The sequence below is a fragment of the Arachis hypogaea genome, chromosome 4, assembly GCF_003086295.3.
Source record: "Arachis hypogaea cultivar Tifrunner chromosome 4, arahy.Tifrunner.gnm2.J5K5, whole genome shotgun sequence".
Lineage (NCBI taxonomy): Eukaryota > Viridiplantae > Streptophyta > Magnoliopsida > Fabales > Fabaceae > Arachis > Arachis hypogaea.
In genome coordinates, this window is record NC_092039.1 from 118,071,890 (window position 1) to 118,143,978 (window position 72,089).

Sequence of the window (72,089 nt, forward strand, 5' to 3'; positions counted from 1 at the left end):
TTTCGAGAAAGAGAATGAAATATATGAATGACTAATGGTGGGAGTAGCTTAGGCAGTCTAATCATCTAAAGCTCCTATTCTTGGTTTAGCTTCCATAATATATATATATGATTAAATTCTTCCAAAATAAAAAAATTGATAAATAAAACATGTAACAACTTAATCATTCTTAAATTAAAATAATAGAATTTACACATAATAAAAATTATAAATTTAATAGTAATGAACACATTACTTTATCATTTTATAATTTTTTTATTTAAATTTTTTTTTTCTTATAACAAAGAAATTGTGGTCTAAATCTGATTTTAGTAAAAAAAATAATATTGAGGTGGAAGAAGAAGACTCAGTAAATTTGTCATATGAACAAATACAAAATTTAAAATTGAAAAAGAACAACTGAATACATAGAAATACATATTGTTATCCACTATTTATAGCTATTAAAAAATTAATCTTATTAAAACCTAACTCAATATGATAAATAAATTAATTATAATTATTCATAATCAGTTATACAGCTTCTTTTTGTGAGCTATTATATACTAGTTTAATATCATCTTCAACATATAAATTTTTTTTAATTAATTCTATTGTATAATAATAAATAGAGTTGAAGGAACATTTGTGAATGTGAAAGAGGGTTTGGTTTAGGAGTGCAGTGACCTTGGCTGATTGGATCTGGAAACTAAAAAGTAAAAACTAAAAAGTTAAACCAATTTTCTAACAATTCCATTGTATTACCCGATATATAAAGGGGATTAACACCTTCATTTTCCTTTCGGTTAATGTCTATTATCTCCCACCAAATGCATAAGACAAGACTGAGAAAAATAGATTTTGATTCGTTGACTATGATTCCATTTAGATAAAATGATAAATCGAAATATATTAAGAATTAAATAACCACATGCTACATCAGGAATACGTGTAGTACGTGTTTTACTCTTTTAATCAAATAACTATTTAGATTGGCTCAGGAATCTTTTTGCAAATCTTTTCAACTAAGCTACTACTACCACAACCCCAACATTTGGGATAATAACAAATAAGACTTTGTCAAACTTAAGAGAGATATGAATAACCGTCTAAAACTAACTCTATATATACAAGTGATCAACTTAGTCAGAGGTACGCTACTCATTTGAGTAATATTATACTTATCTTTTATTTCTACTAACTTGAGCATTAGAATGCCTTTGTAGGTGTCTACGTCATCGTTTTTGGAGAAAGTCGACGCATAATCCACTTAGTCTAAGAAGAGGTGAACTTAAACTTACAACTCAACTAGCTATACCTTAAAATTGGCTATTCACACAGGAACACATTTGTTTTCTCACTTAAAAAAGTTTTTACACGATTTTATACTATGGATTTAATCTAGAGACTTTGAGCGTTGGAATAATGATGTTTACATGATATGGGATTATGGGTAGTTAAAACAACATGCTTACTTAGTTACTTAGATACCTTTTTTATCCCTTGCATAAATCGTGTTCCCTATAAATAAATAAATAATAAATAAAATAACATTGTACATATTTCATCAATGTAGGTTTCTAAAGAAACAACAATATCACAGAAAAATAAAACTGTTCTTTTTGGTGTCGCGATATAAATATTTTTTTTCGTTGCATTCATTTTTATTCTAAGCGGGATATAGATATTTTTTGGTGTCGTAATATAGGTATTTTTTTTGTTGCATTCATTTTTATTCTAACAACTCTATTGTATTTACCCGATATATAAAGGGGATTAACACCTTTATTTCCCTTTCGGTTAATGTCTATTATCTCCCACGAAATGCGTAAGACAAAAAGAAAAATAGATTTTGATCCGTTGGCTATAATTTGGCTCAAATAAAATCATAAATCGAAATATATTTAGAACTAAATAACCACGTGCTAGATCAGGAGTACGTGTTTCACTCTTTTAATCAAACAATTATCTAGATTGGCTCAGTAATCTTTTCGCAAATCTCTCAAACTAAGCTACCACAACCCCAACCCCCAACAGTTGTGGTTCCAGAATGTTTGGACCATTAAATAGTCCCATAACAAAATATGTTTTTTAAGGTTTTTTAATAATTGTTAAATAGTCATTTTTAAAATTTAATTACAAATTAACCCCATATATTTTATTTAATTATAAAAACGGTTTTTTATTTTATAAATAATTATTTTAACCAAAATCTATCATCTTTATTAGCAATCAAAAACAAAACAATAACGAGTTAGATCTTCCATTGATCCTAATAAATTTTTTGGCCATTCCAATCGATTAAAATAATAAATTTAATCTGTCACGTTCGTGAGGAGTCATGAAATCGTGTTTCATTGAAAACCAATCGATTGGACTATCAAACCAATCGATTTAATTCTAACTCAATCGATTGGATTTCATTTTATCACTAAACAATCGATTGTAAATTGCTGGGAAGCATGGTTTTGCATAAATCAATCGATTGGTCATAGTAACCAATCGATTGAACAATGAATTAAATGTGTGAAATTTATGTAATTCAATCGATTGATTTCTTCAAAACAATCGATTGGTCTCACTATTCAATCAATTGGTTATGGCTAAAAATCGATTGAACTTTGCACGTGACTTCTAATTCAATAGATGGTTTGAAACTTTTATATTCCTTCAACAGGTAATCTACAATAAGTTAAGTATACTACTCATGGAATAAATCTCTCTGTGTAGTTGTTGGTGTAATCGATCTTTTCCATTCCATTAGATGCCGCAAAAATTGCTCAACCTGAACATATTGGTTGGGCAAGGATGTTCAGATTCACCATAATACAAAAAAATACTATATTTATAAGATAATAATTATTTGTTGGAACTTGTCTCTGCTGGATCTTTTAAGGTGGATGAAGTTTATGTGTCTTTTGGAACTCTAGAAATAAGATCCCCATTCCCTTGATCTCTGTTGCGCAAGACCTGATGATGATTATGGTAGTCAGTTAGATATGTAATACAAGTAGTGTAATTAATTAAATATCAATAAGTTTGATTATTTATTTTTATGTTAAAAAGCATCCTCGTCTATACGATCATCACCAATATAAATTGAGAAAACGTTATCGGAATTGTCATATCTCAAGCAGTTTTCTTCCTTGGGTTAGCTTCAGTTTCGGGTACTCATTGAGCACCAATCAAACTTGAAGCGCCAATGCAGCCCAACACTGACGAAAAAACAGAGGATGTAACCAATCAATAAATAGTTTAGGATAATTAAAAAATGAAAATTGATAGGGTTGAGTCACTATAACTATAATACATTCTCATGAACACAACGAATGTGAACGGACAAACAGACTGAAATCATTTTCCTGCAACAAATGAACGAAATCACAGCAAGCAAGGTAGGTAAGAAGAAAGAAGGGAGATGAAGAAATTAGGTATTACCTTGAGGGGAAAGTCTCCACAATCGATTGAAGTTTCAAACCAATCGATTGAATTAGAAGTCACGTGCAAAGTTCAATCGATTTTTAGCCATAACCAATCGATTGAATAGTGAGACCAATCGATTGTGATTGTTTTGAAGAAATCAATCGATTGAAAATCCTAAACAATCGATTGAATTATATAAATTCCACATTTAATTCATTGTTTAATCGATTGGTTACTATGACCAATTGATTGATTTATGCAAAATCATGGTTCCCAGCAATTTACAATCGATTGTTTAGTGATAAACTGAAATCCAATCAATTGAGTTAGAATTCAATCGATTGGTTTGATAGTCCAATCAATTGGTTTTTAACGAAACACGATTTCATGACTCCTCATGAACGTGACAGATCAAATTTAATATTTTAAAAATTTAATATTTTAATCGATTGAAATTGTCAAAAAATTTATTAGGATCAATGGAAGATCTAATTCGTTATTGTTTTTGTTCTTGATTGTTAATAAAGATGATAGATTTTGGTTAAAATAATTATTTATAAAATAAAAAATTATTTTTATAATTAAATAAAATATATGGATTAATTTGTAATTAAATTTAAAAAAAGATTATTTAGCAGTTATTAAAAAAGTGACCAACTTAGTCACAGTTAGGCTACTCATTCTGAGTAATATTATACTTATCTTCTACTTCTATTAACTTGAGCATTAGAGTGGCAGGTGCCCACCGTCACTGATCTTGGAGAAAGTCGACGCATAATCCACTTGGTTTAAGAAGAGGTGAGCTTGAACTTACAACTCAACTAACTATATCTTGAAATTGTCTATTCACACAGAAACATATTTGTTTTCTCACTTAAAAGTTTTTACACGATTTTATACTATGAATTTAATCTAGAGACTTTGAGCGTTGGAATAATGATGTTCACATGATATGGGATTATGGGTAGTTAAAACAACATGCTTACTTAGTTACTTAGATACTTTTTTATCCCTTGCATAAATCGTGTTCCCTATAAATAAATAAATAATAAATAAAATAACATTGTACATATTTCATCAATGTAGGTTTCTAAAGAATCTAGCAATGTCACAGAAAAATAAAACTGTTCTTTTTGGTGTCGTGATATAGATTTTTTTTCGTTGCATTCATTTTTATTCTAAGCTGGCTTTCTTAGAGTTTAAATATACACCCTCAAGTCCAGAAAAAAGTTATTGGGCTTGACCTAAAAGTTCAAAATTTATCGGCTTTAACAGAAATAAACAAGTGCTATATTAATCTCAAGAAATTCTACTTAAATGGCACTTTCATCATGTCCAAAAAAAAAAATCCATTTTCACATCCGTCTTTCACTACGACTAATCATTTTTGGTCATATTTAGTGCTAAAGTAAATTATCTCTTTTTTTTTTATTATCAAAGATTTAAGTAACGTGAATTCTATTCATGAAAAACGTAAATTAGTTCGATATTCATAAAAAAAATTAGATTCATTTGATAAAATTACCCAACAAACTATCTAAAATTTGAGTCACTTTGCTAAATCAATCCAATTTTTAACGAGTATTATATTAGTTTATCCTATGGAAATTTAGTCTTGTGGCTATGAATATGTTGATTGTTAAGTAAAAGAGACAATTATATGTGATATAGTGAATGTATATTAGTATTGTCTAGCTACTTGCCCAATAGTGTACGATGGAAGTATGGTCAAGTTTGATTTTATGTCGCCTAACTTTATATAATTTAATTATGATTTAGCGATAAAAGGTAAAGGCGTGCTTAGTATAATTATGCGTCACTAGTTTTTGGCAACAACTCTTAATTGTATCTACTAAAGTTAATTTTTTGGTTATTGTTAGGTTAGCTAGTTCTGACTTATAATAATATATTAAGTACACACTGAAATTAGCAATTAAAATTAATCATTAATATAAAATATATACTGAAATATAAAATATACATTAAAAATAAGTTAAACTACATATATATTTTATACACAAATATATGATAACTGATTTTAATATACAAATAATATTTTTCATTCATAAAAGATGATATAAATAATATTGTTCGAATTTGAAACGAGATCAGAATATGAAGAATAGGAGATTTCAATTTCGTAAAGGAGGTCACTCAGATAAAGACGTCTAAAACGTCTTTTTTTAAAGATGTTTTTATGTTGTGTTTTAATTGGTTTATGTATAATTTATTCGGTGTTCCTCATCACATATTATTAAATTTCTCAAAAGATTTTCTTTCCAAAAACAATAAAAAAACATTTAATTTGGATTAAAACAAAAATGGTAATAGATTAACTATTATATTTTTTTAAAAGATTATTTACATAAAAAAATATATCACATTCATCAAAATATATATCACATTCATCAAAACAAGCTCAATCCTCTTAAATTTTTTATAAATAAAAAAATAATTAATTTATATTCGTACAATATATAAAATAATTACTATATTATTATTATATTATAGATTAAGATTCACTAATTTAAATTTTTTTTAGTATAAGCATTAGAAATAAATAAAATTTTTATAACTAAATGTAGTGTAACAAAATATATATAATATTAATTAGTTCTTAAAAAATTCTAAAAAAATAGTTTTTTTTCATTTTAGTAAAATAACTATTTATTAAAGTAGACAAATTAATTATTTTTTCTCATATACAGTTTTTTTAAGACATAAAAGTAATTAATTAGGACATTGGTTAAGATAATTAAAGTCACTATTTTATTAAATTTTTAATTTAAAGAAAAATCCTAGTTAATTTTGGTATAGAAATTTCGAATTTGAAAATATTGATAAAAATTATGTTGAATTTTGATTTATTTGATTCTCATTTAAATTAATCACTACATAAGTTAAAGTTCTGTTTTGAAGTTATATTTAAGCTTTAATCTGATTTTTAAAGTTGCAATTTATTTAGTTTGATTTTTTAACTTAGGTATCCGTGACTCATATTAGGGTTTTAAGAGTTTAGTTGAAAAAAAATAAGGTAAAAAAACTTCAAATAATTGTCACATTAAATAGTCGCTAGAATGTATAATGTAGCAGTCGTTAGTCCATCTTAGCATGTCGTTAACGATTTTGTGAGACAGTGACAAAAAATAAGATTAGGAACCAATGTGAATCATAACTATTAAGTTGTGAGACTAAATTGTTTAAAACTAATTTCATTTGGTATAGGAATTTATTAATTTTGTATTAAATATATTTAATAACCTATTATATCATATTGGTTGAAATTAGTTTTTATAATGTTAATTTTTAATAACACTTTATTAAAAAAAATTATCTTTTCAGAATTTTTTAAAAATTAATTAATATTATATATATTTTGTTACATTACGTTATAAAAAAATTATTTATTTCTAATGCTTATATTAAAAATAAAAATAAAATTTAAATTAGTAAATTTTAGTCTATAATATAATAATAATATAGTAATTGTTTTATATATTATACGAATAAAAATTAATTATTTTTTTATTTATAAAAATTTTAAGAACTTGTTATATATATATATATATATATATATATATATATATTTTGATGAATGTGATATATTTTTTTATGTAAATAATTTTTTTTAAAAAAATCTAATAGTTAATTTATTACTTTTTTTGTTTTAGTCTAAATTAAATGTTTTTTATTGTTTTTGGAAAGAAAATCTTTTAAAGAATTTAATAATATGTGATGAAGAGCACCGAATAAATTATACAAAAATCAATTAAAACACAATATAAAAACATCTTTAAAAAAAGACGTTTTAGGCGTAAAATGAGTTAATAGTATGCTAGATAGTAAAATGAGTTTTGTGTGTGTTTATCTGTTAGTTATTTCTTTCTTTTAGTCTTTATCTTTAGTCTTGGGAGACATTTAGTGCTTATTATGACACATTATTTATCGAAATTCGACAATTACAGAATATAGTAGCATATCTGTTGTAGTATCTGCCATGAGATCGGATATCGTTTAATCACCTGGTCGATTATATTCTCTTTTATCCGGATCAAATATATAGTTTTAGAAAACTTTTAAGTGTAGTTTCCCCAAGTCCCCATTCTTTACTTTATTTGATAGTTGTTTATCCGGCCAAAGCAAAAAGTCACGAGCACACTTCTGAAAAGACACAATATAAAAATGAAAATGAAAATCCAAAATAGAAGTGATTCTATTGGATAAGCCTCTTCATCATAATTCATCACTAGAGATTCTATACACATGAGATGCACTATAACCTAATATGAATTCCAACTCATGCCTCCTTTTACAGGGGAAAAAAAAGGCAAATTTTTGTTGTCCAAAATGTCTAGATTTTGTAATTTTCACTTAGTTTTAGTATATATTCAGTTATAAATGATGAATTGATATGCAACTATATTATATAAATACAAAAAGTTAGTCATCAATCAACCACAGTATAAAAATATATATTTGATCATAAAAAAATAATTATACTGTTATAAAAATATTTGAGTGTTTTGTTGGCTTTCATTATTATATTATGAAACGTTTAATTATTTTGAAAATTAATTATTTTATTGAAAAACCGTATGAAATAACAAATATAAATATACATAATAGATAATAGCTAAATTTTTGTGTTTATAGTAATTTTTTATTAACATGTGCTATATGTAGAAAATAGTTTATCTAATTTTTTTCTTTGCCATCCAACTCACCATATTTCAAGATATTGAGATAAAAATTCAAAATCACTGAATATTACATCAAAAATAGATAGATATGTAAATTTGAGTGATTATTAATTTGTTCTCTATCCAAACACAAAAATATTTAAAATCCAAAACACAAGAGGAGGATTAAACATATAAAATAGCTTGCCTAACCTAACTCAAAAAAAGTACAATGCTGATGATAATGAGCACAAGCAAAAGCAGCCAACCCTATTTGAAGAAATTCCTCAACAAAAACTCCAAAGCCTTACCACTTTACAATAGTGACAACTACATATGATAAAATAAACCATACATGAGAATCTTATATATGTTATGGTGTTTGGATTAGGGAAATGTTTTGTCGGCTCCACTAACAATCAAGATTTCTTTTTGTTTAATCAACTCTACCCAACTAGGGGTGGCAACGGGGCGGGTAGGGGCGGATTTTTGCTCTACTCGACCCCGCCCCGCCCTACAAAAAACCCGCATCAAACCCGCCCCGCCCTACCCGCGGGTTGTAAAATGTTAAACCCTAACCCGCCCATGCGGGTACCCGCCCCGCCCCTACCCGCCCCTATAATTATTAAATCCAACAAATAAAATTAAATTTTAAAAATTATATAACCACCATTTACATACATAATATAAATTAAAATAAAAATTTATATATGATATAATATTATTAATCATTTTACTAATTATTTTATATATGTTACATATATTATATATTAAAAATATATATATTTACATATATATTATATATACCGGGGCGGGTAGGGGCGGGTTCAACCTAAACCCGACCCCGCCCCGCCCCGCCCAAGAACCCGCCCCGTTAAAACCCGCCCATTACCCGCCCCGAGCGGGTAGGAGCGGGGTGGGTACCCGCAGGTTCGGGTAGTGTTGCCACCCCTATACCCAACCCTGTTTTTCAACCACCCAATCCAAGAGGCAACGTTATTGAAAGAGACAAATATATGTTATCATCTTCAAAGAGTTAAATTATTGGTTTAATTTTTCAGAAGAATTATTGCTAGTATTGTCAATTGTTCATGAAATAAAGATAACAATTCATTTACTCCATCAATTTTATTTTATTTTTTTGAAAGTTTTTTGAAAGATCATTTTTCTAGACTCTTTTCAGTTTTAAACTAGAGAGAATTAGAGATAGAAGATTGTGAATTTTGGGATGGATTTGAGTGGATATAAAACTTCTAATGGAGACAAGATCTGTTCTAATGGGAGTTAGATTTAGTGAACCTGCTACACGATACATTAAGACTAGTCAAACTTGCATATGGCAGAGAGAATAGAAGTGTGTGAAAATATAATAGACAAAGTATTTTTTCTACTAACTCATTTGTGTAGGTGTTGCAGTCATAATTGATTGCGGAGGATGTAACAAGTTACAACTTTACTAGAACTATATAGAAAGGGTTAGTACCACCAAGAATAGAGTTGTTTGTCTGGTTTATTTTGATTGGCAGAGTTAATACGAAGGAAAGACTGAATCGATTTGAGGTTATTGACCAACAAGATATTTTATGTATTTTATGTAACAAAGGTATTGAAAATAGTCACTACTTATTTTTTGGCTGTGATTTTTTTTTGCAGGTATGATGTGCATGAATATCACATGTTGGTAAATAATAGTCTTGTCCGAGTATGTTAAGGAAACATTTCCTAAGTTGGATTGAGATATCAAAGAAGAAGGAAGAATGCAAGAGATGGATGATGTGTTTTTGTGAGATTATTTGGAACATATGGTTGGAAAGAAATAGAAGAATTTTTTAGAATAAAAGAAAAAGGACTGAAGAGATAATTAACATTTCTTTTTGAATTACAATGAGTGGTTGAATACAAACTTCTTTTGTTGTTGATGGCATGACAAGAGGTTATTCTTTTTGTTAGGTTATTTTTTTGTCTCTCCTTTATTTGTCTTCTTTTTTTTTATCAAATTTATGCAATTTCATTACTGAAAATTGGTCCAATTTGGACAACAGGCAGAAATTGTAATAAAGAGAATAGGAAGTTTCAACTTTAATAAAATGACTTAAGTATAAGGAAATTAAAGAGGTAAAGTAAAAATTCAAGGGTCTCATCTTCTCTCACGCACACTTCTTCTGGCCATCTCCACCATAGTTGTTGAAGGGGTGATTTTACCTTCAAATACCCAGGCGTTTCTTGTTAACCAGATTTGCCATAAGAGGTTGCTGCTACTGCTCTTTTTTCATTCAGATTTTTCTCCATTCTCAATTCTTCTTCCAGCTGAATCCACCACTTCCATGGTTCTCGAGCATAAATCTCCCATGGCAGATTTGAACATTCCCAAGCTTCAGTCACATCTGGGCACTCCCAGAAACAATGAAAAATGCTTTCTTGTGGCCGATTGCATTTTGGGCACCAGAGATTGATGGATTGTATTCGGGGGTTCAACATTTCTTTCACAGGTGAGTCCTCCATGCATCAGTTTCCAGAACAAATTTTTTATTTTTGGTTGACAATTAATTTTCCATATGCTCCTCCATAAGTCCTTTCTTTTGCATTGTTCTGGTAAGTATTCAGTTGGTGGGTGGTAGAAGTTAAAGACTATTTTGTATCTTGAAGCAACAGTGAAGCCGCCCCCTTTCTCCAGCATCTAGGTAACTATATCCTCTGTCTCATGAATTAGAGTGTTGATTATTGATGTAGCTATTTCTGGATTGAAATTGGACTGAATTAAATTCTGGTTCCATGTTCTGTTTAAATGTTATAATTGTGAAACCCATTCTAGATTAGGAGTCATTACAGTGGTAGTAATAGGAGTAATTAAAACATAATCCTTCACCCATGAGTCTTCTCGGATTTTGATGTTAAATTCCCTTCCTACTTCCCATAGTATACCTTTTTCTAGCACCATTTTACCCTCAATAATACTCCTCCAACCCCATGATGAGTTATTACCAACCTCTGCTCTTAGGAAGCTTGAATATCTATAATATTTGCTCTGTAACACTTTATTGATGAGAGAATTAGGTCTTGAAATTAACCTCCAACCTTGCTTTGCGAGCATGGCAAGATTAAAAGCCTTCAAATCTTTAAAGTTTAGTCCCCCTTGCATTTTTGGTCTGCAAGAAATCTTCCATCTGATCCACTGCATCCTATTTTATGATCTTTTTCGCCCCCACCAAAACTGGAGTATGGCTCTTTGAATCTTTTCAATTAGTGTCTCCGGTAACTTGAAGCAACTTAGTGTGTATATGGGTATCACGGTTGCCACTGCCTTAATAAGCACTTCGCGTCCACTAGAAGATAATAGAGCCCTCTTCCAGTGGCTGAACTTCTGACACGCCCTACCTTTAATGTAGTTAAATGTCACTTTCTTTGATCTCTGACTGTCGATAAACCCAAATATTTGTTTTGACTGCCAACATGAGGGACAAGGAGAATCTCCGCCAAATGGTCTCGTACTGGAATTGGTGTGTTCTTATTAAAGAAGACTGATGATTTGTCCAAGTTTACCTTTTGGCCACTAAGTTCTTCGTAAGTCTGTAGAACCTGTAGCAATCTCTGTCACTTTACTTATGAAGCTTTGCTAAAAAGAATTGAATCGTCTGCAAAGAAAAAATGATTGATTGTTGAACACCTTTGATTGAGTCTCAAACCAGAAACTTCCAGCCTCTGTTCTTCTCTGTGGAGCAGATGGGAGAGTCTCTCTGCGCAAAACAAAAATAGGTAGGGAGATAGAGGATCACCTTATCGTAATCCTCTACATGGTTTAAAATAACCATGAGGTTGTCCATCCACAGTAACAGAGTAAGATACCATCGTCATAAGTTCCTCAATCCACTTCATCCATCGATCACAGAAACCTAGCTTCTTCATCACCTTTCAAACAAAACTCTATTCTACCCTATCATAAGCCTTGCTCATATCTAGCTTTAATGCCAAATCATAATCTCCATGCCTTTTATTTTTGAGAAAATGCATGAATTCGTGTACAATTAGGACATTATCACTAATCAACCTGCCCTTTATAAAAGCACTTTGAGAGTCATTGATTAGTCTATTCATAAATTATTGAAGTCTATGCACCAGAATTTTAGATATGATCTTATAGAAAACAGAGCTAAGACTAATCGATCTAACTTGTTTCATAGAATTAGTGGCCAACACCTTAGGTATGTGACATATGTGAATATGATTAAAAGCTTTCAAAATTTTACCTCTGTAGAAAAAGCTTTTAATAGCTGCTGTCACATCTTCTTTTATTGTACTCCAAAAGAATTGAAAAAATTTTGCTGTGAATCCATCATCTCCCGGAGCTAAAAAAGGGTTGATAGAGAAAACTGCTGCTTTAATTTCCTCTTCAGTCACTGGCCTACACAACATTCTATTAGTGGCTGCATTTATTTTTTGGCGGATTCCATATAATTCTGCAATCGGATCTCTAGGACAGCTTGTTGTGAATAGATTTTCAAAGTATTTCTGTGTAACTTCCGCTATTTCTACCGGTTCCTTTGCCATATTCCCCTCCTCGTCCTCCAACTCCTTTATTCTATTTTTCCGGTTCTTTGTTTGAAACTTGGAATGAAAAAATTTAGTATTTCTATTGCCCCAGTTAAGCCATTGCACCCTAGACTTCTCCCTCCAATACGATTATGCCAAGAGGATCCTTGAAATTTGCATGCCCTTGTCTAAGACTATAATAAAGGGTAATGATATGAAAATGTATTGAACAGAGTAACAAGCAAAAGAATAGTATTTTTTCATGCAAAAGAAGTACTGAACAGAGTAACAAACAATTTCAAAGCCCTAGTTATACTATCCACTGAACTGATTGAAAATAACAACAAATTTCATAAAAGTGCTAGTTATACTGTAAAAATGCATTCACAATAGTTGGATCTTCTAAATGAAGCAAATCAATCCAGTAAACCTAAAATGCAACTAGGAGAAACGCGACATTGCAAGATTTTAAGTGAACAGTGGTTTTCTCATATCTTTTGTAGTCTCTGTTGTTGTTTTCGTTCTTTTGTGGTTGTTCGTTGACAAATGTTCTCGCTATTCTTCTGCAATCGTGGTTTTTGCAGAGAACGTGACTGAAATTTGAGTGATTTTGAGAGAGATTCAAAGAGAAGGATAGGTTTTGTGCGTTTTGAAAAAGAAGTAATTTTTTTTTATAATGAAACGCGTGGAAGTCACGTTTATTTTAGTGACGTTGGAGGCGGGTAAATTTATTTGGGCTTGGGTCAATTTGAGATTTAGGGTTTATGGGTTCAGGTTTCATTGTTTAGGGGTTCAGTGTGTTTCAAACTTTCAGTTCGCCTTGTGTATTAATTTTGGTTCACCGTGTTCATGATTGAGGGTTTAGGGTTTAGGATTTAGGGTTCAGGGTTTAGGAGTCTAGGGTTCAGGGTTTAGGGTTCCAAGGGTTTAGGGTTTAGGGTGTAGCATTTAGGGTTCAGAGTTCAGTATTCAGGGTTCAGGTTTCGAGTTTAGGGTTCGGGTTTAGGGTTTAGGGTTCAGTGTTTAAGGTTTAGGGTTTAGGTTTTAGGATTTTAGGGATTTAGGATTTATAGGTTCAGGGTTCTGGTTTTAGTGTTTATGGTTTAGGGTTTAGGGTTCAAGGTTTAGGGGTTCAGTGTGTTTCTACCTTTCGGTTCGCCCGGTATATTATTTTCGGTTCACTGTGTTCTTTTGGATTATAACTGTATTCGTAAATACAGTGATATATAAATTTATTTGATACATACATTGGTATTAAGAATTTATTTGATACATACATTGATATTAAGAATTTATTTGATACATACATTGATATTAAGAATAGATATATACATTAACATTGACATATATACATTTGAAAAAAGGCATTGTTTGCATTGTTTGATACATACATCGACATATATACATTTGAAGTATGCATTTTTTTATCTTTAAATAAGTTAAACAAAATATTGTTAATTACAACTAGTATATGCTATTTGCTATCTAAATCCCCAGATGTGTATTAATTCAAACTTTTGGTTTGCCTCGTGTATTAATTTCGGTTCACAGCGTTCATGATTGAGGGTTTAGGGTTTCGGATTTAGGGTTCATGGTTTAGGGGTCTAGGGTTTAGGCTTCAGAGTTCTAAGGGTTTAGGGTTTAGCATTTACAATTCAGAGTTCAAAGTTCAAGGTTCAGGTTCAGGTTCAGAGTTTAGGGTTTAGGGTTTAGGGTTTATGTTTTAGGGTTTTAGGGATTTAGGGTTTATGGGTTCAGGGTCATTGTTCAGGGATCTGGTTTTAGTGTTTAGGGTTTAGGTTTTAGGGTTCAGGGGTTCAGTGGGTTTCTACCTTTTGATTCGCCCAGTGTATTAATTTCGGTTCACTGTGTTCTTTTGGATTATAAATGTATTCGTAAATACAGTGATTGCAATCACTGAGAACCTACAATAAAATAGCAACCAGATAGTTCCAACAGCTATATAAATATTAACATTTGATACATACATTGATATTAAGAATAGATATATACATTAACATTGACATATATACATTTGAAGTATGCATTTTTTGCTCGTTAAACAAGTTAAACAAAATATTGTTAATTACAACTAGTATATGTTGTTTACTATCTAAATCCTCAGATGTGTATTTACAATAAGGGCTGGAGAGGAAAGCAGATGGCTTGGTGAGTCTTATTACTTCAGATTCCGAAATCACTTAGTCTCTGATTTTGTTTATTTCATGCAACAAAAAATATGGACGATAATGGTATTTGGAGTCATCAATGTCTTTCTGTATTTCAATTGAAATTAATTAGTTACATAAGAAATGAACCCAAATGAAATAAGAACAATATCATTCAAAGCCCTAATCATATTGTAAAAATGCAATCACAATAATCCTATACCTTGAACACATTAAATATCAAGTAAATCAAAATCACAATAAATAACAATAAATTTCATTCAAAGCCCTAGTTATACTGTAAAAATGGAATCACGGTAACCTTAAACCTAAACAAATTAAAAGGAGGCCAACGAACCGAAAAATATTCACTTAGTGAATCAAAATTATAAGAGCCACCGAACCAAAAGTTCTTTATGTTATGAATAAATGGTGATCAAATTTCAAAACCAAGTAAAGGTAACCCTAAACCCTGAACAAATTAAAAGGATGCCACTGAACCGAAAAACATTCACTTGGTAAATCAAAATTATAAGACCCACCGAACCGAAAATTGTTTATGTGGTGAATGATGATCAAATTTTAATCAACAAGAATAGTATTTCTACATGGAAAACAACTATTGAACAGAGTAACAACCAACTTCAAAGCTCTAGTTACAATATCAACTTAACTGAATGAAATAAGAAAAGAAAGAAGTTTATTAATTTAGAAAGTATTTACTTGTGTCCAAGCTTTATGTTTATATCTCTTCCCGTTTTTTATTTTTTGTGGATCTATTGTTTCGAGCCATTTCATCACGAATATTCCACAATCATAGCTAAGCAAGAATTGAGTATAATACAATAAATAGTATATAAAATAAAACACATTAAAAATAGCACTATAGAAGAGAAAGGTTCTTACTTTGTACGTTGACCATTAAATTGGATATACTCTACTTCCTCTCCCAGTGCATTCTCCATTAAGGGTTTCCCCCAGCGTACACCCTCATCTTGGAAATTATTAAACCCTGAAAGAGACAAAAAAGTAAATAAACAGAACCAATAATAGTCAACCAAACTCCTCTCATGTACAGAATAATTTGAATAATTTACAAGAAAATAACTTACAACAAATTTGTTTAGTTCCTTTCTCGAATCAGGTATTTCTTCTGGCTTCTTGTTGATAGGGTCAAGGACATAGTATTTCTTTTTGTTTACATCAGTAATTCACAACCACCAATGCCCTCCATTACAAATTGGGACAAATATCTGAAGTTTCAGAAAATTATAAAATATTTCAGTCAAAACAATAGCAAACAAGACAATTATCAAAGAATTTTTAGATATTACAACTTACAAATGGATGCGATGCAATTTTTCTTTTGTCAAGAAACTGGCAGTGGTGGGCATACTGCTGAATATCAAACTTGTGGGCTTTGTTTGTCCTCTTATCAATGTAAGTCACGCCATATGTTCCCAATATGAAATTCTACAAAATGAACATCAGTTAAATCACATTTCACTGAACCGAACACAAATCATATGCTGAATAAAACGTGAGAAATATTCAATCATCAAGAGAAAAGTTTTCTTAATGCAAAAAAACTCAACAGAAGACATAAGAATCAGGTGAACCAATATTAACATTCTCACTGAACCAAAAAGTAATAAGTAGTGAATAAGAAATTTTCTTACCATAATATCCATCGGCACAATGTATATTTGATTTTGATACCGCTTAGTTTTTATTTCGTTGAGAATCAAGCTGTGTATACTAATCACCTACAGGATGAAAATTTATGAGACATACTATATAAGAGTGTTTAAAAAAATCATTAATGTTAACGCAATTGGCAGAGGATTTTACCACGGCATGAACTTGTTCTCCGGGCAATAGAGACATGAAATATTCTCTTAATCCCTCGTAGAGTCCCTCATGTTTCAAGACAAATATTGGTTCATATTTATTGGTACCATCTTTTGTCTATTTCACATGTGTCATCCAATGATAACACTTTTCAATCAGCTCGTTCATGATTTTTGTCTTTTTCTGCGGGACTTTGTAAACTTGAGCCACTGGTAAGGTTGGTTCTGAAGATGTTCCTTCAGCAAATTTTAATGCTGCTATCATTCCAGCCTCTACTACCACCTCTGCCAGGATTTAAGCTGTGAATCACTCTCTTGAGAGGGCTGAGTTGGTTGAGATGCTGGTGGACTTATCCCAAAGCTAAAAGAAGGCCTTTCATCTTTCTTTTTCTTAGGTTGAACAGCACTGCAGGATGATAGATATTTAACAATGATATTAAACAAAAATGACATTTAATCAATATAGTGAACCGAAATCCAAACAAATAGTGAACTCAAATCCAAACTAATAACGAACCGAAATGATATTAAACAAAAATGATATTAAAGAAAAGCAAGTAACATGCATGTCAAATGATGACAAGATTATAGCTTCTTTTTCTGATTGCCGTGCCACCGGAGGTTCTTAGGATTGTTCTTCATCAGAAACTTGATAGACATTGGCATCCTTGAAAAACTCTTTAATAACAGAGCTTGTAATAGATCCCCTAACACCCTGCTTGTTGGGTTCTGGAGGGCAGCTATAAGAAACAGAAGACTGTCCAAAGACAACAACACATTGAATTCATTTCTGATTTCAACCGAACCATAATTAAACCATGTATAAGTAGTAAACATTATCGATATTTATATAAGCAGTAAAACTTATACATCAATAGGTGCTTCTTGTTTGGATTGTTGCGTTGTTGGTTCTTCGCAAGACTGTTGTTGCTGTTCCAGAGGTCTGCTTCATTAAACAATAAACGTTTCTATAATTATCCCAAACTATTATCATATTTAACAATGATATTTAACAAAAATTACACTAATCATTATAGTAAACCGAAAACCAAACTTATACTGAACCAAAATCCAAACTTACAGTGAACCGAAATTATATTAAATAAAAGTGATATTAAACAATTTAATGCTTACACATTAACAGGTGCTTCTTGTTCTGATTCTTGTTGCACCGGTGATTCTTGGGCTTGTTGCTCTTGTTCTTTTGCAGGGCTGTTGCATTAAATAGAAAATAGTTCAATAACAACCATTAAAATTAATAAAAAAAATTTTATGTGAAACTTACTCTTCATTAGAAACTTCATACACATAGTCATCTTTCAATAAGTCTTCAATTACAGAACTCGTAAGAGATACTGTAACACCCTGTTTTTCAGCTTCTTGAGGGCAACTGTAATAAGCAGAAGAGAGTCCAAAGACAAGAACAAATTGAATTCATTTCTGGTTTCAACTGAACCATAATTAAACCATTTATAAGCAGTAAACATTGAACAAGATTCATGTGGTGAATAAATATTTATTAACTTACTCATTATTAGAAATTTGTTGTATTTCCTCTTGTGGAGGGACATAGATGAAGTCATCCTTCATCAACTCTTCCTGAACTGAACTTGGAAGAGACAATGCAAGAGGAGCTCTAAGGAATGTAAACAAAAATAAAGTTAATGTTGAATAATTAGAATTTATTTTGAAAAATAGAATTTGCACATTGAAAAACTCACACTTCCAAAGGTTCAGAACGATTTTGTTGTTAAAACTCAACAATTTATACTTCAGATTCAGGTGTAGCTTTAGTGACATTTAAACACAATTTTCTTGTGATTAATTAAATAAAAATTATTAACTAAATTTAAAAGAGTAACATAAATATTTTTAACTTATACTTGTGGAGTTTTAGACGTCTTTCTTGGAAAGATTTTCTTTTTTCTAAAATATTTGACCAGGCTTTCTAGGGTATTTTTCCTAAAAAAATAACAAATTAAAATTAGAAACCAAGATTAAAAGCAGAGGAATTAGAAAATATTGTAGCGAAAGTAAGCAAAGTAAGAAAAAGAATTCGGGAATAATAAACTGAATCTTACGTCTGAGAGAAATCATTTTGTCCCTGTAGGGAGTCAAACTAATCCAGAGCAATGTTTGTTGACTGAGCTCCATCATTTCTTTTCTTTGATCTTTTTTGCCTTATTATCTCCAATGCTCGTTTTCTATTTTTGGCAGCATTGTCTTTTGCTTGTTCAGTTCTGAAAGTTCATAAAATAAGGATCAAAAAACCTAAAATGTAAGTATCAGTAAAAGAAAATATGATTCGAGAAACTTACTCCTTGTCAGGTTGGGTTGGTGTTTTTGCCACACTTTCTGGTTGTTTTCTTCTTTTTATTATGGGTGTTTTCTCAATTTCATTTTCTCTGTAAAACAGATAAACACATTGAATTTATACTGGAGACAAGACACTAACAATGAAGTCAACCAAACCCACAAATACCACCGAACTGAAATAAATTAAACTACTAAACCAAAACTTAGAAGCCCACCGAATCGAAAATAGATATATATGCAATCAACAAAACGTCTCACAGAAATTATATAATACTTACTCGTTTTCAGATTCGCTTGTGCTATCTGAATCTATAGGCACAAGCTTTGTTTTTTTGGTTTATTTTTTAACAACCTTCAATGGTTGTTTTCTTTTCTTTGTTGTGTTTTTTTTATTTCTTCTTCTCTGCAATACATAAGAACAAGTGCATAAGAACAAATTTAAGCAAATACAAATTAAATGAATTGATATGAAAATTAAACTTACTGACTTTTGGATTTAGATTCGAAAAGTCTTTCCTCTTCTGAAGAAGAATCCGTCTCAACATTTTTCTTTTTATTTTCTTTTTATTTTATTTTCTTTTTCTTTTTTGTCCAAGTTACTTGTTTTTATTTTTTCTTTATTTTTTTGCTTTCTGTACAGAAGCCCCTAAAACAGAAATAAAGTCTCGATTATTTAATCATAAAAATAACAAATTAACAATCCGGTGAGCCGAATAGTACATGACAACTATTTATTCATCAAGAAAAATATTTCTTAATGTAGAAACATTCAAATGAACAAAACTAACAATTGCATGTAGGGCAAATAATTTAATTATAACCTAAAAGCATTTCAAAGCAAATTTTTTGGAGAATTTTAGTAGAGTACTTACCAATGGTTGTGTTGTTTCGGATGAAATCCGTTCAATGATCATTTCCCTTGTCCAATGGGCCACCCGTGGTGCAGGAGGAGCATCAGGTGCAAACAGGCGGGAGAACTTTGTTTCATGGAAGTATATCAACATTAATACAAAAATACAGCAATCAACATACTGTTTCTTTTCCTCTCTCTTATTTTCAACTCCTTTCATTAAGAAGTTGAGAACATGCTTTGCCCAATCCCATTCTCTAATGTTGTCCACATGAAAGATCAGTGGCTTGTGGATTGGGGAGGCCACACTTACCGTTGTGGGGAGCAAGAAACACTTTTGTACGAAGACAACAAAAGTCCTCTTGAATTTTTTCGGTTCTCCTCCCCTTCTACACTCATATCCAGCACATTCCTTGTCGAAGTTGCCAAGAAAATATTTTTGACGCTGTCAAATATTTTCTTGTTTGTTGGATTCAACTTGTTGTAATCAACCTTTTCAGGAAAAAGATTCTCTACAATATTTTAATAGTAAAAATAAGACAAAAACAGTCAGTTTAATTATACGGACACCAATGAACTGAAAATAAGCAATAAGTAGAAAATGTATTACCTCCGTTGGTTATGTCGAGAGTAGCTGCTACTTTCCGAGGAGTTATGTATATTGTCCCCTGTAGAGTTTTTAGGCATCCTCTCTCTACATCAAACCGATCAAGCAATTCTATCAACAGTGTATTAGAGACGTTCATTTCTAGCACATGTACCAGACTACCAAATCCCATTTCTTCCACAATATCTTTCTTTTCTTGACTCATTTTCCTGTACACTGTTCTATTGTCTTTGTTTGGCATCTGCAACAGTGAGTTTTCTGCAAGTTTTGAAACAGAATGTGAGGATATATTTATAATACAAAATAGATATTATTCAAATGTGAGGATATATTTAATCTGCTTACGTTATAATGTGCCTTCTCCTTCATTGTTGTCATTTTCTTGTTGTGTTTTGCTATAATAAAAATTTTGGTCAATATTTCATTCAATATATCAACAAGCACAAGCATGTATATGTTAAACAAGTCAATTAAAATGCCACAACCCACCGAACCGAAAATCCTTCACTCACAGAATCAAAATTACAAAGGCTACCAAACCAAAAAATATTCATGTGGTTAATAAATGATGATTAACTTTCAATCAATAAGAATACTATTACAATAGTATAGATTATCAAAGTGAAAGAGTTTTCTCTAATGTGAATTGTCATAAACAAAACTCATTTAATACATTAACAACTACAAGCATGTGTATGTTAAACAAGTCAATTAAAATGCCATAACCCACCGAACCGAAAATCTTTCATGCACAGAACCAAAATAAAAAAGGCTACCGAACCGAAAAATGTTCATGTGGTTAATAAATGATGATCAACTTTCAATCAACAAGAATACTATTACAGTAGTATGTCTTATCAAAGTGAAAGAGTTGTCTCTAATGTCAATTGTACTAAACAAAACTCATTCAATACATCAATAACCACAAGCATGTATATCTTAATCAAGTTAATTAATATGCCACAACCCACCGAACCGAAAATCTTTCATGCACAGAACCAAAATCACAAAGGCCACCGAACCGAAAAACATTCATGTGGTTAATAAATCATGATCAATTTTCAATCAATAAGAATAGTGTTCTTCAATGGAAAATAAGTACTTAAGATAGTAACAAAGCTCTAATTAAACTATCCAAACCAATAAGAACAAACAACTATATCTTAAAGCTCTAGTTATATTGTAAAAATCATTCACAATAGTTCAACCCACTAAACGAAGCAAATCAAACCAGTAAAACTAAAATGAAACTAGGTGAAATGCGACATTGCAAGATTTTAAATGAACAGTAGTTTTCTCATACCTTTTGTAGTTTTTGTTGCTGTTTTCATTTATTTCTAGTTGTTGCTTGCAAAATTTTCTTCCGATTCGTTTGCAGTAGTGGTTTTCGCAAAGAATGTGATTGAAGTTTGAGTGGTGTTTAGAGAGATTTAAAGAGAATGAGTGTTTTGGTGTATTGGTTTTGTGTTGAAGATGTAATGTTCGTTCATAATGAAGCACAAATAAAAAACGAGACATTTTTTGTGTTTAACGCGTGTTTTTCAATTTCTATTTAATGCGCTTAAATTAATTTAAATTTGAGTCAACTTAATTATATAATTATATGAATGTGTAGCCTAGCTGTTTGCAGAGAAGCTATCTTTGCCTTTGAATGACATCCACAAAGACAAAGGCCCACTATTGAAAAATGAGAAGCATGGCAATGGATGAGTGCTATTGTAACTCGTGAGTGGAGTGCAACACAAAATGTTAATTATATGTCACGCTCTTAATATTTGCGGCTATGACACGTTTCTAGAACACAAAAAGCAAAGGCCCTACCAATACGTACTAAGAGAGAACAATTCCATTATATACAATACTAGGTCCAATAGGAATAATTTATAGAAAAATAATAAAAAATTGTAACTTATCCTTCTATCTATTTTTTTAATTCCATTATATATATATATATAGACACACACACACGCTTATTTAGAACGAAAAAAAATTTAAAAAATGAATTAGAGCTCCCACTTAAAATTCTAGTTTATATGCTACTACGTACCCATAAAATTTACTGAAGTTAATAATTTCTTCTTAAACAGACGAAGTATCTTACTTTTGAGTTTTGACTATATTAACTAATTTTAAGAGAGGATTAATCGCTTTTTTAGAACTACACTCTTTGGTTTTAATCATTTTTAATAAGTTAAAAGTAACATATTGTTAAACATAGTATGAAACACGAATATTTTGTTGAGTTATTATATATGTACGTCGAACACATTTTAAATACAATTTTTATTGATATTTATTTGATACACATATTTGTTATGTTCAAATATATTTTAATAAAAAAAATTCACACACTTAAATACACTTGAATATATTTCGTATCAGCATAATTAACCATATTTTTAATATGTATTCTAAAAAAATTTAAGAATAATATATATTATTATTTATTAACATAAAAAATTTAAATATTTTATATAATTAAAACAAATATTAAAAATAATAAAAAAATATTTATATTTTAATATAATAAAATATTAAAATATTATTATAATTTATTTAAAAAATATTTTATATTTTATACATATATCATATTTCTAAATCTTTTAAAATTTGTATATTTATTTGTCCCATATCATATTGTGTACCGCGTCATTTTTATGCATCATAACATAGTAGTGAGTGATAACTGATTAACTAGCACGTTGAGGGTCAAGCTAAGTTTAGTGAACATTGCAGGCCCTAGGCAAATATTCTAATATAAAGTAATAATACTATTCGGCTATGGGCATCAGCTAATATTATTGGAATGAAATTATAGTATATTCTATTATTTTAGAAGTTAATGACATGGGTGGCGAAGAATAAGAATAACAAGATTATGAGAATGAGAGGTGAAAAAGGTTAGTGCACCCGTGAAGTGGGTCGGCAATGGTGGGGATGGCACTCACGAGACCAAACAGTGTGAGGAAGTGAGTCCTCCAATAAAGCTTAACCTCTATGGGTCCTATATGTCTCCTTAACCCATTAAATATATATTCCGTTAGTAATCTAAAATTCACATTTATAATAAATTAATTTTTAATTTATTGACTAAAAAAAATATACAGTGAATAACCAAAAAAATATATTCCAATGTAAAATACTCGTACGCTTGATCCAATTTTTTTTTTTCTTTTAGAAACCGTTAGATGTGATCAGAAAATAATGTAAAAAAAATTATCTCTAAATCTATTATTTTTATTTTTCTTAAAAAAAAAATTGATCATTGGCAAAAATTCTGCTTTCAGTGAAAAAAATTTTTTTATTTAAAAATATATATTTAGTATCTAGTTATTCTTTTTATTTAGTTTTAGATCTTTTAAGACTTATTTACTCTTTGTATTTTAAAATTATTATTGTCTGTAATATAAATTTTTAAATATTATTTCGGTAATTTATCTTTTATAACATAAATATTACTCTGATATCATGAATTCATTGCCAATGTTTCATCAATTATTAAGACGAGAAATTGTAAACACAGGTAAATAAGAGGTTTTATAATTTCAATGAAATTATGTCTACTACTTGAAATCGTTGGGGTAATGGGGGAGAAGGAGCATTCGCTGACAATGATTGTTATATTCCTTAACAAGTTTTGTTTAAGGAAAAAAAGCCTTCAAAGCATAGGCAAAATTATAAGAAAAGCACTCATGAATTTGGAGAAAGAATGATGTCAAAGACAAATAAATGGATCATGTTTCAAGGTTCAACTATTATTTAAGACTTGCACTCAACTTTCATTCCTTTCTATGTTATGCCTCCTTAAGTTAATTACTTCCTTACGCATAAAAAAAAGTAGCAAATGCTTTAAGAATTAACAAAACGCTTATGTAGTATAAACCACATAACTTTTAGGAACTAATGTAATAATTGAAATGTCTAAAGTGCATCGAGTTAAAATTGATAATAATGTATCATTTAAATGTAAAATTATATTAAACTTTGTATTATCAAATAATATCGATGTATTGAAGTTAAAAGAAATTAGATGAATTTAACATCGATCAATCACTTAAAAATTGTTCAGACTCAGCTTAATAAGAGTTGGAAATTTATGTTGCGGGCTATTGACCCGACAGGTCATCAATTTATACACGAAAAAATGAACTATGTGTTATTCTACCTCCTGAAAAAGACCTGAACAGTTGTTAGAAGCTTCTGCCTTTTAAATAGACGGGTTCGTAGCAGAAGATCCACCCAAGTACAAGGTAATATAAATAGGAAAGGATCTACTCCTCTTCCAAGATACGTTATCTTTACCCTAATTAACCGTCTCGTCGTATAGACACTTTCTTTAACATTTGAGTATCTTTACAGGTAGTTTCATTTGCTGACACGCCGACGATCGTAGCAGCACATTTCTTTGCAAAACTTGCGTTCAGGTCCGAAAACCTTCCTCTCACCAGTAGTGGCTCTCGACTCAATATCCAACCGAACTCGCATCTTGACGAACAATCGAACATAAACCAAAAATACTATGTGCACATAAATGTAGTTTAATTTATTTTTTATGTATGTTTTATACTAATAAGTATTTTTAATAACTAATTTAATATACATCTAATATAGTTGATTAAAAATCTAAGTATGTATGCAATATTAATAGTAGTACTTAATTGTTTAATGAAAAAAAAAATTCTCGAATTCAAATTGTTATGAAAGGAGAAAGACTATCTAAAATGATAAAGTAAGCTATTAATCCTATTAAATTTATAACTTTTATCGCATACAAATTTCATTACCTTAGTTCAGAAATAATTAAATACTTATTTTCTTACTTTCTCGCTATATTCATTTGAGAGTAATTTTAACACTCCAAGTCTCTAGTTTCCACGCTCATTGGATGATACACAAAATTTACTCTGATTAGTTGTAAAATTGTCTACTACCTATTGGACATTGGTCATAACACAACTTCCACTATAAATAATACCTGACATAATATCACTCTTCCAAATACACCATAAACAAAATCCAAATTAAAAAGGTCATTTTTCTAAAGATGAAGCTCTTGTGGAAACCTCACATGATGAAGGTACAAGCTTAAGTAACACCCTTTTCCCACTTCTTCATTTTCAAACAAACTTTTGTTTTCATGAATCATTTAATTGTTTTATGCAGGCAGTTTCTAGAGCAATCTTTGCTCTATTCTTTGTGGCAATGCTAAGTTCAGGGATTGGAGAGAGTAGAAAATCCAAGATTGTAACAACTTCATTTGAGTACAATGCAATAAACTGCAGGGCACACACTGCATCATTGACGGATTTTGGTGGTGTTGGTGATGGAAAAACATCAAACACAAAGGCATTTCAAGCTGCAATTAGTAATCTGAGTCAGTACGGTTCGGACGGCGGTTCCGAGCTCTATGTTCCGGCCGGCAAGTGGCTCACCGGAAGTTTTAGCCTCACCAGCCACTTCACACTCTATCTTGACAAAGATGCTGTTCTACTTGCTTCTCAGGTATCTCAATTTTTTTCTTCACTCATTCTTTAATCTAGGCTAATTAAGTTATAATACACAATAATCAATTACTAAATCAACTAACCATTTTTAAGATTAAGCGATATTACGAACGATACCGTTTTATATAATACTTAGTATTTTTGTATTTTATGAAACATGACACTAATCTAATTTTGAGAAGTTAAATGTCACTTTTTGTTTTTGATATTAGAGTGGTAATGGTGTTCTTTTGAAATGTGAACTGTTAGAGTATTTTTCTTAAACGTGGAATTGTTTAATTAGAGAAATAGAAATTAGACCGTCTAATTTATTAGAAGTCTGATTTGTAGAGGTACAAAAATTGAATTGTCTGATTTATAAGAGGTACAAAAATTAGACTGTCTAATTTATATTAAAAAAAATAAAAAACACCAAAATATTATAATATTAAAATATATTTCCACTTTTATTTTCATACCAAAAAAAAGATTTGTTAAATGTACCATCCCAACAAAGCTTTTTCCATCTTTAGTTGTTTTATCAAATATTAAGATAAGTTTCTTTTTCACTATTTCACTACACATTTACATATATGCCCTGCCTTTGATAGTGTACCACGAATCTGCGTCTGATTTGAATAATTTTTATGAAAAAATAATAATTTTTGTTTTGTATTTTATTAAATATTTTTTTTTCTCTTTGTAAAATTTAGAAAACAAAAAATGTAATCACAAACCAAATACACCTTATCAATGTATAAGTTAGTGCTGTTAATTATGTTGAACCACCCATATTTTAGCCATATATAATTTTGGCTAGAACATTTTCCCAGGCCAAATAAATAATTTTGGACTAATTTTTCTTGCATATTGAGCCAACCTATACTATTCTACTCTTAGATAGAGTAATTGGAAAGATGATTTTTTGAAATGATATATGTTGGCAATTTTATTTTATTTTTGGAAGAATTCATTGAATTTCATTAAAGAATGTCAATATCATATAGACATAGCCCTTTAATGAAATAGAAATAGTACGTTTTATGAAAGGAATCACGTGACTCACAAAATGATGGAAGCAAAGAATGGTGTCACAAGTTCCCTCACTTTTAGCCCAACCTAAAATATGAGAACAATATTCTTAAATATAATTCATGAAAGCAAAAAAGTGAAAAAGAAAAACCATTGTCTTATCACCTTTTGGAATACACACACCAACTCTGCCGGTGCCATAGTGTGGTCCATTACACTTTCGTCATTTCGTCGTTTCTTATTTAGTAGGACATAAGCTTCCACATGTGCTAAATTTGCCACTTTCATATGTTTTCTTTTAATTATTAATTAATTTTTAATAAAATGGTTTAGGATATGAGTGAGTGGCCAACCCTTTCGCCCCTCCCATCATACGGTAGAGGAAGAGATGCACCAGCTGGAAGGTACCAAAGCTTCATATTTGGAACAAATCTAACTGATGTTATCATCACAGGTATGAACCTTTTTTTTAAGGAAAAAAAAGTACAAAGATTCAATATTGAATCTCCAAAAAAAAAAAAGTACTAATTAGTAATTATCATAATTTACTTGTTTCAATTAAGGGTGGTAAAATCAGGCTGTCAAAAGTTCACCAATAACCGGGTCAGACTAAAATAGGTGGTTAAAAATTCTAGCCCGTTCCGTATTGTTGGTGGACAAGGACAACCCGCCATAAATGGCTTTTTTTGAAAAGTTTAAAATTTGTTTTATGAAGTTAATTAAATAAAATTTATAACTTGAATTTATAACTTGATAATTAATTAATTATAAAAAATATTTGATAAAATTCATAAATTTAAAAAAACAATTTTTTGTTCTTTGAATTATCTACGATATTTTTTAATTCGACAAGGTAAAAACTAATTTAAATAACAAAAAATTAACATAAATTTATAAGTGTCTGCCGACTTGTTCTGTCATGCCAAGCCTATGAAATATGAATTAAGCGGGATGGTTTGACAAGTATTTTTTCTTTGGTGGCCTCAGTTAAATTAAGTTTAGTATGCCTTTTCGGCAAGTTAAACGGACTCGTTTTGGCTGGTTTTGTAGCGATTGTCACCCCTAGTTTTAATATACTAAATGGAGTAATGAGATGATGATGAATTGATGTTTGTTGAATAAATAATTAAATATTGATATTAATGAGGTACCAAAAAGAATATTGAGATGGTTTTTGGTAAACAGGGGAAAATGGGACCATTGATGGGCAGGGTGCATTTTGGTGGCAACAGTTCCACAGAAAGAAGTTGAAGTACACAAGGCCCTACCTCATTGAACTTATGTACTCTGATAACATTCAAATCTCAACTCTAACTCTCCTTAATTCCCCATCATGGAATGTTCACCCTGTTTACAGCAGGTAACCCCTCACTTCCATTGAATTAAATTATAACAAAAGTTTTAACCTTTAATTCTCCTTTAACAAAATATTCTACATTATGCAGCAATATTATTGTGCAAGGAATCACCATCATTGCTCCTGTCTCATCTCCAAACACAGATGGCATCAACCCAGGTTAGTAAAGATTTGTTTAATTAACGAGTGCATCATTCCTTACTTAATAAAGAGTCTTTAAGGATGAGCCTTGTTGCTAACTCCTTATAACTTTTCTTCACCTTTAAATCAATGTATTTGGTTGCAATGGGTTTTGATACATTAATTTACCAATGTTTGTACTGAAATGTTTTATCTCATTTCAATTTTGATCCTATCAGATTCCTGCACAAACATAAGAATTGAAGACTGCTACATAGTTTCCGGGGATGATTGTGTTGCAGTCAAGAGTGGATGGGACGAGTATGGCATAAAATTCGGTTGGCCAACAAAACAACTAGCCATCAGAAGACTAACATGCATATCACCATACAGCGCAACCATCGCCTTAGGAAGTGAGATGTCCGGCGGCATTCAAGATGTCAGAGCAGAGGACATCACAGCAATCCAAACAGAATCAGGCGTAAGGATCAAGACGGCGGTAGGAAGAGGAGGGTTTGTGAGGGACATATATGTCAAACGGATGAACCTTCACACTATGAAATGGGCATTCAAGATGACCGGCGACTACAATTCGCATGCCGATAGCCATTATGATCCCAATGCATTGCCTGAGATCAAGGGGATTAACTATAGAGATGTTGTTGCTGAGAATGTTACCATTGCTGCAAGGTTTGAAGGGATATCCAATGACCCTTTTACTGGAATTTGCATTGCCAATGTGACAATAGGGTTGTCTGCAAAGGCCAAGAAACAACCTTGGACTTGTGCTGATATTGAAGGGATGACAAGTGGGGTTACTCCTCCACCTTGTAGCTTGTTACCTGATCAAGGTCCACAAAAAATCTCAGCTTGTGATTTTCCTCAGGAGCCTCTTCCTATTGATAGCTTGGAGCTTAAGAAATGTGCTTCTACTGTGCTACTTTCCTAGTTTCATGAGCTATATTTATGGTTGGGGTGTATTTAGCCTATGTACCATATTTATATGTTTTGAGAGAAGTGTTTTTATTGTCTTCTTTTTTCTTTTTTAATCTTGATAGCTTGGGGTTTAAGATATGAGATCCTTGCAATTATAGTAATGAAAATGGAAAATGGTTTTCTTTTCCCTATGCTTGGCTTGATATTACTGCTAGTTTTTAAAAGCTAATATTAATAGAAATTTGCTGGTTTTAATCATGACATGAGGATCTTATACAGAATTGATGCACTTGAGCATAAGACTCAATACAGTAAGGATAAATTAAATTGAAACAACCTAATAGGAAAAATTATACTTAACACCCCTTAATTTGTCATGCTTGTGTAAAATAGTTTTACACTGAATTCAATTACGTAACGTCATTTCAACCAAAATTACCACCATTTACATTAACTGTGTAAATAGTCATCCAAAAAAACGAATGTGATTGAATGACTTTGTAAAACATTTTATACGGAGTGTATCAAAATTACACACTTCAAAATAATACAAAAACATTAAATGCCATATAACCTATATATCTGAATCTGAAAGGTTAGTGTATGGTCCTACAAATAAAAAGGTATCTATGTAATACCATCTAACTATAAGTAAAGAAATCAATGCAGTTTAGCCAAATAATAATCCTAGTAACTAGTAGGATTCATGACAGGCAAGCATGTAAAAAAGAGTATTAGAGCATTACATTTTTGTCTCACAATTTATGTCTCTACAAATGAAAACTTCTATTCCTATTTTTTCTCTCCATATTAACACAAATGTGTGATCCCTAACATAAACTACAAATACCTGAAGAGACACCTCAACAACAAATCTCATTGAATCTGAACATAATTTACCCAAAATAAAACAAAAAATAAATTATTATATCTCAACATATCCAACATGTTTCATGTCTTGTGGAAACTAACAAACTTCCTAAGAAGTGTTTCACATCAGTTATGAAGTATTTTCACTATGGACATGCAACAGTCAAATGCAAAATTCTCAATAAATAGGTGGATCAGGATTGAACATCACAGATTCTCTCCAGATGAGTTCTTTGATGTCTTCTTCAGTGAATGATGGTTGCTCGAAATCAAAACTGAAAGGTCTCGCGCAAACAGGCTCCTCGTTAATATCGTGAAGCGGTGCCAGGTACGGGTGAGACAATGCCTCATCAACTGCAAAGCAACACAAAACAAAACAAATTAGTTTAGATTCAACAAAAATATAAAATGAAATAAAATAAAATAAAATAAAATAAATCCTGCATTTATAGAAGACTACTTCAGATTTAATTTAACTTGTATACATTATCAGCAGAAAATAGTTTTACAATCTTGCATCAATGTTGGATTACAAAGATGCCATAATAACTTCATAGTTTGTAACATTTAAACTTGAGAGGAGAAAAGAATTCAGACAATGATCTTGATGTTGATGACAATTTTATTTAATCTGTTTGTTCTAAATTAACAAATCATTGAAGGTTGTTTTACCTGTAATGCGCCTGTTTGGATCAAACACAAGCATCCTTTCTAACAAATCAACAGCACCGGGAGACATGTTCGGAAATCTAGCAGCGAATTGCTGCCTTGGATATTGTGGAAGCTGTCTTACATATCTACGAGCGTTATCACTCCGTAGAAATCCAAGGCTGGCGTCATCAGGTGAACCTATGAGCTTTTAAAAGCAAATAAAAAAGAAAGGAAAACACTATACATAAATTTCTCAACAAGAAGAAAATCCAACATAAAGTGTGAGAATTTATAATCTCTACAAAAAGATGCATGGCCTATATCAATCATTGCAAAGTATCAGATAGTATGCATCATATGTTACTCCACCTTATTTTGTAAAAAAAAATAATAATAATAAGGAAAAAAAAAAGGTAATGGATAATTCAAGTTCATAGGATCCACTTAGAAATGCTAATGTTGATAATCCAGTGGAGGAAACATGCATGCAAGTTTAAATTTTATTGTTAAACATTGTCACACAAAAATTCAAATTCGAATGGTGAAAACAATTATATATGGATCCAAAATTCTGATATATGGAAGAAACAAAAACAAATTAAAGCATGCATTCAGAATTCAGCATTAAAAAGTTTCATCCAAGTTCTCAAATTAATACCTCTGTGATCAGTCTCAGCTGATGAACATAATCTTTTCCGGGAAAGAGGGGTTGTCTGGTCATTATTTCACCGAGGATGCAACCAACAGACCATATATCAATAGCTGCAGTATATTCTGAACAATTAAGAAGCAATTCTGGAGCTCGATACCATCGAGTAACCACATATTCAGTCATAAAATCAGTTTCAGATGTAGTTCTAGCAAGCCCAAAGTCTCCGATCTTAAGGTCACAGTTTGCATTCAGTAGCAAGTTGCTAGGCTTTAGATCACGGTGTAAGACATTTGCTGAATGTACATATTTGAGTCCTCGTAACAACTGATACAAAAAATACTGCAAAATATACCTTATCAGTTTCTGTGAGAGAAAAAGTATAATTACATTTGGGCCAAAATACGGCAAAGGAGAATTCACCAAGGAACCGTGGTGTTCATTAAAATTTTTCAAATTCCTGAGAATCTTGCATTGTAAAATCATTCCTATGTAAGGTTTTTAGTGTGAAATTCCTAGGAATGTAAAAACATTCTTGTATCCACACGTTCCATAAAATGCATATGCTAAAGCCTAAAAGAAAAGAAGTTGTGCTAACCCGACAATGATCATCGGTCAATGGTTGATTGGAACGAATTATTTGATGCAGATCGGTATCCATTAACTCATAAACAACATACACATCATTGAAGTTCTCCTTCTGTGGTGGTCTTATAATGTCTTTAAGGGCTATCACCTTCACCAGAAAGTAAAATAAGAAAATTTAGATCATCATATCAACATCCCAATCAATCAACTTTCATGAATCAAAGTGAACATATAGCTAGAGACTGGCTGGCTTAGAAACAAGCATGAAGTATCGATCCATTTTATCATTTAAGCACAAGAAAAAGTGAAAAACTGACTCCGCCATCAAATGCCTAAGAAAACATACATACAAACATCAAAAAAGGACACTTAACATGATCTAATTTACTACATTCAAGAGCATGTTTTGGGTTGCTAAACTTCAATTATATGATCATGAAAATCAGATACATTACATGGAAGTACAGAACAGTATGGTTCAGTAGAAGAATTTCCATCCTAAAAAACATAAACCAAGACATCTACATTGTATATTAATGTATGCATAAGGGAAAAAATCATTAGAAATTTGAATCCTATCTAGAGTTCAAATCTATGAATTATACCACATGGTTAATGCATTACTAAGAGCTTTAACATATGAGAAAAATAATAAAAGAACAAAATCATATGAAAAACAGGAAAATGCATATTTCCAAACAGATAAAAAATGACATTGCCTTATCCCAAAATCAAAGAGAAAGAAAAGAAGCAATACTGATGAGGGAAACAAGATTCAAATGTAAGAATGCGGACAAAAAGTTAACCAAAATTACATTTTCATGATCCATGTGACGGAGAAGTTTAATTTCGCGTAAGGTCCTTTTGGCATCTATTCTGTTGTCAAATGCATTGCCAACCTTCTTAATGGCAACTTCATCACGTGTCTCCGCATTCACAGCAGCACTGGAGGAAATGTAGAATAGTATTAGTCCATCACAATGTTTATAAACGAAGAATCTAAATCACATGAATCATTGAAGACAATATAATAGTCAAGTGCATCAAATTATAATAACCATCCACAAGTATATACATCCACTTACACTGATGAGTCTAAAAATACCACGAATTGCACTATTTACAGTGTCAACATTACCAAAGATACCATAAGAATGATTTTAGATTGGCTTTTCTATAGGAAAAAAGTACTTTAATGAAAAGAAAAAACAAAACAAAATTTTAAGAAGGTATTTAGTGAATTCTATATAAAAAAGGTACTAATTTATTTTGTATCCAGATAAAAAGCCAATCAAAATGAACTGTTTATCGCATTTAAATTTCGGCTTGAGCAGAACAATAGCAGTAGTAGTACAGAATGCATCTCTCCGTCCCCATTATCTAGATCTATCTATCTACTATTTTTCCCCCCTAAGAGCTTGTTTGGAATGCTAGGAATTAGATTTCACTCAAGAGTTGAATTTTTTTTTCTGGCTTTGGAACAACTAAATGAATGATTTGAATTCCTTTGAGAATTCCAATTCTCATGTTTCCTTCATTTGTAAATCAGACCAAAAAGGGTCTGATTTCCAAATCAACTCTCACACTCTTCAAACTTGAATTCTATTCCATTAATATATTGTAGTCATTCCAAATCATGGAATTGAGTTTCAAATAGAAATGAATTCTTTTCTTAAAGGAAATAGAATTCTTTTCTCATGTTAAATGGTTTTCAAACAAGCTCTAAAATGATCACTCATTTGTAATCCTATCTCCAAGTTCAAACATGAGAAAATAATATAACTGCTGTGATGTGCTCAAAGAAAGTATCTCAACTTCTTCACCAATATGAAAATAGATCCTTATCTCTGGAAATAATAGAAAAGAATTTCATTTTATGGTTACCTGAAGTCAATAAAATAGGTTGTCACAAGTCAAAGGCAAGTACAGATGAAAAAGAAAATGAAAACTGTAGGTTATGACACACAGATAGCTCCAAACAAAAGTAAATTAAGCTGAAAAACAAGATAATGTAAGGCACAATACAAAATGTGCAAAACTATATCCTAAATAAATTCCATAAGAGTGAATCTCGAGTCCCTATCAATTTCAATTAAGTATTTCTCTGAAACTCAATCAATGACCAAAAATAGTACATTTTTGAACTGTAGAATCACAATCAGCTCAGCTAATAGCTCAAATTCAGCTCATAAATCACACAAACCCCAATACTAAAAGCATTGAATATAAGTTACAACACCATCCACCTGAAGAAATAACTAACAAAACCACTTCTAAATTCTAAATTCTGAACTAAACTGAGTAAACTCCCACTTACATTCAAATTCAGATTCAACAAAAAGCTTACGATTGTCATCACAATTCACTTCCTTGCTTTCAAAGTCAACCATTCCAATACCCCCCAAAAATAGAAGATGCAAGCAACAAATAGATCAATAAAGGACAACCCTTTTCACAAAACACACACCAAACAGCAAAACCAACTGATGAAGCAAATCAATCCAACAAAATAACCACAACCCCAGAAAAAAAAAATCTTTTTTTGTTCCTTACCAAACAATACCATAAGCTCCTCTTCCCACAGGGCGTATGGGGGGAACATACTTCCTTGAAACCTCAAAGAGGTTGCCATAGATATTGTACTGAACATAGCGTCCACCATGAGTTGGAATTCCTCGAATGTTGTTGTGGTCAGCTAAAGAAGGAGCTGACTCAAGAGCCATATCTCTTCGCTGCTGAAGGGTCAGAAACTCAGAATCAAAGATGGTGAAAAAGAGGAAGAATCAAAGGGAAAATGAAGAAAGGAATGATTTTTAAAGGGAAGAAGCAAAATTGGTGAAATGGGGTGGTAGTGAATTTAGAAGGGACGTGTCGGTAGGAGCAATAGTAAAAGTCTTTTACATTTCAATCAAAGGACACAGTGGAGGAGAGAGAAAGTGTACGAGTTTCTGTGCCCCAGAGAGAGAGTGTGTTAGGTGTGTTTGTGTGAACATTGAAGTTCAAACGTTATTGGAACTGGAGTGTTAAAAAAAACACGCTCGTGTGAACCCGTGAACAAGTTGGCACATTGATTTTGTTTTACTTTTCTGTTTTCTATTTCGGTTTCTTTTTCTAAACATTGGTGTCTCCCATTTTTTCTCCCCGTCAATTTAGAGTTTGTTTTGTGAATGATTTTGAGGTTAGTTTTTTGTTCCAAATAAGAAACTTTTTTTAATATTAGGTAGAATTGACTAATTGAGTTCATATTTGATACTACTTGTTTGCTTTTGTATGTTTCTTTGGATCTAAAACACAGGTTTTGATTTTGGGCGTTTAGGGTTTTTCCCCATTTTCTGTTGAAATTTTCTATTCCTTTTTTTAAAAATCATAATATGGTGTTTACTTTTAAATTCAGCTAAAAGGATTATCAAAATGTTGTTATAATGCTAAGAACAAGAAGTGAAGAAAAGAATTGTCTTTAACTTTTCCAAATTTTCTTTTTGAAAAAGAAATGGGACAAAATGTATCAATCAAGAGTCAATATGCTTAAAAGTTAGGAGCCATGGGCAAATCACGAATGTTCCAGTCAACGTGATTTGGAATTAGAACAAGGTGGTAGACTTAACCCATTTGGTTATTTTCAGTTTGAATTTAGGTAACGTGTTTAGAAAAGTTAAAGTAAACTTATTATTAATAGAAGTTTGAAATTTTTTTAAAAAAATACATAAAAATGTATTGAAATTTTAAATTTTATATTAATTTATAAATTTAGTTTCTAAATATACTATTTATTTTTTAGTTTTATTTGTCAAATAAGTATTTTGTTAACCGTATTAAAAAATGTGTTATTTAATTTATTTTTAATATATTTTAAATTTTAATATGTGTTTTATATAAATAATTAAATTAATAATTATTTTTAATATATACTTAATATAATTAATTTAAAAATATTAAAATAATCAAAGACCAAATTATTTTTTCAATCTAATTAGGTAGTTACTTTATTTAACTTAATATGTATTATTTATATATATAATATTTATAATTATATATTTATTATATTTAAAATTATTAAATAATTTCAGAAAATTGAAAAATAAAATATCTAATACAAAATAAAATATTTTTAATTATTTTTAATTAAATTGATTTTTATTGACTTTAAAATATTATCGTAAACAAAGTGACATTTTTTATTCATTTCACAATTTTTTTAACTAACTATATTATATTTGTTGGGAATAATACACCATTTTCTCTTGAGAAAATACATTTCACAGAGAAATAAAATAGACAGAATCACAACACAAGAATTTAACGTGGAAACTCCAATTACTGGAGAAAAAACTACGACCGTTGCCAAATGACAACCAGAGAATATCACTATGTGAAAATTGTTACAACACATAGACTTCTTTCTCTCTAATACCGGCACCCCAGTACACCCACACTCTCAAAGCAAATATTTAACTACACCTCACAACACTCTCTAATCAAAAGGTATAGAGGAAAAGAAAAGGCAGATACAAGCTTTAAGTGTTTCCAACTGGTGCAAAAAATATGGAGAACTTAGCCTCATATTTATAGCCTAGGCCACCCACTCCATTTGCTATCATAAGCAATGTGGGACTAATTCAACCAAATTCTAACAATTTCCACCTTGATTGAAATAGTCACACATCTTCAGCTTCCATAGTCAACACCGACAATTTTTTGCTGCCATTGTCTATACCGACAATCATAGTTCAGAGAACTATCATACTCCATCATGAAAGTATACTCACTTGGAATTAGACCACTCCAAGCATTTCGCCTTGGTACAGATCGAAACCTTGCTGAAAATTCATGGTGGAACTTTCAAATTGGCTTTTCCTGGAAGTTCTTCAGCCATCGACATAACTCCGCCACACACCTTGCATCTCAACGCCAACCAATGCCCGTGTACAATTGTGGACCCGATTGCCACAACTTATCCTTATCCATGGCAGTGCGGTAATACCATGAGGATACTTCTTATTTTCTAAAGAACATCATCTTTTCTCATAGAGAGAGCAATATTGCAAGTATTAAATTGAGAGTCTTTTTCTGAAACCGCATTACCTGGACAACTTCTCTTTACATGCCTAGGCTTTTCACATTTCCAGCATGTTACACTCCTTCCACAATTTCCTTTTCCATAATTATCACCTCTAGCTACAAGCGCCAAATCTGATGAAGTGCTATCCTCATTTTTCATTATTCTTTCTTCAGCAATGAGCTTACTAGCAACTTCTTCAAAATTAAGAGTTTCCTTCCCATACATTAAAATAGGTTTGATATACTCATAGGAAGAAGGAAGAGACAATATGAGCCTCAGTGCCTTATCTTCATCATCAATTTTCACTCCAATTGCCTCTAATTCAGAGACAATACCATTGATAGCACTAAGATGGTCGGAGATTTTCACATTGTGATCCATGCGTAGATTATGGAACTGCTTCTTCAATAACAACCGATTTGAGATGCCATTTGCCTGATACAACCTTTCGAGTTTATCCCAAAGTTCCTTGACTGTTTTCATTCCTTGCACATTTGCAAGAACATTCTTAGCCAAACACAGGCGAATAGCACTTGCAGCTCTCAAATCTAGTTTCTCCCATTTTTCATCCTTCATACTAGAGATCCTCTCCTTCAACGCTTTGTGCAAACCTGATTGTATTAACACATCCTTGACTTGTATTTGCCATAAGCTAAAATTGATTCTTCCATCAAATTTCTCTATTCTTGAATATCCTGACATTGTTGCAATCGTATACTGAAATAGTATAACTCAACTGTAAACCGTGCACTAGGAAGGGTCTCCAGGAAAGAGAGGTGGGTCACAATGAACACACTTAAATACCAAGTCTTTCCTTAGCCAGAACCTTTTCAAACTGCACTCTCACAGTGTCACACTGCCTTCCAGCAACAACAACAACAACCAAAGATCAACCTCAAGCTACAGGACAAAATTCTTTTCTGATGTGGAAGGTCAGACTAGGCTGCAACCACAAAGCATACTAAGAATAAATCCCACCGAACCGAAGCTCTGATACCACTTGTTGGGAATAATACATCATTTCTCCTTGAGAAAATACCTTTCACAGAGAAATAAAATAGATACAATCACAACACAAGAATTTAATGTGAAAACTCCAATTACTAGAAAAAACTACGACCGTTGCCAAATAACAACCAGAATATTTACATCAAATCAATTAACTGTATATAATACATATTAAAAATATATCAAATAATACATACATTCATATATAATTATATGTGACTGAGTTATAGATAACTCTTTTGTTTTTCAACCTTAATTTCTTCTTATAAGCACCTTTTCAGCTTTTAGGAGAAGAAAACTGAAAATCATTAAACCTAGATATATACAAATACAAGTATTTGTTTAGAAATATATATATATCTTAGAGTATTTTGCAAATTTCTCATTCAAATTACATGAAATGATAATACAAATATTATATTTAAAGGTAATTTGTAGTAAAAACTTTACACCACAAAGATATGATCTTAGTGAGTATGTAATTCAATTCTTGAAAAAGATTATAATTAATTAGAAGGGTAAACCTAAAAGCGAGGTGCATGACACATAAATCTTAATAAACCAAAATGAAGAATCTAGAACCAATCATGCTAGTCAAGTAAATGATTTCATCAAACTCAAGCTACTTTGTAAGCTTCGTAGATATTACCTACCTAATCCTTCAAAGTCAATGTCAAGCCAAAATTCTTCATCCCAATTTCAACGAAATAATGGAGTGAATAAAAGTTTATTTTAGTGGCATGCCTTGCTTCCTTCCTAGTTCTTTGTCAGTATTTGTTTTTCTCTTCTTTTCTTTTCTTTTTCACTCTGGTCATAATGTTGACCGTTGAACTTGGAGATGAAAACGAGTAAAACTATAAGTCTATAACGTCCAAGACCAACTGAGGGTTATGACTTATGACTCTTCAACCATCCATCTTCTTGCTTATTCTCTTATGTTTTCATTTGTGAATATTGTGGTAAATTATTACCGTATGAAAGCTTGTGACAATCGTAAATCTTTGGATGATGATGAATTGAATTCATTTGCTTTTAGAGCCATAGAAAATAGGGGTGTTCATGAATCGAATCGTATCCGTAAATTCGCGATAAATATCTACACCTTTTACAGATCGGATCGCGGATATCTGCTTTACATCTGCATATTCGATCTGCGGATCCACAAAATAATAATTAAATATATATATATGTTTGGTATTATATTTATTTGTTTGTCTATTTTAGTTAGTAATTATTATTCATATATTGTATTATTTTATTTTTGTTATTTAGGAAAAGTTTGATTAAAAATATTTTAGGAATAAATAAGTTTAAAAGTATGAAAGAAATATTTTTATTGAATTTTTTACATAAAAATATGATTAAAATTAAAAGAGAATGTTCAATTATGCGGATATATCCAATATCCGATATTCGATCCGATCCGCACATTTGCGAATCAAATCGGCACTAAAAAACTCGGATATCATATCGGATGAAAATTGTACGGATCGGATCGAATTTTTGGCCATATCCAATCCGATCCGATCCGCGTACACCCCTAATAAAAAAGTAACTCATTTTAATTAACCATTTAGTAAAATTCAATTTACTTCCATGCTATCTTTTAAACTAATAATAATATAATATAGGGCACCCACTTTGTTTATATATAATGATAGTGATGTCATTTTAAAAAAATTACACCATTTGCCAATAAATTATAGCTCAAATGGTATAGTTTTCTCATACTCAATTAAAAAGTTACGGATTCGAGTCTCCTATCTTTAGTAAAAAAAAAAATTACACCATTTCATAAATGAATATGTTATAGATTCAACCATTGAATCCTAATAACATATAGTAAACATCATCTATACAAAATTTCACCAGACGTTAATAAACATGTAATTGAAGATAATTTTGTTTATATATATATTTTGAATAAATACATTATATTGATTTCAAGTATATAAAAGTTTAGATAATTCGGTGTTGATATGAAGTTTTTACAGATAATCTATAACATATAAACTTTTAATCCAGCGGTTGATATTTTAAGAAATTACGCCAGGAAAATGTAATCTTATCCCTATGCTTTGTGATTTTTTTTTTTAATGAATTTTTACCCAGAACACTTTACGTGTGCAATGCAGAAGTCACAACAGTGCACCTAACGCTTATTAATTGTCCATTATTTCTTCATATTTGGTAGCTGCTCCATTGAAATTAAAACTTGAGATCAAATCGATAACACATAAAAACCTATTTCGAATAACAACGAAATGATAAGAATAACAAAAAAATTTGACTAAACATATGGTTGGGTTATTGATCAAAAATTCAAAATTGGTTCCATACCATTCGTGTTTCTTCATGATCTATATGTTTGGTACTAATTAGGCACTAATACAATCTATTTACATCAATCCATTTAATAAGGTTAGAAATCTCTTCTCTTCCTCCCTTTTCTCTCTTTTTACATATCTCTATAACAAGCTAGCAATAAACAAGAGTAATTTCTTTTGTTTTGTTTCCAATTTACCCTTACACCAATTACGCTTTATAAAATGTAAAATTTGAGTTAGACTAAAAGAACAATTCAGTCGTTCAAAAATACACACAACATCAATTTAATTCTCAAAAAAGGTAACATAATTTTAATCCTTAAAGAATTTATAGCAAATATTTAGTCTTTAGTATAATATATTTGGAATCACTTTAACCGTTAAAAGCCATATAAGTAGAAATAACAAACAGGCCAAAACTCGCCAGGTCAACCGTATAACTCACCAAAAAAGATGAGTCAGGCTAAAAATTTAAAACCGACATAATTAGAAAATCGGTCTAATCCACGTGGATTTTAGCAAGGCAGGGCGAACTTTTTTGGCACTTGGCAGGCTCGTCTTTTTTTAATTAAAAATGATAATTGAAAATGTTATATGTTATAATTTGAAATTTTGAATTATATTATATATTTGATTCACCTTGATAATGTTTAATTATATATTTTAGATAATATTTATTTTATATTTTATAGTGTTAGTTTTATTATTTTGTTTTAAAAAACCTAGTTGATAAATATGTTTATTACATATTTAAAATTATAAAAATTTTAATATTTATAAATTTATAAATTATAAATTTATTAAAATAATTATAAAATTATATATATTATTTAATATTTGATAATTTATTAATAAAAAAATTGGCGAACTTATCCGCTAACCCGCCATTAGACAAAATGGAAAAAGAATTCGAAACCACCTCACCGGAAGGGCAGGCTAACCCGTTTTACACCCCTGATATAAGTGCGTTAAGAACCACCAAAAGACGAAAACCGAATTTATTTGCAAACTAATATTATTGGATCCATTTATTTGTTTTATATTTAAAGAAAGAAAAACCCACTTTTTCCCCTTTCAACCTTCATGAAAACTTTTCTTCCTTTCATAGTACTCTAGAGTTCTTTTTTTGAACACGAAGTACTCTTTAGAGTTTAAGGAAGTTCTATGCAGTGTGGTGTTGCGTCTGCCCGCTTTAAAAATGTGAGCACAAAGTAAACTAAATTGAGGAAACATTTGTTCAAACCCCACGTGCGAAGTGTGTCGGTTTTAATCAAATATTCAGCGAGTTTCTTGATATATTTCATGGTAAAATTGATAGTAAATGTGTTCCCAAAACCACGCCCCCTTCAAGACACAGCTCTTCTTTGAGCTATGCTCAAGTTAGAATATGGAAGAGGACTCTCAGGTGGTGTGTTTCCATCTCTGATCCCTTCAAGGTACCTTGTGTAACCATATCTCATCTCAGCTCAGGAATGTGGTCTTCCCCAACTATTCCTTCAAAATTTTCTTTACCACCTCATATTAAGGGGGGTTAATGAACCACATAAAACAAAGGGATTGCGATGCAAGACAGAAAGCGAGGGGGCATAGAGCTTCTCTCTGGACTGCCAACTGAGCCCGAGTGAATAATCGGCTCAGATCAGAGAGAGATATAGATGCTCTCCTACCAAAAACTCATTTCTCAGCTTTCAGATCTCAACAGCAACTCAGTTTTCACAGATCTCAACAAGAGCAGCCAGGCTGCAAGTGCTTCTTCTAATCTCCCATTAACCAAAGCATAGCGTTGAGTAATTCTGTGAGCTGAGATGTGAGGAGATAAAAAGCTGTGGCACTTGGATACAGCCAAGATGCAACTGTTAATTAAGATTCAGTGTCAGATCACATATCATACGAAAAGGTAAGTGATATAGACGTGTTCCATTCTATGATATTCAATCAAAACTGCTTCAGGGTGATATACACACACATACCAAAAGTCCAGTCTATGAAACAACAAAAGAACTACAATGCCCTAATAAAAATGTTAATCAACTTTCAGGCTCAAAAAATCCCAGATGTAAATGCAAGCTCACCAACAAAAAATAACATAAATGTATAATAGCATGCTATATGAGTAACAACATAAGCACAAAACACGCCACAACTCATAAGAGGACACTTGCTGCCAGAAGGGAAATGGATAGCCAGAGATTTCATGCTGATGACTACAATGATTTGCCAGATCACACAGGAATAAACATCTTTGGGCACAATACAACTTTCTTATATATATATTATTGTATGCAATTACACATAGCAATAGACATGTACATTTTAGCACCATAGAACAACCATATAACCTATTACTCATGCTAACTTGGACACCATAATAAGCCAAACAAGATTGAAAAACATCAATCATAAAATGGAAAAACAAGTACCTATATGCTTTAGTATGTACCAAGGTCAGGCTGCAAGACATTCAATTGACTGCTTGCACACCTATATTACCCCCGGAGCCACGATCATAGACAGTTCCACCTGATCTAAGATTAGATAGTAAGGCATCACGACTGCTCAAGACCACTTGGAAAAAGCCATCCACTCCTTTTGCAAGAAGATCTAATCCTTCTGAAAGCTTCTCCGTCACTCTGCCTAATTGCTCAACAGTCTTCAGATCCAATTCTGTCTCAATGGGTTCCATCACATCAGGGATAATAGGGTATAATTCCTTAACAGCAGAATCAACTGCTTCCAACTCCTTCAACACAGTAAATCGCCCACTAGAAAATCTAACTCTAACTTCCTCATTTACAAGATTTTGCAAACTTTTAAATTCTGGAGCCCATGTATATATTTCAGCCACATCCAAATCTATCAACTTCTTAGTCGAGCCTGAAAAAGCCGCTGCAAATACACTACATACAAATACTGTCTGAACCTTTACTCCATACATAGCTTGCATCAAAACCTTCCCCTTGGGAGACTTTTTGACCTTTGGCAGATCAAGTGACCCAACAAGATTATCCAAGATTCCATCACATTTTTCAATCCTAGGGTTCCTAGAATCAATATGCTTCTTCCAACCATCAAGTGAAGATTGAGCTCGGGTAAACTGCTTTGGAGAGGAAGAATTCAAATTATGCAATGCACATTGAAGTAAAAGATTACCCTGGTTCAGGCGTGATAACTCAGAACTAAATGCAATGCATATATCTAGCAATTTTACACTGATGTCCAAGTACACGTCTATCCATTTTTCATCCCAATCATGAACAGGAAGATCAAGATCTGCTATGAGGGTTTTAATATCATTATGAGTCTCACTAAGCATTTGCATAGCCAAAGTCATCCAAGATAAACTGAGTATCTCATCATTGCTTTTGGGCATAAGCTTTTTCAGCCTTTCTCCCAGAGTTACCTCAAAGGCATGTAATACTGCCAGAAGTTGAGGAGACAAGGTAGATCCTTTAGGTGATATCATCCGGAAAGGATTTCCAAAAGGAAAGAATGGTCTGTGTGGTTCCTGGGGACGGCTCATTTTAGATGTTTTACTGTGGAGGAAGATTACAAATTATGAAGTAAGATACAACATTGAAGAAGAACGACAATACAATTTCAAAATATCGAGCAGACAAGCAATGCATATCAAATGAAAATTTTAGATAGCAAAACATCTACAAATAACAGAATTAGTAGTTATTTGTGCACTAATATCTCATAATAACTACACCTTTTACAATAGCATGTTTCTCCAAGATAAAATATAAAATAAAAAATTTGGATAAAGGCAGAATGCAGATATTAAATTCTTATAATCCTGACATAGTTAATCTCAATTCTCAAATAACTAACTCCCATCACCCACTCCCAATACCATTTATCCTCTCCTTCCCCAATCTAATTATTTTGTTGTGACAATAAACATTTAGTTCTCTTTCTTAAATCAAGCTGTATCATGCTATTAGAAAACTTTGACCAATTTATCTTAAATAACCTGCAGGCTGCATATAGTAAGTAGAATCTAACACCAAAAGTACCCATAACTGGAAAACCAGAAATTCCAATATCAGAAATATATTCTCATCATCTCCTTTATATCCATATGGGAATAAGAAACTAACAGCCAATTAGCTAACATCCTTCCATATAAATGAAAAATAAAATACAATAATTAAAAAGAATTTGTGGTTTCGGGAGAGGGGGATGGAGGACAGAATAAACCAAGACCCATCGAAGTCTTTCTCCTCCAAATCCTTCCATTTTCCTACATCACTGCTTACAACTAAAAATCACTAAAAATGAATAAAAATAGCAAAAAACTACCATCTATCATTCCATCCCTTCACCTGGACCCTATCAACAGCAAAATCAAACACCATCATCATACAAAAATGAGTCAAGGAAAAATTATTTCCATTTTCCCGCGAACTTCAAAAAATAAAAAAGATGTAAACCTCATAAAATACGTTAGATCCTTAATCTACAGAATAGATCGAAACTAAAGACTTCACCAATCTTCAGATTGTCCACAAAAGGCAACCAAAATAAAATTGTAAAAAATGAAACATAATTCTGTTGAATTTTCGTCAAGAAAAAACGCAGAAATTATCCGAAAAAGAAAAAATCGAGAGAACGAAGGAGTGAAAGAAGGGACCTTGAAGAAGAATCGAATCGATCGAGATCGATAAAAAGTTGACTTAGGGTTTCGTTTTGGTGTTTTGCATATAGAGTCTCTGAATTGGGAAAAGCTGAGACTTGAGGCTTAACTTTGTGAGGTAGCTGGTGAGGGAGATTCTGTGATAACATTACCCTCGCTAACTCTTTGAATTCGTGAAGGATTGAAACGTGTCTTTATTTTGTTGGTACGTGATGAGCAAATTGCTGTTCCCGTTGTTTCATTTTATTATTATTTAGTGGGTTAGCCACTTAGCCGTTGTTTACCTTTATTTTATTTTATTTATTTAGTTTTGGATGCCGTCCATTGTTTTTTTTTTTCTTTTTGGCCGTCCATTGTTTTTTCTTTTTCTTTTTTTAAAGCAAAAACTACCAAATATTCAACGCTAACAAGTATTTCTTATAATTTAGTCACTAAATGTAAAGAAATGATTAGATAAGATTAATCGTATATTAAAAGTAATTGAAGTTACTCTCTTTAAATTATATTTTTATGCACTACTTACTAACTAAAGTATATTATTTGTTCTATTTATTGTATTATATATATGATTTTTTCAATAAATTATATTAATACTTAAAACATATAAAATGAAAAGTCCCAATAAGCAGACGCTAATTGTTTTAATGAAACACGTTTTAAGCTTGTTTTTTCCCTTAAATTTGGCATTTTCTTTTAGTAATCATCTTGAAGAGCATATATTATAATATTTTAGTCGTATTTATTTATTTTTTTTATTAAAAAAATGTTAAGTGTCAGGGACCCGGCGGGGATGGGAGAGCTGTCAGCCGAATCATGGCCGCGGCAAACTTATCTTCAAAAGAATATTCCTTGCGATCGGCACCGAATCGGACGGTTTACGTTTCTCCTCGTAAAGTTTATCGAACGGCTGTAACTGATTGACAGCTTCCTCTCCGTTCTTTAATGACAAAGCCGTTGAAGAAACGCCAGAAAATGGGACCCGCTCCAGGTTGCATGGACTGGCCCAGGCCCATCATTCAATAAACACTTTTTAAAAGAAAAACATAAATGTTAAGGCAAAAATAATAAATAAAATACTTTTCTATTGGATTTCCGTTTAGAGCACCGAAATTATAGTTTCCCAAAATTAAATATACTAGAGAATATCGTTTGTCCTAAATAATGGTTTTGGAACTATGTATGATGTAACAATATGTTCACATGATACATTCAACCCCCATTGGGATACACAAAGTTTCATATTCAACAAGCATAATCCTTGGCTTTCTGTACACTTTTGTTAGGTAGCGTTTGGAGTTCTAATACAAACTGGAATTCATTAGTGTATTTAATAGTTATATATTAGAATTAAATTTTATTTTTTAAATATAAAATTTCAATTTTTTAATATTTTTAAAAAATAAAAATATAAGAGACTGAAATTTTTTAAAATAAAAACTAAAATTTTAATAATATTTGTTTTTAAAATTATTTTTATTCAATTTTTTAAATTTTAAATTTAATCTCATTTTTTCTTCTTTGATAAAATAAAATATTAAAATATAATTTAATTCTATATATTTTATATCAAAAATAATACAAAAATTTAATTTACTTTCGCTCTCTTTTTCAAACACCGACTTAGTATTCTAAAACATATAGTTAGTTGAAACACATGCTCTTTAATTCCCTAGTAAAGCTGTTACTTTTTGTTTCCGGGGAACATTTATCATTGTCACCAAGCTACCTTTGTCCACAAAAACATAAAGGATCCCTTTACCAAACTGGGTATAGTATGTTTTTTTTTATTTCCAAATTATCCTTGCCCAAGTTCCCAAGTTTGTCTCCTTATCAGTTTTCCTAAGCAAAGGCGTGTGAAATGAGAAGAATATATATAATTGTAACCTTAATTTGCAGCATTAATTTAAGCCAAGCCTAATATATACACTATGTTTCTCAGCTTGGAATGACTTAAAAGATAACCGTTACCATCTGGCACTGAACTGAATTAGGTATCGAATACCAAACCCTTTTTCCCATAAATGGGACAATTCACACATCACAAGAAGAACTCATTGGAAAGCCATGCAACCTTTTTTACCAATATGTATGTCAAGAACCGCCGCTGGTACCACACCCCACACGTCATGCTATCTTCTCAATTTTGTATTAAGAAAAAGTGTCATCTCCCTTGATGACTGATTCACATATGATGCATAATTACACAATATATAGCTTTTATAAGCATGTATAATGTATAATAAGGCCATCTAGTGTACAGATGTGTTTGTACAGATTTTTGTCTTTTTGTAGCTGAAAAAACGTGTCATTAAAAGTGTTGTTTAAAGAGAAAGTGTTATCCTTAATCGTTAACTTGGCTCTGATACCAATTTTTAAAGTCGTCTTTTCTTTTAATTTCTTTTTCGAAATTTTTATTAACTCTTCGAATAATTTGCCAATTCATAATAAAAAGTATTGACCGTATTACTAGTATTTATAATTCTGATTTTTCAATCTTGTTTTAATTTATAATATTTTTTTTTGCATAGATTATTGTATATAAAATCTTTTATCTGTTTGTCTTTTTCTTTAATATAATTTTTTAAATCCTCAAAAACTTCTTTTATTTCTACACTTTCTGTTGTTTCTAAATATCTTTTTAATTTTTCAACTTCATTTTCCATTTTTTCTTTTAACAGCTTTAATTCTTTTAAGTCATAATATGGTTTTCCAAGCATTTATAAATTTTTTAAGTTTAACTCCAACTTGTTTATATTTATTCTTATTTCTATCCTTTTTATTATAAGGTCATCAATTTCGATCTGAAGATTATTTAATTCCCTTTTATACTCCTTTATTTTACTTTTTAATTTTTTCGCCCTTTTCCTTTTTATTTTATTTTCTGGTCTTTCAATCTTTGTATGCTTCATTATTTATCTTAGAATTTCTGCAAATTCTATCATCGATTCATTACTATTTTCTAGAGATTCTATTAATTTTTCTAGCTCTTCGACTTCTCTTTTTAACTTGTCATAAATTATTTTTAGAGCTTCAAATGCTCTTTGATTTATTTCAGAAAATTGTAAATAATTCAACCGATTTTCTCTTTCAAAGAGCTCTTGTTTCTTGTCTTGATAAGTTACATATATTTTTTCTTTATTTATTATCATAATTTAATGTTTAGGGTTTCATTTAATTTTTCGACCTTTTTTGTTAATTCTTTTATTTCAAAATTTTCTTCTTTAATCTTTAACTTGGATAAACTTAAAGGGCTATTAATTTTAGATTCTCTTATTTGAAAATTCGATGAAACTAATTTTTCTGATGGTTCTTTTAATAATAGAACTGGGTTTTCAATAACTTTATATTTTGGTATTTCTGTTTTTACAATTTTCTGAAATAATTCATCAACATAAATTCTTTCTTTGTTTTTAAATATTATACTATGATGGCTGTTTGTTAAAGCATAATTTATTGCATATGTAATTGAAAAAGGTTCATCGTCTTGTTCCATTAGATTTTTTCTATGAAATTTATAAGCCAAACTTATAGATCTTCCAAGGTTTTCAGTTGATAAAGGTATAGCATATCCAAGATGGGCATTGAATTTAACATTTACGTTTGCCAAATTTCCATGAACAATTCCAATTATTTGATCTATTGGGTCATCAGTAATTCTTTTGTCACAGATTGCTAAGCTTATTGGTGAATTAATTCCTTTCATATATGTAGATTTGATTAAGACTTGTATAGTACTAATATGAATCCATCCAATTTTAGATCTTTTTTGTTGATCCTTAATTTTCTCAATCTGTTTACTCAATTTGTTTACTCACTAATAATTTTTAGATCATTAAAAATTAAAATTGTATCAATCAATCCATACTGGAAAAACTGATAGGTATCCGATGGGGAAGCATCTGGAAATATAACCAGTTTTGTTAGCTTTTCTTTGGCAATAGGATAGTATCCCAAAATTGCCCTTTTTTCTTCAGTCCAATTCAGGACTATGTTAAGGGTTTCTTTGAGATTTGATCTACAAACCCTTTTCTTTTCCTTGATTTCAGCCCTTGTAGGAATGTTTCTTATTATCCCTGTTCTCTGGGTTTGAATTGGAGCTTTATCTACTCTTTTTAGGGTTTACTCTGGATGGAGAGCTTCATATTCCCTAAAGGATTCCTTTGCCTCTTCCAATGTTAGAAACCCTCCTTTATGAATTATCTTTAATTGATGTGTGAATGTTGCTGCTTTTTCCCAGGCATCATATACTCCTTTCATGGGGTCATTATAAATTACATAATATTTTTTATCTTGGGTGGATTTTTTAATGATTTCAGCAATTGTTTTATTTTTTAAAATTTTTTCTTCACCTGATTTGTCCACCACGCTTAGCTGGCTGAACTCTGTTGGTTTTGCTTGTTGTGTTGATTTCATTGCTTCAATGGCCTTCTTGAGGGATTGGATCTGTGTCCTTATTTGCTGACAATGCTTGCATTTTTCGAGTTCTTGTTCATATTTTTGAATTTCTTGATCTAATGTGTTGTAGACGAACTCCATTCTCTCGTTAATGTATCTGCAATAACATTTTTGTCACCCTTAATATATTCAATTTTTATTGGATATTATAACAAAAATAATTGCCATCTTACCAATCGTCCATGATTATAATCAACTTTTAAATTATATCGTATAAAACCTGTTAGGTAACTTGAATCTGTCCTTAATGTAAATTCTCTGGGTAGTAAATCAATTTTTCATTTCTTAAGAGATTTAATTGCTGCTAGAGTTTCCTTTTCATGAGTGGTATATCTCTGTTCTGTTGGAGTGAAAGTCCCTGAAATATACCTGCAAAGTAATTCCTTTGGGGAATATTTAGAATCTAGTGATTCTTTTTCTCGTTCCAAGCTTTTTATAACTTTCTTAGCTTTTAGACATCCTGACCAGGTTATGTCTGAGGCATCTGTTTCTACTATTAAGTAGTCATTTTCTTCTGGAATATAAAGTTCTGGAAGTTTTTCACATAATTCTTTAATTCTTTGAATTTTCATACTATCTTTTTCATCCCATTTCTATTCTTTTTTAGTACTTATTTTTGGAAATAAGCTTTTAGTGTATTCTGTTATATTCTTTAAAAATCCTTGATCAGAAATATAATTTATACACCCCAAAAATCTTTGTAATTGTTTTCTATCTTCTATTTTATTAGGAAATAAATTTACCTTTTCTAGAACATTTGGTTGAAGTTTTAGCTTTCCTTGGGTGGATAGAATTAATCCAAGAAATTCTATTTCTTGTTTTGCTATTCTTGCTTTCTTTTTGCTAAGAACTAATCCTTTTTCTTTACATCTTTCTAAAACTATTAATAATTTTTGAAGATGATCTTCCTTATCTTGTTTTGTAAAAATTAGTATATCATCAATGTACACTAAAACAAATTCATTTAACTCTTTTAGATTTTCTTCCATAAATCTTTGATAAATACCTGGGGCTTGTTTTAATCCAAATGGTAATACATTTCATTCATAGAGCAACACACTTGTTGATTCTTTTGTTGGGCAAGTAAAAGCAGTTAATTTCTTTGTTTCTTCGTCTAAACGAAGTTGCCAATATCCTGATTTTGCATCAAGAGATGAAAACCAAGTTGCTCCTTTGATTTTTTCTAAAATAGAATCTTTTCTTGGAAGTTTATGAGCATCATCAATAGTTGCTTCATTCATCTTCTTATAGTTAATAACCATTCTTCGTTTTCCCCTTTTAATTTCATTATTGTTTTCAACATAAAAGGCTGGAGCTGCATGAGGACTTTTACTTAATCTTATAATTCCTTTTTCCAAAAGATCTCTACATTCTAATGAGAACTCTTCTCTATCTCTTGCGGAATAGGGAACTTTATTTGGAACATTTATCTCTTTTGTAGGGTCTTTTAATTTAATGCTTACTAATTCGTTATTTGTATTTTTAATATCTAAAGGATTTTCAGCACAAATTTCATCCAGAAGATCTTCTATCTTTGTTTCAAGATTATTTTTTGGAATTTTTATCTGAAAGTATAAATTTAAATAACATCTCTCTAATATAGAAAATATTTTAAATTTTAGAATCTTATCTATAGTAGTGGTTGGTATTTTTATACGTTTCGATTTTTGATTTATTGAAGAATCGTGTGGAGCTTTTAAAACTATATATGTTAATTCTTGAATGAATGGATGATATAGCTTTAAAAAGTTATTTCCTATGATAAAATCCATTCCAGAATCTAACATATATATAGATGGAACAATGAACCTATAATTTTGAATAAAAATTTTAGCCATCTCTGCTTTTTTGTCAATTTTATGTATTGATTTGTCAGCTATTCTAACTCTTAATGGTTTCTTTAATTTTTTTCAATCAAGTTTTATATTTGAACTAGCAAAGCATTGTGTTGCTCCAGAATCTATGAAAGCATTTATAAACTTTTATGTTATTTTTATAGTAATAAATGTGGCATTATTACTCAATCTCTGAGTCTGTTTCTGAGACATATTCAAAAATATAGTCTAAGTTATCATCAGATTCCTCTAATGGTTCCATGAAACAAGACTTAGCAATTTCTATTTGTTTAGTAAGATTCTTTTTATCCTTCTTTTTTGGACATTCATTTGCATAGTGTCATTCTTCTTGGCAATACCAACACTTACAATTTTCTTTTTTATTTGGGCAATAGTTATTTTTTTGTCTTTTATTTTTATTGTTATTTTCCTTCCTAAAATACCTCTTTTTTCTCCAGTTTGGATAATATTTTCTTTTTCTAAATTGATATTTTCTTTTTCTTTGAAGATTTTTATTAAGACCATATTTTTGAGGTATCTCTTCATTATCCTGACAGCAAATTCTAATTATATTTGTAAATCTTTTTTGAGTTGCTTCTTGCATACAACGTTCTTTTATTTCCTCTCTTATTACAGAGGTTGCTCCACCAAAATTATTTTCAATTGTCCCTCTATTTATTTCTCTTATAAATCTTCCCATTATAAATTCATTAGCAGGATATGGAAGTTTTGTTATATACATACTAAGATAATGATTTGTATCTTCTTCTTTTAATTTGTAATAATGTATTCTATATTCACATATATAAGATTCCACATTACATAGATCATATATCTGAATATTAGCTAAATGATTTTTTGCTTCTTGATATTCTTTATTATAGACTTCTTGTCTATGATCTATAATATTTTTTCCAAAAAATTCTTTATATAGAATCATCATTATATATAATATCTTATCATAAGCTGTTGTTTTTGTTGCTAAATCTTCTATTATTTGGTTTTCTATTGATGTCATATAATCTCTTATAGTTCCTTTAGTATGAAACCCTTTGTAATTCCAAATATCTCTTCCAGACAAATCACTAAGCTTTGGATTAGTAAAAGCTTCTAATAAAAAGGAATTCAACCAATTTTCGAAAATTTCTTTTTCATTCTTTTTACAGTCTAAATCAAGCATTCTTTCTCCTTCCATTTCCTGGATTTTAGGAACGTATTTTGATGATATTTTTGTATATTTTGAATTTTTATTTATAAACCTTTTTTAAAAGCATAATTATCAAAACCTGTTTCCCATTTAAATTGAGATTGATTATCTTTAGATGTTCCAGCTTCATTTTTTATTTGTATTGGAATTGCCGGTTCTTCGTCACTTGAATAATCTAGGATGTGTTCTTCATTTTCTATATTTTCAGAATTTACTAATTCTTCTTCTATTTGAAATCCTTGTTCCATAATATTATTTTCTTGAGCCATTTTTAATTGTTTAAAAAGCATTGTAACTTCTTCTAATTTTTCCTCAATATTCATAATTTTAGTGGTGGTTTTACTTTTAAATCTGTTATGTTGATTATATTTTGAAATTTTTCTTCTTTGGGATTCTCTTTTTCCTTATTTCTTTGAAATTTTATGGATACTAATATTTCTTCAAGCATATCTACTATAGAATTTAATTGTGGGTTAAAAGTATGATAAAGATGTGGGGAATCATTTTCATGGTAACATTTCTTAGAAATTCCGTGTGAAAAATAAGTTTTTTCAGGTTTTTAAAGTCCTTCAATAAAACTTATAGTAAAATAAATATTTTGAGAAAAATCATTTTGTATTGATTTTAAGAATTCGGTGTCATTACAGTTAATATTAGTTAAAATCATTAATTTTTTATCTATTAATTTTGATAACTTAATTATTTTTTCTCTTAAATCTTCTAATTTACTTTTTTCCATTAGGTGACACTTTTCTTTGTGAAGAGTTACGGTTTAAAGTGTAACTTTAGAAAGTGTGGTGTAAGCAAATCTTTAAATCTGTATGACTTTTTGCTCTGTATACTAAAATTCACCTGTATAATATTGACAATAATTCTAGCTTTTTAAATTAGGGTTTTTAATTAAATAAATTCCATCAATTCTTTTTAATAAAAAATACTATGTACTCATTAAAAATTAATTATTAAATTATTCATTCTATATTTATGTATAAATATATATATTTATTTTATATTTTTATATATATTATATTAATAACTAATTTAATAACTAATTTTTTATATATATTTAGCATGATTGATTAATTTATGATTTCAGAATATATCGTATGTTCATTATTAGTTAAGTAATTCATTGATTTCATTCATACATATATAATAATATAATAATTCTTCTAAATTTGCGACTTAAATGTTTGCTTTTGAAAAAAAAAAAGAATTCATGATAGTCTTTATTAGTATTTGAATTACTACGTTATGTTTTTTGCTTATATTATGTATCGATAATAATGAATTCCAAACTATCAATAACACTTGTGCTTTTACTACCAACACATGGATTAATTTTAGACTAACATATACTCAGTCTTTTTTAGTAAGTCATTTTGAGTTCAAATTTTAAGTGTGATTAACCAATATTAAAAGAATTATGCTATTAAGAGATTGTCATTCATTATTGGGTTAACAAAATATTTTTTACATTTTAGCATCCATAAAAAATGTGTTTTAATCCAATAAATTTAACAAAATACAAAAATTAAATTTTATTAGAACAAAATCAAGAAAAAATTTACAGATTATCAAAATGAAAAAAATAAAAAAATACTATTTTATAGGAATAAAGATTATTTGAGCCTTTATTTTTTGTCATGTGTCATAAGTAGTAATGATGATGAACGAACGAAGTTTAGCATTGTAGGAGTTTCTTGAAGGCATTGCTTTGCAATGAACGGTGCATTTGGTTTGGTGGCAAGAAAGTTGACAAAATAAAGTTTGGTTTATAATAAGCAGAGAGAAAAAACATTTGGTCATTGGCACTGCTTACTAATTATTAACAAAAATAGTTATATTACATTAAAAATTAACTATTAAATTAATTATTATATATTTAACTATATTTACATGTTTTTAAAGTAAATGATTAATTAATAGAAGTTAGAATAGAATAACAAATCTACAACAGATCAATAATCAAAATTATTCATACTAGTATAATAAATATTTTTATGAGATACTAAATATACATGAGTTTAATTTTTGATGCATTAATAGTATAAAATATTTTGGTTGCATCATATAAGTAGGAGTGGCAATATGTATCCTACCCACGAGTATCCAACCCGATTCAATTCGGTCGGGTAGGATTACCAACCCAATCCACAGCAGATAGAGTAGGGTACGGGTTGAGTCTCAACCTTACTCGACCAACCCAAACTCTATATATGTATATATACTTATATAAAAACATATTTCAAGTGAATGTTGAACTAAAGACCTCTCACTAAATGTAAAAAATCCTTAGCCACCAAGAGAAGATCATTAATTAATAATTTAATACGTTTTTTTTACATAAAAATAAGGATAAAGGACAAATAGGTTCTTGAACTATTAATTCGTGGACATTTAAATCCCTAAAGACTGGAAAATACAAAACGCTCCCTCCCCTCTCAAAATGCCGTACAAATTGGTCCTTCTATTCAATTTGTATCGCAACACGTTACAGATTCAGGTTACCTGGCGCCTATGTGGCGTCGCAATGGGTACGTGTCTCCAGGATGGTGTGAACGGGGCTGACATAGTCAACTACAAAAAAAAGTTATGGGACATTGTGGTCCTTGGGCCCTACGACGGCGTCCTTTCAGAAAACATTTTGTAATGGTTCTTATGAGCTTTGCCAATGCTGCCCATATCAGTCAAAGACAATTATAGGAAGCCCTAGCACTTATGTTTTTCCTTCAAAAATACTTGTTGTCGTTGTTGCTGTTTCGTGAAACAGATCCATTGAAGCTTTGTGGCTCTACCTGCGTCTGTCGTGGAGAGTGGTAAGTACATTGTTGTTCAAATTTGTTCTGCTTATGCCCGTTATTTGTTTTGTGTTGTATTATGGATTGAAAAATTTTGCAGATGGTTGATGTATTCGGTATTCCCGTATTCCATTATGGGGGCAACTTTTCAAGGGAGGCTACCGATGAGTTAGTCTACCTGCATGGTCAAGTGGAGAGGTTTTCTCCGATGAACTTGGATTTTGTCAATTTCGGGAATCTGGTCACGATGTTCAAAGGACTAGGATATCAATCGTATAAGAAGACTTACTGGTATCATCCAAAAAGCAAAGATATGGAGTCAGGGTTGCATGTACTGAAGGGGGATGCAGGGATCAACCAAATGCGACAGGCTAAGTTGAGGAACAAATACATGGATGAGTTTTACATTTTCTTTGACCATCATATTGACCAACCTGAAATCGCAGATGGTGAATGTGAGAAAAATTATTAGGTTGAGGAAGAAGTCAATCCAAATGACTTGGAGGAGTTGGATGACTCGTCTACTGACAATGATAGCAATGGCAGTGAGAAAGATGAGCTGTATAAACCACCACCAGCTGGTTATGAAAGTGGGAGTGAGAGTGGTGAAGATGATGAGGGCATAAGGGTTAGAGCTGCCAAAGGAAAGAGGAAACAAGTGTCTCCATCGTCGAGGAAAAGGATTGAACCCAAGGAGAAACAAAAAAAAAAACAAGCAACACATGAGTTTAAAAGGCAGAGATTTAAAGCAAGAAGGGTGGGTTCAGCTAGTGAAGGTTCCTCAAGGTCTACTGGGCCTGATAAACAGCCCAACACAAGTAGGCCAGGAAGGCAACCCAATAAATCTAGGCCTAGTAGGGAGCCCAGCATGAGGCTAGCCATTGCAGAGTATGTCAGTGATGTAGGCACAGATCATGAGGACATTGTGTTTGAGTACGAGTCTGAAGAGCTGCATACCCCTGTCTCATCGAAGGATGAAGGGAACAAACCACACTGGCTTAAGTTTGATGAACAGTATGGCTTTGGAGAAGGCAGATTTGAGCTAGGCACAAGATTTGCTACAATAGAGAGGTTCAAAGAGGTTGTGAAGGATTCATTTATTGCTGAGGGAAGGAGTTGGTCTGGATTAAAAATGATAAGAAAAGGGTTAGAGTTGGCTGCAAGGGTAAGGATTATCTTTGGATTGCTCATCTCTCATACAATAAATAGCTACAGTGTTTCTAAGTGAAAACCTATAGGAGTGAACATACATGTGTAAGAGATCTGGGAAGCAATGCAGCTGACCAATACTGGATCACGAAAAAAGTGGAGAGAAGGATGACCACCCATCCCCACATGAACACACATAAGGCTATTGATTTCTTAAAATAAGAGTTCAATCTAGTTCTACACCCTAAAATGGTTTACAGAGCTGTGAGGGAAGCTAAAGATAGGATTATGGGAAATGAGATAGAACAGTATGGGAAGCTGAGGGACTATCTAATGGAGATACATAGAAGCAATCCAAGGTCTACTGCCTTGCTAGATGTTATTCCCCAGCCACAAGTACCCCCAACATTCGACAAAATGTATATATGTTTCGATGCCTGCAAGATGGGATTTAAGAGTGGATGCAGGCCTTTGATTCACTTGGATGGAGCATTCTTCAAGACCTATCATGGGAGCCAATTACTGTCTGTTGTGGCACAAGACGCTAATAACCAGTTTTATGTGATTGCATATGTTGTGGCAAGGTCTGAATCAAAGGAGTCATGGAAGTGGTTTATGACCCTACTATAAGAGGACATTGGAGATATACAACAACATGGTTGAACTTTTATGTCCGACCAGTAAAAGGTTAGTAAGTGACTTTCTCAATTTAATTTAAATACTTATCATACAATTTGATGAAAACCCTTCTTGAATCAATTTGTGTCAGGGTCTGATGCCTATATTGAAAGAGATAATGCCGAATGCACATGTGCGGAATTGTGTCATGCACATGTGGAAGAATTTCATCAACCGTTTCAAGGATTTATACATAAGAAAAATTGTGTGGGATTGTGCAATATGCACGACTATACCTAAGTTCAAGGCAACAATGGAGAGGCTGAAGGAAGTTAATCAGGATGCCTGGTCATACCTGATGAAATTTGATCCTGCAATATGAGTAAGGGCCTACTTCAGTCATGGTCCAAAAGTGGACAACCTGACTAACAATATGTGGCGTCTTTCAATGCCAAGATTGTTAAGTACAGATGCAAGCCTATACTCACAATGTGCGAGGAAGTGCACTGCTACCTCATGAGGCGTATGGTTCAGCACAAGAGACTAATAAACTGCCATCACGGAAAGCTTGCACCGGTTCAAGAGAAAAGGTTGAAATGGCTTGTCAAGCCAAGTAACAAATAGACTGCAAAATGGATTGGTGATAACGAGCGCAAGCGATTTGACGTCACATACAAGGGATCTAAGTTGGATGTGGACCTGATCAAGCATACATGCACATGTAACAGATGACAACTAACTGGTCAGTGTGTAATTGTATTTCTCTACTTGTTCTTTGTTGTCTTGGCCTTCCTGCTGGCATTATTATTACTTGAAATTGTATTTGTCTAATTGCATTTGTCTTATAATTATCCTTACTTGCATGCCTGTTATCAATTTGTTGGATTTTCTGAAAAAAGAATGCCGTACACTCATGCAGTTGCAACAATCAGAAAAAGACATAACAACGTGGAAGATTATGTGCATCTATGGTTATGCATGGAATCGTTGAAGAAGACTTACGAGCACTTCATCCAGCCTGTTACTAGTGAAGAGTTCTGGATACGGACTGATCAGACTAGGCCTGCTACACCTGTCATTAAGAGGCCAATTGATCATCCAAAGGTCCATAATAGGCAGAAAGACCCAGCAGAAACTGTTATTGAAATTGAAAAATTGAAGAGAAGTTTCTATGTGACCTGCAGCAAGTGTGGTTAAATAGGGCACAATTATAAGACTTGCAAGGGTGCGCCATCCAACCCAAATTGGAAATCTAAGACCAATAAATCAAAGAAGTAAACCCAAAACAACCTTTCTCTTGTGGTTCTACCACTGTCACAATCAGCACCTAAGGCAGAGATACTTGACATCACGAAGGATCTTTATGTCCCCCCGATAAAATGTTGAAGGATTTAGTTGTCCATTTTAAAAATATTAAAGGACATATTTGTGTTTTTTTAATTTGTTTGATGACTTTACTGTCTTTTTTCATTTCAGGATGAGGAGCATAACTCAGTTATTCCAACCAACCAGAACCATTCTGCAGCTACCATAACTCTATATGTGGTCCAATAACAAGCTGCTCCAGAAGCTGCATCTGTGACTATTTCTGCAAGGCAAGGCCAAGTTTCATTCAAACTTCCAGCCAGAGTTCCATCAAGGCCAACCAACAGAACCTTGAGACTAAAACAACCAATTAGAAGAAATGATGATGGCAAACAACATGTTCAAGGATCACATTAGCCAAGTGTAAAAGCAACTGAAGGATCATCTGATGAGACTCTGGTTGCAGCAAGCACTGGAACTAAAAGAATATTTCAGTTCATCCCCACCCTAGGAGTCAACAATTCCAAGAAATGATGTTGATATTTTAGGAAGTCACTCATAGCTGATGTAAAAATTTGGACGAACTTATTTTCATTTGTTATGCATTCTAGTATTTTTTTGGCAAAATTATGATGCTCAAGTTGTGACCTGTTATGAGACTGCTTATCAAATTTTGTTAGGATTGTAATCCTCCGAACTTATCTTATGGTTCAATGTTTAATGATCCAAATTATTTAATCATTTTTACATACCCAGACCATCAACATGATATTATATATAGCTATTTAAACACAAGATGTTACAGCAACAGTATTATCATTCATCAAAGGATAAACATAAGTACATTATGAAAATTGTCCCTCACAAGAGCAATGCTCATCATTTAATAACACCTAATAACAACAACAACAACACAAATTACTACCAAATATACAACAAGATTAGATTTTTTTCATACATATTTTTTCATCCTTTACTGGATATAGCATAATTTAATACAATACTTTTATTCAAAAAGTATACAACTCTTGAGAACTCATCCCATACTGCATTACATCATTTTTTGAAACTATTTCTCACTTTTCAACCAAGTTTGGCAATAACGGAAGCAAAAATTACACTGACCACTACAAGAATAACTAAATACAAATGAACATTTTTCTTCCTCTCTAGATGCAACAGCTTTTTTTTCAAATCAGTCAGTCTGTTCCACTACCTTCTTACCAAGATACACTTTCAGATCATCAACATTGTTCTCAGTCATTAACTTATCAAGGACTCTTATTATTGAAGCATGGTCATCCAACCATAAGAAGAACTTGCAATGACTAGGATTTTTCAGCTGCATGTTCATCATTGCAAAACAAAAAACACATAAACAGCGCCTGTATAATCAAACTCACTAAAATAAATCATCAACTTACCTTAAAGAATGGATATCCAAAGAACAATATATTGGGGTTCATCGTCGTCCTCGATTTGTACAATATGACGTACACTCCACATTTACACGTCGGAGCAATCTCATCTTTCTCCTCTGCAGCTTTCACGTATTTCACGGTTGACGGTAGTGAAATGCGTCGTACGCTGAATGAAGCTTCGTCGCTAGCCATTTAACACTGCACAATACCACCACCCTCAACCTCTCACAGAAATGACAACGGCAACGGCGACTGGGTTCCATTTGAAGACATAGGGCACACAAGAAAGACGACGTCGTTTTAGGACCCAAGGACCACAATGTCCCATAACCTTTTTGCAGTTGACCATGTTAGCTCCGTTCACACCATCCTAGAGACACGTACCCATTGCTACGCCACATAGGCACCAGGTAACCTGAATCCGTAACATGTTGCGATACAAATTGAACGGAGGGACCAATTTGTACGGCGTTTTGAGAGGTTAGGGAGCGTTTTGTATTTTTCAGTCTTCAGGGATTTAAATGTCCAAGAATTAAAAGTTCAGGGACCTATTTGTCCTTTACCCTAAAAATAAATTCTATTTTAAATTATCATCAAGTTATATAATAGTGTTGCATCTTTTTGGTAACCCACGGGTAGGGTCGGGTATCCGCGGGTTAAGAACGGGTAGGATTAGGATTGGAATATTCTCAATCTGTGGGGTAGGGTTAGGGTTGGATCCAAACCCTATCCTACCCTACCCATTGCCACCCCTGTGATACAGGATAATGGAGAGATTGAACAAGATGTAAATCATAGGATCCAAGGTTGGTCAAAATGGCAGAGTGTGTCTGGTTTTATATGTGACAAAAAAGTGTATTTAAAACTTAAAAGTAAATTCTATCGCACTGCTATCAGATCGGTTATGCTTTATGATACAGAGTGTTGAGAGGCCAAAAGGGCACATGAACATAAGTTGAGTGTGACAGAGATGAAAATATTAGATGGATGAATAATCATACGCGATTGGATAGAATAAGGAACGAAGATATAAGAGAGAGAGAGAGAGAGAGAGAGAGAGAGAGAGAGAGAGAGAGAGAGAGAGAGAGAGAGAGAGAGAGAGAGAGAACAACACCTATTGTAAAAAAGATGGTAAAATCGCGTCTCAAGTAATTTGAATATGTGAGAAGAAGACCGACAGAACACCCAATCAAGAGGGTGGATGAGATTGAAGATGGATAAAGAGTGAAAGGTAGAGGAAGACCATCCATGAGATAGTCAAATAAAATTTACATGTAAACGATCTTTTTGTAAATATAATACATAATAAAATTTAATAGTATCATTTGATCCATGTAACCAGCTCTACATAGTAAAATAAAGCTTTATTATTGTTGTTGTGGTCGTCTAAAGTGACTCTCATCTCTTTTTTTCTCCTCATTGTTAGTTGTCATGTTAGCTAATCAATAATGTTGTTCTTGCCTTTTGTTAATGATTCATTGGCTTTATAGACCCTATTAGAAGTGCACTTGTTGACCTTATCGTTTCATATAATATTTTTATTTCATTTTTTTACCTATTATTACTAAACAAGTAGTGCACTTCAACACAATCCTTATATCAATATGTTTGTACAATCTTTTTTGTTATATAGTTCATAATATTTGTACAATCATTTTTCCGTTGACATAACTAGCATGAGATAAGAATCAGCCAATTGTAATAGTAACCCATTTATGAGAGCCATGATGCTCATCATCAGAACCCTACCACACACGACGATACCTATAACAATCCATCAATCCATTAAAACTTCACATGACTTGAGTGCACACTCCTTCAATTTTTCAAATTGAAATGCTTTTTGGTGGATCCAAAATGAATTGTTTTAACTTTTAAGGAAAAGAATTTTAAAAAAAAAGAGAATTTATTTATTGGGTAAAAGTATATTGTTTATCTCTAAAATTTATCAAAAATTTTAAAAAAAAATTTAAATTTTATTTTATTTTAATTTTGTTTCAAAATTTTTAATTTATATCAAATATATCTGGTAACTAAATTTTCAAAAAATTAAAGATAAAACTAGCAATAATGTATGACAATTATGTCTGATTTATTTGTATTGAAAGTTGTTTTTGTGAAATTATTGCTAAATTGATCTTAAATTTTTTTAAAATTAGCCGTTAGAAATATATTTGATGTAAATCGAAAAGTTTTAGAATAAAATTATAAAATTTATGAATATTTTTAAAATTTTTAACAAATTTCAAAGACAAAAAATATATTTTACCCTTATTTATTTGAGCAGGAACCAATTTTAAATTCTCTTAAAGGACCATAACTTTAAATAATGCTGGTAACATTTAATTGAAATTTTGAAGACATTGAGTTTGTTGCAAGAGATTTAGGTTTAACATTTTTTGCTTTGAAGGTTATAGAAATGATAAGCAAAGCAAGAAAAGGCAATATCATTAGACCTTTTTAATTAATAACTCTGCCTACTATTAAGGACTTAACTACCTATACTTTCATCATCAATGCCTACCACAAATCTATTGGTTAGTTATAGTTAGTTACATTGTAGGCTAAACAAATTTCATATATATTAGAAATAAATAATAAATGGTATTATATGTATTTGGTGTTGTGACTACCAATGAAAAGTGCAGAAATGCACATAGGAAATTATAGTAAATTACACTGAAGTCACCTAAAATTAGATGATATATAATATATATTGCTTCTGTATTTTTTGAAAATTGGAGAACTAATTATCCTCTATGATATAACATTACATGATAAGTCTAATTATGCAGATAAAATAAATATCTCATTGTATTTTATTTGAATATGAAGTATCATATTTTAATTAAACTCTAGAGTACATTTAATGCATGTTTCAAATGAGTTCTTGTACAAACTTTAACCCCAAGTTGTATTGGTTAAAAAAATTATTTCCTGTATTAAAAATATGTAGAATCAACTTATCATGCAATAATGTATAATAAGGTAATATACTCTTCAATTTTCAGAGGGTAGCAGAGTAGTTGTCATTTATCAAATTAAAGGGTATACTCTTTATAAAATACAAGGATACCCAGAATTGTACAGCTAAGATTTTCCCTAGAAATTAGACTAAAATTTAATTGTTCAATATAATTTTTTTCCTCAAGAGCAATGTAGTTTTACTTTTATGATAGTGATCATAAGAAACTAACTGTTTGAAAGATGGTGAGACAAAAAGGTGTACTACATCCACAATCAGCATCCAACAATTTTCATTAAATTCATCTTCAATGGACAAAGTTTGCATTGTCTAAGATAGAATTCAAAACAAGCCAAAATGACAAAAAGCTTCACACAAGTTGACATTGATCAATGATCATTGATCAGTGATCACCCCTGTTAGGAAGGTCCATTTTCCCACAAGAATCCAACAATGGAGTTGGCAATGATGTTGATGCAATCAATCAAATTGCTCCTATCAACATAGCTGGATGGTAGGTGTGGTGCTCAATGCTCAATCAGAGCACAGCAACTATAACTAATTGAGGGGCCACAAATTAGCACTGTTACATTCTTAATTATGGGACCATTATGCAAATGCTAAATCCAAAAATGTAGGAGCCAAAGTGGTCTCATTCTTCATTCTGTTTCAGCTCTTTCTGTTTTTGTAGGGTAATACTTATCCAAAATTGTTTCATATGAACACAAGATTATTTTTTTTTCACTTATAATAATGAATCATAGTAGTATACACATGAATATGGATCCCAAATTGGTGTCACTAACAACAGGCACAAAATTATGTAATCAAAAGAAGAAAAAAATTAGATTTTTTTTTTGTTTTTAAAAAGCAAGCTAGGAATAAATATATAAAAATGGGAAATTACTAAAGACAAAAAAGAGTGAGAACATATTGCTATTTAATGACTTAAATAATTATCATACTACTATAATTTATCATCTCCACCTAGTATGCTGCTGGTGATTTCTACTAGTATCATCTTCACTTTGATCAGTGATCCCTCCATCTGGTATCCTCTTATCTAAATCTGAGTCCTTGCGCTCTTGTCGTTGCGAACGCGAAGATTCTCCCTCAGTTTTTCGTTCCTACAAACAAGAAAAAAAAAGTATTAAGTCACTAGGACTTAGTTTGGTAGTGAAGGGTCCGGATAATATGCATGAAATTCTAGATTTAAATTTCATCCCAGCATATATGAACAAAAAAATTTAGCTTGCTTTTGATCAAGTCATGATCAATGTTAAGTTTTAGGAAGCAAAAAGTACATACATGTTGGAATAACAGATCATCTGCCTCAAGCATGTGGATCACATGTCCCATTTTAGGCCTCTTTGTCGCGTCAGGGTCAACACATCGAAGGGCAATCAATATAGCACGTTTAAGGGCCTTGGAGGTTGGCATCTCAGGGAGCTTAGGATCAACTACCTCTTCAGCTTTTCTATTCCCAACCATAGTCTTCAACCAATCTATTAAGTTAACCTGTGATTTGTAACTTTCGCAATTAGCACAAGAAAAGAGGAAGGACAAAATTGTAAAAGGAAATACTCCGTTTGTCCATCCCATAACAACTGTCATATTGACAAAATTGGTGCAAATTATTTCAAGTGATGTACTGAATTTGACAATCTGACAATTATTGTTGGATGGAGGGATCATCTATAAATTGTTATGGTGCCGTTGGTTATGGCCTCTAACCTCTCCTTGTGGTCTACTATAATCGACAGGACTCCTCCCGGTAATTATCTCCATGATGAGTATCCCGAAGCTATAAACGTCACTCTTTTCGGTCAACATTCCGGTGCAGGCATACTCCGGTGCAACATAACTACAAAAGGAGATAGAGAAAGGCTCAGTGTCTGTGGCCTTAAAGCATTAGTGGTGTCCATGAATTAATTATAATTCGGGAGAATGTATAGAAAAAAGCTTAGCCTAATCATACTAACCCAAATGTCCCCATCACTCGAGTTGTGACGTAGCTATTCTCAGAACACAAAAGTTTAGCGAGCCCGAAATCAGAAACCTTAGAGTTCCATTGGCGATCAATGAGTATATTACTCGATTTCACATCCCGGTGGACAACCTTTGGTTCAAGACCTTCATGAAGATATGCCAATCTGAAATTATATAACACAAACACAGTGACCAAAAACATTCATATCATAGCAGCAACACAGATTCAGTTCTGAAATATGCAAATTAGTCAGAAATTTCGGTACCCTCTTGCAGTTCCCAAGATGATGTTCATGCGTATATCCCATGTCAAAGGACTTAAAGGTCCAACATCCCCATGCAGCCATTGTTCTAGATTCCCATTGTTCACATATTCATACACAAGCATCCTGTAAATTAAAACAAAGCCATGCCTCAATATTACATCTCTCGAACCAAATAAATTTTTTTAGCATTAATGGTTTTGTATTTTTGTCTTTATATTTTTGGGACAAAAAGATATCAATACCTGTAGGCCCCCTCAACACAATAGCCAAGTAACCTAACAAGATTTTTGTGTCGAACTCGACCAATTGCTTCTACCTCTACTTTAAATTCTCTCTCAGCTTGGCCCCTGAAAGTGAGTTAAACAAGAAACATTGAGATATAAATGTGTTTGGAAAAGAAGGTAAATATAAAAATCGACGAACTATGATTGTTTTCAGACAAAATTTGTTCAATTTTCTATTCACCCGAACGGAGACATGGACCTCCGTCTCTATTATCTCAGTGTATCTGTATTTTCTGTCATGAGACACTTACCTAACACATCCTATGCAAAAGAAAAATACAAGAACAAGAATCAAGAAAAGGACTAGTGAACCTTCACTAGTAAGCAACATCAAGTAATCCAAAAGAGAAAGTTGCAAGAAAATCCAAAAGACGCAATGAGTGCAAAAAATCATGACAAGTGACAACATCATATCAATTCAGCAATATGAGATCAAGGAGCCGAAAAGAGGCTTGATTCTTTCCTTCCCATGAGTAATTCACTGAAATGATGATGAAGTCCTAACTATAAAAGACAAGGACAACACAGTGAAAAAACAGTTAAAATTAAAAATAAAAAAAGGAAGAAAGTAGAAAGCAGTAGTTAAAGTAAAACAAAAGAAAATGCTGGCCTACAATAAAAAGCCAATCATTGCCCTTTGATACTTCTCACTGGTTTCATCAACAAAATAATTAAAAAGGACAGAGAACAACTGTATATATATTTATTAATTTAATAAATGTGTCAATTATTTCAATTATTATAGAAGGTGCAATTAAAACTCAGAACTGTGTTCTGAAGTATAATCCAATTATATGTGTGTGTAAACTTTGTTTTATTTCTTTCAAATCACATGGAATAGGAGCAACAATTAATAATAAAAGACGTTCCTTTGTCCTTCTTCCAATTCAAAATATCAACAAAGCTCTTAATATCATGAATTTTTAAGAAAACCAAGTTTTTTATGAGCTAAATTGCATGAGAGAAAACAACATTTGAACAACAATTGACACCTCATCTAATATATTTACTATATTCAAACAAATTCACCTAGATCAAGCATGAGCTAAATAAAGAAAACTAACATACACATATTCAACATTGAAAGAGAGATCAAAATACCATTGATCATTAGGCAATTAAGACATTTCAGTTTTATTGAAATTTCTTAAGCCACACCCCATAAAAAAATCAAGCAGAAGCATCAAATAAAACATGCAAAACAAACAAGCTGGGAAGCAAGGTAATCAAACTCAAGATTTCACCTAAACTTGTAAAACTTAAGTGAATTCAAGGAAGGAATGGCACTATTGAAATGATTATCACCAAATTGATGTCAAATTCAACCACAAAAAATATGAACCAACAGAAGAATTCAAAAGCTAGAATTGAATTGAAGAATAAGAAAAGAACACATACTTGTTATTCAAGAGATTCTTGACAGCAACTTTGGTACCATCACTTAGAACGCCAGAATAAACAATGCCATAACCACCTTCACCAATCACATTCTCTTCACACAATCCATTAGTAGCAGCTTCAAGTTCTCTCAAAGTGTACCATCTTCCCCAACCAAGATGAGAAACCTCAGGTCCCACACCAACACCACCACCACCAACCCCCAAAACGACACTCCCACTCCCAAACGACGATGTCGTTTCACAGCCACTAACAGTTCCTTTACTTTCACCACTAGACACTCCTCTATTGTTGCTGTTGTTGTTGTTATCAGAGTGTACCACCACACGATGCTCCACTTTTCCGAAGTCAACGTGAATCTCTGGCACCGGCGCCGGCGCCTGAGGCTGCCGGAGCATGTGTGGTCCAGGGAGGTGGACTATCTCCTGGATCTCCTTGGCTGGTGGTGCTCCAGCGGATGAATATTTTCCGGCAACGGTTCGGCGGCGGCGGTGGCGGCGGGAGGTGAGGCAGAGGGAGAGAAGAAAGAGGGTAAATACGATGAGGACTCCGACGAGGATTCCGATGACGACCCAGAGGCGGAGGCCGAAGATTGAGGTTCGCTTTGAGAGCTCTGTGTCCATGAATGCTCCATCGAAGATTGACATTGTTAGAGAGAGAGAGAGAGAGAGAGAGAGAGAGAGAGAGCACAATCACCGTGAAGTTCTAGAAAATGGGTCGCCGGAAAAGTTATAAAGAGTGAACCTTTTCCGGCGAATGGAAGATTCAGGAAAATGGGTCACCGGGAAATTTCTAAAAGAGTGAACTTTTTCCGGCGAGTGAGAGTTTCATGGTTATGTTTGAACTTTCTGGGAAATGGGTCGCCGGAAACGTGATGAAAGAGTGAACTTTTTTCTTCTATGTGGTGAATGAGACTCGGAAGGTGAGATTCTAGAAACTGGGTCTGTGAAAGTGGATATGAAGCAATGGAAGGAAAAAGGTGAAAAAAAAAAGTGAAAATTTTGAATCTGAAGAAGAAGAGTGAGAAGAGAAAGTGCTTGGGGTTAGTGAGAGAGAGGAATCATTTGGAGCTTGAATCAAAGGAAACTTACTCAATTTAGCAGAATGAGAATTTATATTTTAGAGAGACAGAGATCATATAAGAAAGAAAAGCTTTGGTGAGGCCAGCAAAACACCATCAAATTTTGCATCATGTGGGGTTGTGTTGTGTTGTTTCCTTGATTTTGTGTTTCTATGTTTTGAGTTGTTGAATTAAAAACATGATTATGATGTAATAATGTCTATGTTTTATATACAAAAAATAAGATAAAATGATAATGCATGTTGATATGGGGAAGAGTGAAGGAAGAAAAAATTGAACGAAAAAAGACAAAAAGAGGAAAACGAGAGAAAAAATGAAGGTGACAGAAGAAGATTAACGTTGAGAATCCGGCACTGCTCAATGACTCTGCTATTTGAGAAGTTTAGAATCGAGAATCGAAGATAACCAATTCTGCATCACTCGTTGAAAAAGCACCACAATTCTAACATTTTTTTATTGGATAATAGGAAGTGCAACATTATTTAGAAAATGACATACAATTAGACATAATAAATAAATTAACAAATTTTAATTTTTTTACTTTTATATTTCTTATTTAGCAAAATAGAGCTTATTATTATTATTATTATTATTGAAGAAAAATATTTTAAAATTAGTTTGTATTTATCAAAATTAAAAAATTTAATATAATTTTATATATTAATTAATATTTAAATTTAATTTTTATATTAATATCTATTATAATATTTTTGAATTTTAAAAATTATTTTATCAAAAATATTTATTATTATTTGTACTTATTAAAAATTATTTTTAATTTAATTTATTAAATATAAATATAATTTTTTTAAAAATTAATTTTTTTAAAAGTTAATTTTTATAAATTATTTTTGAAAAAGCAAAAGCTTTCCCCAAGCAAGTAAAGTCTTGTCGTTACAACCTATATTCATTTTTTTCATTTCAGGCTATGCATGCATCATTAATTAGGTTGGTGTCACATGAAAGAATTGGAGTTCTGTCATTTAATTAGGTTGGTGGCGCTGCACTTAAAAATTTTCCTCTCTTTTTAAAATAAATTTAATGAGTTGTCTAAGCATATTTATAATTATTTACTTTTATTTATAATTTATTAAAAATAAAATATTTGGTTATAAATTGTTACAAGAGTATTTGCCAAGGAAATAATAATACACATTTTTAAATATTTAATATATTAAACATATAAAAAATAAAAAGTTACTCAAAAGATTATTAAAAAAACTTTTAATACCAAAATTATTAAAAAATATTAATTTTATAATATTTAAAAAATAAGATTAATTTTTTAAAAAATATATTTTTATGTTATTTTTATTTATTTTTTATAAGCATATTTTTTTAATTATCTATTATATTCGAATTTTTATTAATACACTTTTACTTATAAACACAAATTTACTACTGTAAACTACTAATTCACCATTAATAAATAATTTTATTGTTTCACTACACTTCTAAAATCTAACACAACAATACAAGAATAATGAAGAGAGAAAAAATATTTTTTATTTTTATTGTGAACATGAAATATATTATTATTATTATACTTTTATTATAATTATTTATACATATTTTTAAGTTGATTTTGTCACTTCTTTTTATAAGGAGTTAATTTTAATATTATTATTAGATAGTGTGAATTTTGTCTTCATTATTAACCTTATAAAATTAAATTTGCTTATAGAATTTAACAATGACGATGGATATAAAAACTTGAGAATCAATACATTATAATTGAGTTAAGTTATGTACATAATTTCCAAAAGATAATAAAAATATATATTTTCTTTCTTTCTCTCTTAGTTCTTATTTTATCGTTGTTGTATTAGATTTGGGAGTACGAAGTGAGAGTATAACGTAAAATAACAAAATTATTTACAATAAAATTTTAATAAAAAATAAAGTAAGACTTAAAAATTGATTTGATGCATAAAAATATAATTCAAAAAAAAGAAAAAAAATTTAATTAAAGAAAAAATATGTCTTTACAAGAAAAACAAATAAAAAATGATTTAAAAATATATTGGTTTCTTTAATAAAAAATGATTTTTTTTTAAATATTTTATTAATTAATTTTTTTAAATAATTTTGATAAAAATAAGTCTCTTTTAATAATTAATTTTTTTAACCGTCTTTTAGAGTAAGTTTTCTTAAAAAAAAATCTTTTCAACGGTTTTAATAAGATTTTTTATTTTGATGTTACTAAACAAATGTCTAGAGAAAAACCTAAACTATAGCTAGTTAATTATAAATATTTGTGAAATATATTTTATATAATTGTATAAATATTTGGCACAAAATAATATTAAAAATATTTGGAGCGCATTTCAGCTGCCTCATATAACACAAAATTGTCTTTTTCTGAATAGTTGTTGGGAATAACGTTAAAGACTATGGACCAAATGTGTAAGATTTGTTCATAGTTTAATGGTTTCATAAATAATGTCACTACCAAAAACATTAAATACCAAATTAATTTTTCACCAAAATTGAAATGATTTCCGTCAAGGTAGTGGAGGATATAGTTTGTTTATTAATTTTGTTTTCAATGTACTATAATTATTGTAAATTCTTAGATTCTTATATAGTTTTTTGATGAGCTGACAAATCATGCAAGGAATTGATATAAAATATGACATTGTAACTAACATTAGCTACCAGCATAAAAGATTAAATATTATTAAAAAACTATGTACATTTAATAATACATTGCCATGGTTATAATACCAAATGACAATGATTTTATGAATTTGTTCAATAATTATGTGAAACTCTCTTTGAAATATATATATATATATATATATATATATATAATTGCATAAACATAATATTCAACATACTTACACTGATTAATAACATGGATTTAATCATTCTACAAAATTGGAGTGAAGACCATTCAATTATAATTTATAAACTTTTTTCTATACTGGATTATCATGAGTAAATTTTTTAAAAATAACTTAAATTATGTGTTATATATTATTGTGGATGTCCTTTTATAACTACATATTTTTACTATAAAATATCAATACTATTATTATAATATTGTGAAATATTAAAATAATTAAATATATTTTTATATTTAACACTGAAATAATCTATTTGCAAAAAGTTTAGCTATGAAAGGCTCAAACTCTTTTAATAACTAATTAATTCGAAGTAGTAAGAATTTTTTATTTAAATTAAGTAATTATATAATTTACAAAATATATAAAATATAAAATAATTACTTAAATACATCACATACTACAATTTGAGTACTATAAGAGAAATTTAAATATGGACATATTCTGAATACCGAAATTCTGTGCTATGACGTAATAAAAGTCTAACGTATCTTAGGTATATCTGGAATACGTTATTTGAAAAAATGAGTACTGAACATCTAATATGCGTTCAAAAAATTATCAGGATCTCAATATTCAAGATACGGTCAAACGCAAAAATTGAGTCATATCATCCGAGATATAATCAGATGCTTATATAAATTAGTTGCAGTCAAGATTTTCATGTATTCAAAGAATTTTGGAAAATTTTGTAACTTTGCAATACCTTTACTTCGAGTTTTTAAATTACAAATGATCCTTCGATAATATGTTCACGACGAATACATCAACCGACTGAATGCGACTTGCCAATAGTTAGAGCTTTGGATTTTGAGGTTAGTTTTTTTTTCTTTTATTTTTAGTAAATAATTAATTTATATATTTAAGTTTTATTAATTTAGTTAATGTGTTACGTATTTTGAATTTGTTAGTTAGAAGTTCTACTAACTTAGATAGATATAGTAGGTTTTAATATTTTAGAAAGTTAACTTGCATAAATATAATAGTTAAACGTAAAATAATATATTAATTAAATTGAATAAATATATTATTCAAATAAAATAGTTATTAGATAATATTTTTTGTTAAAATTTATCGTTGGATTGATATCATCTAAAAGACTACTAGTTATGTTAAAATAGTGCAACATGAATGATTTATTTTTTAATTTTTGCTTCATATTCTTTTTTTTATTTGATACTTTGAATATTGATAATGAATATCAATGTTGTATGAAATATATTTTATTAACGATGTGTATCTACTAGATTTACAATATTTAATAATTATTAAACCTATATAATGATTTAGACGAGATTAATTTGTGAGAGTAAATGTTGTGACTATTGTAGAGGCCTCAGTTGTTGTTGCC

At 31.0% G+C, this 72,089-nt stretch overlaps 4 protein-coding genes across 6 annotated transcripts; 1 reads left to right on the plus strand and 3 right to left on the minus strand.

Annotated features, from left to right (window-relative positions):
* The first annotated feature begins 25,072 nt into the window (after positions 1 to 25,072).
* LOC112797515 (probable polygalacturonase) lies at positions 25,073 to 29,516 on the plus strand. The gene is made up of 6 exons (XM_025840498.3): positions 25,073 to 25,476; positions 25,563 to 25,901; positions 27,248 to 27,368; positions 28,100 to 28,274; positions 28,360 to 28,430; positions 28,631 to 29,516. The coding sequence occupies exons 1-6, from the start codon at positions 25,444 to 25,446 to the stop codon at positions 29,338 to 29,340; spliced, it is 1,449 nt and encodes a 482-aa protein (XP_025696283.1). The 5' UTR covers positions 25,073 to 25,443; the 3' UTR covers positions 29,341 to 29,516.
* Positions 29,517 to 29,996: 480 nt separating this feature from the next.
* On the minus strand, positions 29,997 to 35,254 carry LOC112797517 (mitogen-activated protein kinase homolog MMK2). The gene is made up of 6 exons (XM_025840500.3): positions 34,639 to 35,254; positions 32,901 to 33,030; positions 32,096 to 32,233; positions 31,507 to 31,839; positions 30,870 to 31,053; positions 29,997 to 30,551 (listed from the first exon to the last, which is right to left on the minus strand). Exons 1-6 carry the CDS (start codon positions 34,806 to 34,808, stop codon positions 30,376 to 30,378), a joined length of 1,131 nt encoding a protein of 376 aa, XP_025696285.1. The 5' UTR covers positions 34,809 to 35,254; the 3' UTR covers positions 29,997 to 30,375.
* Positions 35,255 to 41,711: 6,457 nt separating this feature from the next.
* On the minus strand, positions 41,712 to 45,331 carry LOC112797516 (protein BPS1, chloroplastic). 3 transcript variants are annotated; one of them, XM_072236115.1, is made up of 3 exons: positions 45,116 to 45,331; positions 42,900 to 44,012; positions 41,712 to 42,332 (listed from the first exon to the last, which is right to left on the minus strand). In XM_072236115.1, exons 1-2 carry the CDS (start codon positions 45,265 to 45,267, stop codon positions 42,941 to 42,943), a joined length of 1,224 nt encoding a protein of 407 aa, XP_072092216.1. In that variant the 5' UTR covers positions 45,268 to 45,331; the 3' UTR covers positions 41,712 to 42,332; positions 42,900 to 42,940. The 3 variants fall into 3 exon arrangements, with proteins under 3 accessions (XP_072092216.1, XP_072092217.1, XP_025696284.1); XM_072236116.1 differs by lacking the exon at positions 41,712 to 42,332 and adding an exon at positions 42,378 to 42,683 and having other exon boundaries at positions 45,116 to 45,302; XM_025840499.3 differs by lacking the exon at positions 41,712 to 42,332 and having other exon boundaries at positions 42,721 to 44,012; positions 45,116 to 45,302.
* An 18,255-nt stretch (positions 45,332 to 63,586) lies between these two features.
* LOC112797518 (probable serine/threonine-protein kinase At1g01540) lies at positions 63,587 to 68,317 on the minus strand. Its single transcript, XM_025840501.3, has 7 exons — positions 66,812 to 68,317; positions 65,372 to 65,476; positions 65,130 to 65,252; positions 64,857 to 65,027; positions 64,609 to 64,738; positions 64,183 to 64,392; positions 63,587 to 64,001 (listed from the first exon to the last, which is right to left on the minus strand). Exons 1-7 carry the CDS (start codon positions 67,456 to 67,458, stop codon positions 63,852 to 63,854), a joined length of 1,536 nt encoding a protein of 511 aa, XP_025696286.1. The 5' UTR covers positions 67,459 to 68,317; the 3' UTR covers positions 63,587 to 63,851.
* Positions 68,318 to 72,089: the final 3,772 nt, after the last annotated feature.

Excerpts from the sequence above, each read along its gene's own strand:
- LOC112797518 (XM_025840501.3), bottom strand. The coding sequence starts at position 67,458 with ATGTCAATCTTCGATGGAGCATTCATGGACACAGAGCTCTCAAAGCGA. Across the intron at positions 65,028-65,129 it reads ATCTTGGGAACTGCAAGAGG|ATTGGCATATCTTCATGAAG; the intron begins GTACCGAAATTT and ends ATATAATTTCAG. Across the intron at positions 64,393-64,608 it reads ATAGTAGACCACAAGGAGAG|GTTAACTTAATAGATTGGTT; the intron begins GTTAGAGGCCAT and ends TACAAATCACAG.
- LOC112797516 (XM_072236115.1), bottom strand. The coding sequence starts at position 45,267 with ATGTTATCACAGAATCTCCCTCACCAGCTACCTCACAAAGTTAAGCCT. Across the intron at positions 44,013-45,115 it reads CGATTCGATTCTTCTTCAAG|TAAAACATCTAAAATGAGCC; the intron begins GTCCCTTCTTTC and ends CTTCCTCCACAG.
- LOC112797517 (XM_025840500.3), bottom strand. The coding sequence starts at position 34,808 with ATGGCTCTTGAGTCAGCTCCTTCTTTAGCTGACCACAACAACATTCGA. Across the intron at positions 31,840-32,095 it reads TGACCGATGATCATTGTCGG|TATTTTTTGTATCAGTTGTT; the intron begins GTTAGCACAACT and ends TATATTTTGCAG. Across the intron at positions 30,552-30,869 it reads TCCAAACAGGCGCATTACAG|TTGATGAGGCATTGTCTCAC; the intron begins GTAAAACAACCT and ends GTTGCTTTGCAG.
- LOC112797515 (XM_025840498.3), top strand. The coding sequence starts at position 25,444 with ATGAAGCTCTTGTGGAAACCTCACATGATGAAG. Across the intron at positions 25,477-25,562 it reads GGAAACCTCACATGATGAAG|GCAGTTTCTAGAGCAATCTT; the intron begins GTACAAGCTTAA and ends TGTTTTATGCAG. Across the intron at positions 25,902-27,247 it reads CTGTTCTACTTGCTTCTCAG|GATATGAGTGAGTGGCCAAC; the intron begins GTATCTCAATTT and ends AAAATGGTTTAG.